Source organism: Ahaetulla prasina, chromosome 1, assembly GCF_028640845.1.
Source record: "Ahaetulla prasina isolate Xishuangbanna chromosome 1, ASM2864084v1, whole genome shotgun sequence".
NCBI lineage: Eukaryota > Metazoa > Chordata > Lepidosauria > Squamata > Colubridae > Ahaetulla > Ahaetulla prasina.
This window is the reverse complement of record NC_080539.1, coordinates 247567428-247624140: the sequence shown is the minus strand read 5'-3', so window position 1 is coordinate 247624140 and position 56713 is coordinate 247567428. Positions and strand designations below refer to the sequence as shown.

The 56713-nt window shown below is 38.7% G+C and overlaps 1 long non-coding RNA gene across 1 annotated transcript; it reads left to right on the top strand.

Moving 5' to 3' along the window:
• The first annotated feature begins 14811 nt into the window (after nt 1-14811).
• Nucleotides 14812-17786, top strand: LOC131189307 (uncharacterized). Its single transcript, XR_009152973.1, has 3 exons — nt 14812-14947; nt 16950-17061; nt 17687-17786. It is a non-coding gene; the product is annotated as an uncharacterized LOC131189307 (long non-coding RNA).
• Nucleotides 17787-56713: the final 38927 nt, after the last annotated feature.

Below are 56713 nucleotides of genomic sequence, written 5' to 3'. Positions count from 1 at the left end.
AATGTTGTACCTTGATGAAGGTATCTTTTCTTTTATGTACACTGAGAGCATATGCACCAAGACAAATTCCTTGTGTGTCCAATCACACTTGGCCAATAAAAAATTCTATTCTATTCTATTCTATTCTATTCTATTCTATGCTATTCTATGCTATGCTGTGCTATGCTATGCTATGCTATGCTATGCTATGCTATGCTATGCTATGCTATGCTATGCTATGCTATGCTATGCTATGCTATTCTGTTCTGTTCTGTTCTGTTCTGTTCTGTTCTATTCTATTCTATTCTATTCTAAACCCCTTAGGGAAAGAGATCTGGGAGTAATCCAGATCCTAAGCCACAAAGAGCTCTAGAGCAATGATGAAATCCATTTTTTTTTACTACCGGTTCTATGGGTGTGGCTTGGTGGGCATGGTGTGACTTGGTGGGCGTGGCAGGGGAAGTATACTGCAAAATCTCCATTCCCACCCTACTCCAGGGGAAGGATATTGTGCCAGCCAGGAGTGGTATTTGCCGATTCTTCAAACTACTCAAAATTTCCACCACCAGTTCTCCAGAACCTGTCAGGACCTACTGCATTTCACTCCTGCTGTAGAGGTCATAATCAGCACCTTGAATTGTGCCCAGTTAATGGTTCATTTTAATTTATTTTGCTTTATGATGTCTGAGCAGTTGCTTATCCATGTCATGTCCTTTAATCAGTTGCAGGAAGTGAACAAACCACCTCTAGCTCATCTATTGGATAGAGAAGATAAATATTTGCTTCTGATTTCTCCACTGATCCATGCAATGTGATCTATGTAATATGTATTCAAAACATAACTGTGTTAAATTACCATCAATTTCCCTGCTGTATAATTTAGACTGAGGTTTAAACAATAACAAAATGGTGCCATCTGCTGGGTACTGCAGCAGACTTTTAATTGTTTAATTGTTTCTGAGATGTTTTTGATGAGTACAGACGCACTGCAGCAACTCAGAATATTCAAAAAAATGCCTAACCAACATTTCCCAACAAAATAGATACCTACACAATTTTATCAAAAACTCCTTGATCCCTGAACTCAATATGGTACAACCAACACAAGCTATGAAAGGGATTTATTGATAGATCAGTTAAACAAATTTATATAGCTACCCAACTCACACATAAGTGATTCTGGGCAGCTTACATCATTTAAAAATCCACCTCATAATGGAAACCCATAAAAAAATCCCTGGCAGCAAACAATGCAATCAATTCATCACTTGATTTGGTCCATATCCATTTGTAATCTCCAGGCCCACAGATGAAACCACATTTTTAGGGTCTTTCGGAAAAGCAATAGGGTGGGAACTAACTGTTCTGTACCTTGGGGGAATAATGTTCCATAGAGAAGAGCCACCACTAAGAAGGACCTTGTTTGTGATCCTATTAGATGTACAGCCTTAATTGATGGGACCGTAACATAGTCTGTTAAGATAACATTACCATATATCAACAGTGTCTCAGAAACAAACAACAGACCAATACACCCAAATGGCATTATTTTAGCACACAAACTTAATAAAGTCCTCCAAAACATATATATCTCATATATTTATAATTACCAAGGAGGAAACTACATCCCCACCAAAACTGGCAGGGCAAGTTACTATATGTAAATGAGGAGCAAAGCTCACACTCACTCGCACTAATGATGTTACCTAGTTGAGTAATAAAACATCTGCAAATAAACAACCAAGCTCAGAGAGAACCAAGGATTCCACAGTTTGTTTGTTTTTTGAATTTGTATCCCGCCCTTCTCCAAAGACTCAGGGCAGCTTACATTGTGTAAGGCAATTCAACCCCTAGCTATAAATATTCTCTTCTATTGTAATATGGATTGCCTGTAATTGTTGTATCTTTCTCCCTTTAAAATATGCAAGCCACTATGCCATTTCTAACGAGCCCTTCTCTGGTAAAGATTAAATTCAGATAAAGTGTGAAATGCTTTCACCATATTTATTAATGTGAACATGCACTATGCCTAAATGTTACAGTTTGTTTTGGGCTACAACTATAGTGGTGTTTACCACAACAGTGCCATCCAAGACTTGATCCTTGTACTTTTTTATATATTTCTTTATCCATTTACATGGGAGGATTTTGCTAGGTAGGGTAGTAGTTTGGATAGAAGAATTTTTTTTTGCTCCAGGTTGAACTATGGGGTTTTTGGTGCTTTCTGAGCTTGGTGGTGGGTGTTTTTTGGACGTTTCATTACCAAACTAGGTAACATCATCAGTGTTAGAAGGGAGTGGAAGCGTGCTCTCATTTTATATGCTAGTGGCTTGTCCTATCAGTGTTGGTGAGAGTGATCTTGGTGGTTCCTTCATTAGAATGTTGTTAACTGTTAGCTTGATTGTTTTGTGTTGGTGGTTCCTTGATTGGGTTTTTTTTAACTTCTTGATTGTTGTTCTGTTATTAATGTTGGTGTTGATCTCTGCTCAGCTGGATGTTGATTGCTAGTGAGGTGGTGATTTGGTCTTTTTGTTTCCTTTTTGGCTTTCTGATTGTCTCTTTTGAATATTATGTAGAAGTTGTCTACCTCTGTGTGCCTGTTAATGGGAAATTTGCCTGAGTGGTGGGCTTCCAGGAATCTTCTAGCAATTTTGGACTTGCTTTTGTCTAGGATGCTCATAGTTTCCCCATTTCACAACACATGAACATGCTTAAACGTAGTTTCTACTGTAGTCCCATGGCAATTGGAGGAGGGCAGGTTGGGCAACCCTAGACTAGAAGATGCTGCAATATCATTACTAACTTGTTCTGCGAAATAGCTCAATAGGGCAAATGAACCCAATAATAGCAGAACATTTACTTTCTGGCTAAGAAGACTTGAATTCAGAACCGTTTTATCAATATAAATCAATTATTTATTCTGTGCAGGATGTGTTAACAAATGTGGCCTCAGGGAGGCTCACTAAGAAAAGAAATGCGCTATGTAGGAAGAAATCAGTCAGTTCTTGCTACGTCAGTGATAACCCTGCAAATGAAGTTGCAGGCACAGATACCCGTTAAATAGACTGTGCATTTGTCACAGTTGTACCTGCCAAGGACTGAATTATTTCAGACAAACAAAGCCAGCTGTTCCTTTTTCTTTGCAAATCTAGTTGTAGAGCCAGTGTGTGTATTATTGCACCAACTGGGTCATCATTGCTTGGGGAAAAAGAAAAAACCCAGTTATGCACTGCTAATTTATAAATATTTATGTTGTACACTATTATGTACATGGCTGATGTCCTATAGCAGAAAGAAGAGAGAGAGAAAAGAAAGACAAACAAAGAAAGAAACGAAAGAAAGGAGAGAAAAAAAGAAAGGAGAGAAAATAAGAAAGAAAGAAAGAGAGAGAGAGAGAGAGAGAAGGAAGGAAGGAAGGAAGGAAGGAAAGAAAGAAAGAAAGAAAGAAAGAAAGAAAGAAAGAAAGAAAGAAAGAAAGACAGACACGAGAACCCCAAATCATTTGGGTTATCCTGGTAAATAAATGGTGAAAGTGGTAAGACTTGGTTGAGACTTTTGGAAAAGGGCAGAATTTGTGAATGCTTATTCATGTGGCTGTTATTGTAAGAAATAATTTTCCACAGCAGTTTTGGATACAAAAAATTACCATATGACTTGAGATTGTGCCCCTGTGGAGAAAGGACCATTGAAACAATAGCTCAAGTCCTGCTATACAGCATTTTCTATAAGGACTCATGGACTCAATTCATAATTGATTAATTGATTAATTAATTAATTGATTAATTCACCTTACCTATAAAATATCCGGGAAATACTGATCTTTTTTTACGTGCAACTACTGTTATCAAATCAGTAATTTCTTTGAATGTGGCCAAATTTATTTATTTATTTTATTTATTTATTTTGTCACACAGTATATATAAGCATAAGCATGAAATAACTATATAATATATAAGCATATATATAAGCATAAGTATGTAATAACTATATTAATTGGATATAATGGAAGGAAACTATAGGAGAGGAACGGTAGGCACGCTTGTGCTCTTATCCACGCCCCTTACAGACCTCTTAGGAATGAGGTGAGGTCAATTCTGCTATGCTGTATGTAAAATTAGGCAAACTGGATAATCCACCACCAATCACAATATATTATTCTGTCTGTCTTTTATTTTTATTTTTTACTGCTATTATTATGTTTTAATGCTTTCATTTGCTGGTCTGTGACCGTAATAAAGATTGACTTCAGGAAATAACAGGAGGACTATCTGCTAGATCTACAACCCTGAGTTCCTGAAGGAAAGGCCAACTAGAATCTAACAAAGAAATAGATAAACAACATCGGGATCAAACCAAACTATTTACAGACTAGATGACGAACATCTATTGGTCTTCAAGCTAATAGTTTCCTACCCCTGCATATATAAATGTTTGAAAAATTACCAAAAGATCAATATAACCATTAGTTAAATGAGATGGGAGGTTTTTTTTAGGACTTGTTTTTTAACTTGTTGCTACCCTGGTCTAAAATGCTTTGCCCTGTTTTTTTTTTTTAATAGGTGAAACCATAGTTGATATTCATCATCCCCAGGGTGGCTGTTGGCCAGGAAAGCACTAAAACATCCCATGTTTTGTTTTGAGTTTTTGATTTAGTCTCTTTCTGCTTTTCAGCTAAGGATCAGAGAAAGCAAGGGTGATCTATCATGTTTGGTGGGTGATAGGAAAAGCATTCTGCATATTGATCACTCATCCTTTCAAGGAATTGCATTTCATTGTCATTACTCATCCAGAAAACAATATAGCCAAAGTGTCCTTGAAATGTTTCCTGATTTAATTCAAGCTGCTCTGTGAAGTCTATCAGAAACACGGTAATCAAAATAAAAAGATAAATGCGTGTTCATTATTTATCTCTTGGAGCAAGAGGCGGAAGAGATTGAAAGCCTGGATTGGTTTGATCCATCTGTTGCTTCTACCTTGTTTGCAAAGCTGATTCTGTGAGAGACTGTTCAGATTAATGCTGGATTTTCGATATACAAGCATTGGAAAATACAACCGATTCTGAGATACATTATCATGCGCTTAGAATGGCATCAGTTTGGACGTGGCTGGCAGGACTGACCTTTTGGAATTTGATTTAAACAGCTTATCAGCGGTAGATTTATTCCTTCCGTGCTCTCTGCTTTGTTGATTTCTCACACTTTAAACACTGACAAGATTTCTGCTTCAATAATTAATGCCGCTTATCGGTGAAAGTCATCGGATGGTATAGGTGACTGACTATGGACAGAGATATCAAAAGGCAGGCGAATCTCTAAGTATGTTGTATAAGTAAGAGGAAATTGTTCGTGAAACTGTGTGTGGCCAAAATATACCTCCTGCTACCTATATGGTCTGCTCCTTAAAGCCATTCTCTGCCCACACAACTCATACTGTCTTGTTTCACCTGGATCAGAGGTGTCAAACTCGATTTCATTGAGGGCTGCGTGAGGGTTGTGTCTGACCTCGGAGGCTGGGTGGGTGTGGCCAGGGTGGGTGTGGCCAGCTTTAAATCACTTGTGTCAGGGACACCCCTCCCAGGCGCTGTTTTAGACTGTGATAGCCTTCTGCTATTGAAAACAGAGCTCGGGAGGGCTGCGTGCTCTGTTTTCACTGGCAGAGGCCGTCACAGCTGAAAACAGAGCTTGGTAGGGCCGTGCATGGCCCTCCCAAGCTCTGTTTTCACTGGCAGAGGCACTATGGGCCAGATCTAAGCACCCTGTGGGCCAGGCTTTGAGTTTGACACTCCTGCCCTGGATTATTCTTGGAAGGTACCTGGGTAAGTGAGAAGCAGAAGAGACTTTCCTCCACCTTCAGAGATCACGCAAGGAAGGGCAAATGGGCATCCCTGTTTCACCCCTCTTCATGACGGTTTCTCAATCTAGATTTTTTTTCTTTAAATATTTTTCTTTATTGGTTGATTGAATCTGAATACTACTAGAATCAGGATGAACTTGCCACATTTTACAACATAATAAAAGATTCTGAACTGGAGAGGGTCCTTAACCTTTCTGAGCTTCTGGTTAAAACAATGTTCAGGACATCCAGGCCTTTCAAATTCCCTTTTAAAAATAAGTAGGAGTTGGAATGTGATTTTATTTCTGAGCAAGACAAATTCAAGAATGAGATTGATGTTAGAGAGACAGATTTATGGAAACAGTCACCGCCTATCAATAGACCACAGGTCTTGGTGTGAGATAGACATTCTGTCAAATATATCTAGTTCCCCAAGGAAATAATCTTCATTGCTGATCCACTGCCTTTTATTGTTTTTAATTTTATTAAGGTATTTAATAGAAAATAAATAGATATAGAATAGTAAAAGATAATAAGCACTGAAAAGGAAAGGAAAAAATAGAGTGAATAAAAGGTGCAAGAATACTGAAAAGAAAGAAAAAATAGAGAGAAAAACACACACACAAAGCGACTTCCCACCCTCATCACAAGTATAAATAATTTCACTATCCTTTCACTTCCTCTTAATTAATAGATATAAAATTCTCCACCCCACAACTCAATCCTTAACTACTGTATAGGCAAATCGAATAAATAAACTCCTATGCAGGCATCACAAATAGTTGAAAAGAGTCCCAAAATAATAACATTAATTAATAAATGTAGAAATCATTCCATATCTCATCTCTTAACTGTAAACTATAAACTAATTCACAAGACATTAAAGTGGTTCCAGTATCCTATTATAAACAAAAGGCTAAATTTAACATGAATAAAGGGACAACATTTCATTTAAAGAGAGCAAGCTCACAAAGATCCCTTACTTTAAAGAAAAAAACAATTAGATACTAAACCAATTTAGATGCTGTCAGATTAGGATACATAAAGTGAACATAGGGGAAAAGGCTTAAATGCTATATTACCTGTTGGCAAATCCAATACACAACATTTTTCCAGTCCAAATTTCACCAAGATGTCATCCAAAAAGATCTATCCAAAATATTTATTTATTTTTATTTATTTTTATTTATTTTATTTGTCACAACAGTATATATAAGCATAAGCAAGAAATAATTATACGATATATAATCATCTATATAAGCATAAGTACGAAATAACTATATGAATTGGATACAATCAAAGGCAACATTAGGACAGGAACAGTAGGCACGTTGGTGCTCTTATGCACGCCCCTTAAAGACCTCTAAGGAATGGGGTGAGGTCAATAGTCTTTGGTTAAAGCTTTGGAGATTTTGGGAAGAGACCACAGAGTCAGGTAGTACATTCCAGGCATTAACAACTCTGTTACTGAAGTCATATTTTCTGCAATCAAGATTGGAGCGGTTCACATTAAACTTAAATCTATTGTGTGCTTGTGTATTGTTGTGATTGAAGCTGAAGTAGTCTTCAACAGGAAGGACATTGTAACAGATGATTCTATGAGTTAAACTCAGGTCATGTCGAAGGTGGCAGAGTTCTAAATTTTCTAAACCCAGGATTTCAAGTTTGATGGCATAAGGTATTTTGTTGTAAACAGAGGAGTGGAGAACTCTTCTTGTAAAATATTTCTGGATACGCTCAATTGTATTAATGTCCGAAATGAGGTGTGGGTTCCAGACAGGCGAGCTGTATTCAAGAATTGGTCTAGCAAATGTTTATATGCTCTAGTTAGTAGTGTAATCTTTCTGGAGAAGAAGCTACACAAGATTAAGTTTACAACTCTTAAAGCCTTTTTTGCGATGCAGTGGGCTTTGGCACTTAGATCATTTGATATGAAAACTCCAAGGTCTTTAACAGGGTGAGGTCATCTACAAGGTAATGTCCATTGAGCTTGTATTTAGTGTTCTGATTCTTTTTTCCAATGCTTAAGACGGAGCATTTGCTGGTTGAGATTTGGAGTTGCCAAGTTTTTTACCATTCCGACACAATGTTAAGGTCTTTTTGAAGGGTAGCCGTATTGTTGGTAGTGTTAAATAGTTTAACATCGTCGGTGAAGAGAACACAATTACTTATAATATGGTCACAGAGGTCGTTAATGTATAATATGAAGAGTGTTGGTCCTAGAACACTGCCTTGGGGGACACCCCTATTTACAGGAGCAGGATTTGATAACATGTTCCATTTTAACCTTGATTGAATAAACCACTTATGTGTTCCTTCCTTTTGTCTAAAACAATCTTACTTTTTAATCCATTCAGACGACTGTACATCCTTGTCTCAAATTTATTTATAATTTTAAAAAGCATCTTTTGTAAATCCAGCACGAAGAAATTATTCCAATTAGTCTCTGGGAGTTCTTACTTCCTTTTTAATTTTTAAAGCCTCATCTAATTTTTTTTGTATGTTGAATAAAAAAATCTTATTCAATTTCTCAGATTTATTGCAAATTGTTTTTTATAACAGTTTCATTTGAGACTATAATTTCAGACTATTCCTAAGAACAGACAACACAGCTGACATCAATGATTCAAAGTCCCGCTATAATTCCTTAAAACTGTTTCTGAACACCATTATAAATTGTTTAACTTGTTATGCTTCCAATATTGAAAATATTTTTCTTTCCCACAAAACATTTATTTTTTTAGAATTGATCTCAAAATCTATTATGCTACTATATAAAATCAAATATTCCAATGTTTTTCGAGTCCTTAATACGTTTAAACTTTCTATAGCTAAAACCTTGTCTTGCTTTTTCCTGTTTATTTTAAATTCTTAAAGCTTTTAAAGAAACACTTTCATTTTCTTATATTAAGGTTTAAGCCCCCCCCCCCCAGTGTTTCCAGCCTTGTCATTTTGAGGGTATCTAACTTCTTTAAAGTACTTAATAGGTAATTTCAGAAAAGTGATTAGTGATGAAAGTACAAACTCGGTGTCCTTTGAAGGACTCTGGTTGCAGCTGGATGTCATAGAGCAGTGGCCAATTCTCTCAGTTCCCAGTTCTCTCACCTTCTGGTAACTGTCTTACAATCTTCTCTTGAGAAACAGCCATATGGAGCATATCTTGGGCAATGTCATGTCCTCTCTTTGCCCAGAGAAGGTTAAAGGAGCCAATCTGTTCATCAGCTCCCTGTTCTTAACTGTAATTGTTGGCTTTACTTATGTGGAGCTGTCTTCAATCTGCTATTCATCCCTGGAAGAACCGTTGCTGTTTTTAGCGCCATTGCAAAGATGCTTTCCATATTGTCCTGTTGCCACTTTTGCATAAAACCCATATGCACAATGACTCAGAATTAAAACTTCTTTTCAAATAAAAGATCAAGGCAAGGCTGCATTCAAAAGATGCCTCATGGGAATTCCTGTGATACTGACTATTAACCCCGAAAGCGTCAAATAAAAAAAAAAAGGAGATTCTTTGGGTAAATCTAGTTCCCCATATTGAGGAAAGTGGGCCTAGTGCCTAGGGAGATTGGTTATTCTTTTACATTTCCCCCCTCTTTTTTCTTAGCTGAATGTTGACTGAAATGCAGGATCACAGGCCAGACTAAATTGGTTTTTAAATATAGTATTCATATACACACAGAGTTCTGCTCATGCATACTAAATTTGAGAGTGAAGAGATTTTAGGGCTGTGACTTAACACGTCATGCTGAGTATTAGCATTATGCACGAACCAGGTCATTATGACTTCTTTTCAACCAAACAGGGCTGTCCAAATCTGGCTGCAATGCAGCAAAACATTCCCATGGGTATCTATTTCTCCATCAGGTTTTTCACAGAATTCTTTGCTAAAGAAGCAAAATTGTCTTCCTGCCTTTTTAGAACTCAGTCCCAGCACAGATCATTTCCCCCGCTGTTAACTGATAGCATCTTCTAGAGACCTCCAACCATCAGTGTGCCAAAATAACACGAATGAGGAACAGGCTTTAGATCACGTCAACAATGGCCAGATGATACAGTGAAGAAGCTCTAAGTCACTAGAAGAAAAATGGCCATTAGATTAGTGGAGATGCCTCGCGGCTTTCACAAGATTAAGAGCTGCTTCCAAGACAGGGAATATCCATCTCTCTCTCTCTTAAGCAGGATCTTTGCAGGAGAGAGGCTTACTTTAGTATTTCACCAAAGGAAAGATTTTCCCATAATTCCTCCCTCTTCATATGGAAAAGCTAGTGTTCTTTTGGAAACTGAGGCAGGAGAGAAACATGCCAGAAACTGTGTATTGAGGTGGGAAGGAATAAAGAGAGAACTCAGATTTTTCACCAACCTCTGATTAAAATTTGAAGGTAGAAATTTGAAGGTAGAAAGGTTTTCCTACTAATAAATTGACATAGAGGTAACTTCTGTCCAAGAGTTGTCTAATTTCTAACAGTAAAGAAAGACCAAGAGCTAAGAGAAGCAAAAACTACCAAGTTGTACTTTCTGGTGCAGGAGGGAGCTGGGTTTATAGACTTATAGACTTATAGCAAAAAAGAGATTTGAGATCTCCAAACTTTCATGTAATGAGTTCAGCCATGTTGTTACACTGACTTTCCTGTAGCACATAAACAACTAATTGATTCCCCCATCTGTCAACCCTGAAGTGAACCTGGCTGAGGCCATCTTTACGGCTTCAGGGTTGCCACAAGAGAGGGAGGTAGAGAAAATAGTTAGCCGGGGTCTTGTAGTCAAAACAAAAGGTTTTCCTGTGGGAACCAAGGAGGTTTCAACAGGTGGTGGGAAAGAGGAGGAGTAGAGTAATTGCCCAACTGGCCGGCCCTTTTATTGGACAATATGACTGATGCCGGGGGAGGGGGGGAAAGGGGAACTTTCACTTTTTAATTAGGTGAAAACCGCATGAACTTTCAGAGTCAGTTTTCACCAGTTGTGCCAATATGATGTATCCAATAAATCATTCTTTGAGGAATCTACCTGCCTCAGAGTTCTGCTTTCAATGGGTACATTATTTGGAACGCTGACACAATCCTTAGCTGGATGCTGAAGTGGACAGGCAGGAAAGAGAGTTAATTTTAACCCATTACCAGATACTTCAGCAGCTGCTGAATGTCTACCTCCTTCATTACAATACTGTAACAGCTATCAATGGACACTTCCTCAGACCTTAAAAAAGTACTGTTTTAGGAGAGCAGTTCCCAATTTTGAGGGGTTCCTGTAATAAGGAGGGGGCTTTTCTTCTGTTTTCTTCACAAAATGGATTCCAGACTAGATATAACCAATCATAAAATATCTATTTATTAGAAAGCAGTTTGGAAGGATGTTGAGCCCTTTTTCTCTAGGTTTCCTGGTCTTTTGTCATTTCTGTCATTTCTGCCCTCATCTCTTACCTCTGCTTATTTTAGTATAAAGGTTTGACAACATTTGAAATAAAAACTAGTTCAAAACTTAATTTTTCTTTTTAGATAATACCTTTGGGGCATATGTTTGTGAATAAAAATGATTTTTAATAAGAGCCTTAAAAAGAAAATGAAGGCAAGTTACGGACTGTGGCAGGAACCAAAGGAGATATTTCATACCAATGTGTACGTAAATTAGTATAACCAACCAGCAATTACAGTAGAGAATCTATTCTGATAGCTCAAATCAATGCAATGTTTTGTTCTCAAGAGGCAAAGTGTGGAAAGGCATTGTATAAGATACTTTGAGCTACTGTTAAAAGTTGAAACCAATAGCATCAGTTTAGTAGTGGCATTGGCTTATGTACATTAGCAAAGGGAAAGGTCATTTTTACTGTATACAAAATATGAAAATCCAGACAGGGGAAGAAGTTGGCATAGTAAAAGATAGGACAAAGTCCTATCTGTTGGGTTGTTGGTATTTTATAAGCCTGGTTTTCTGTTACAGATGTTTCATTACCAAAGGAGCTACATCACCAAATAACAAATACAGTCTGTTGCTTGGCCTTGAACTGCATATATTCTCCATGATTACAAAGCCCTGTCTGTCATATATCATCATCATCATCATCATCTTAAACAAAATCTTTCTTCTTTAAAAATCAAACTATTTTACACTTTTTAGAAAGATCATTCTGAACCCTTATAATAAATGCAGATGATGCATCGTAGTTATCTTTGTGAGTGACCCCATAAAAGCAATATTAATACCATACCAGATTTAATAACACAGTTGTTTATCAGGTAGTCAGTGAGAACCCTACTCCTCAGAACGCCTTCTTCTGTACAGGCTGAAAGTAAGTGGAATAACTGGCTAGAATAGAGAATAGACATAGGAAGGTAACCTGTGGTCTTATAATATTTGGGGGATTTCTTTTTCCTCTGAAGAGCTCAGGGCATTTCTTGTCCACATAACCATTCTGTGAAGTATGTGAGGTCAAAATTTCAAATAGCTGAGCTCAAGGAGAGACAAGCAGTTGGAGAAAAGAGTTTTCTGACAAAGTAGAATCTTCTCAGCCCAACTCTAAAAAATGCCACACAATGGTTTTCTTTGGCATTTGTTAGAGGAAGTGAGTTTACAGTACATGTGTGCAGTGCACTCTTGAATGCTTTAAAATCACTGCATGATTCCTCTTGATGGAAACTGCTTAAGGATGGTGATGGTGGTGGTGATGATAATGATATTATCCATTCAGTTGTGTCCAACTCTTGGTGATTTTATGAACCAGGTCTTTCCACATATTCCGATTTTGTACTGCATCTTTGAGTTTTTCTAATGCTCTGGCTGGTCTCAACTTTGATGGTGTCACAAGGTCAGACACCGATTCTCAGTCAGTCTCTTTCGTAAGGTTGGTACAGAATAGATAGGAGGATTCTGATGTATCTGGTTCATCAGAGAGGACTAATTGTTGAAGATTGTTGTATTCATTTATTTTCACAGTTGATTAACTGAACAACTGAAGAAGTGTTCACTGGCATCCTTATATTTTTGGTATGGCATATATATAGGCATCTTGGGAGGTGGGGATCTTACCTCTAAAATATTGTTGAAAAGTTGAGCACAAGAGGCTCAGTCAGTTAACTGGTGTATTAAGGAGACTTGGACATAGTTCTTAAGTCTCCTTCAACCAGTCTTGACTTCTGAAGACCTCATAGACATGTCTGTGTAATTTCCTGGGCAGCAATGCGAAAAAGGCTTACTAGTGACATGTTACTGAGTAGTTTCTCAACTCTCAGTCTAGTCTATAGTCTTGTGATTCCCTGTGAGGCTCACATCCAAGGGCTAATCAGATCTAACTAGTTTAGATTTCAAATCCAGATAAGTTCAGCTAGGTACTCCCACCTGCTGAGATATCTGTGGCATTTAGACCATAGAATACAGAATAACAGAGTTGGAAGGAACTTTGGAGGTCTTCTAGTCCAACCCCTGCTCAGGCAGGAGAATTTATATCATTTACCCTGATTGACCACAGTGCATTTTCTGATAGACAACAATGCTTCAGACAGTATTTCTCAAGCTTGACAACTTTAAGACGCATAGATTTCAGCTCCTAAAATGCTGCTTGGGGAATTCTAGGAATTGAAATTCACACATCTTAAAGTTGCCTAGCTTGAGAAACGCTGCCTTAGAGATTTAGACAAAATTTATCCAAAAATCTACTTCTTTATTATTTCTACAGGGGATCTTCTTGTGGAATTTTCTTGAGGGAAAGCAAGTGTTCTGGTCTCTAGCCTTTCCCCCACACCAGGATACACATATATATACATCTAAGTGTGTGTCAGGGGTGAAATGCTATCAGTTCGTGGTTTGGATGAACCAGTAATAATAAAAACTACCAGTTCGGGCGAAACGGTAGTAAAAAAAAAAGCTACTGGTTTGGGTGAACGGTAGTTAGCTACCAGTTCAGTTGAACTGGCAGTTGAAAAAGCTATTGGTTCGGGTTAGCTACTATTTCGGGCGAACCAGTAGTTAAAAAGGCTATCAGTTCCTCCGAACTGGTATTTCTGACAATCAGCTGTACAGAGGGATTTAGCTTTGCTAGAAAGCAGGAAATCACTGTGTTTGGTGCACAGTGTGCATGTGCGGCCAGCGAATCGGGAGCAAACCAGTTCAGATTTTACCATTGGTGTGTATGTATTACAAAGTTTGAATAGTAATTTATGAATTACTATTTCCTGACTGTGATGGAGAGTTCTATAGCAAAACTTTTAGCTGAAAGTGCACTTGCAAGGTGTGGTTTAAAATAAAAAATCAAGATAATGGCCATGACGGAACAGTCAAAGCTCCTTCTCTTTTTGTGTGTGATGCAAATAAAACCTTTGATCACCCTGTTGTGGTTGTCATCTTGGCTTGTTTTGAACACATCCTGTGGATGCTCCTGGAAATGATCTTACAGAACATGGTGGTCATATAAAAGGAAGCTTTAATGGTTTTTCCACAGACCAGAGCCAGTTCAGTGTAATGGTTAAGGCCCCAGGCTAGAAACTAGGAGACCATGAGTTCTAGTCTCTCCTTGGGCATTGTCTGCCTTACAAGATAGTCCAAGCAAGAAGCACATCCACATATATGAGTTCCAACTTTATTGCAAGATTATATTAACAGAGTCTTGCAAGTCTGAAAGTACACCTCAGTCCCCTTGCTTTTACAGTCCTAGAAACTGGAGAGGCTCCCTTCTAAGATGTTTGTCAACCCTTATTCCTTTTGTGGCTCACTTGCTACTTCTCTAACTGTTGTCTGTTATTTTTGTTCATCCTGCATCCTGATGTGATTCTCACATATCACTACAGGCATGAAAGCAGCTGGATAATATTGGGCCAGTCCTGTCCCTCAGTCCTAGGAAGCAGGCAATGGCAACCCACTTCTGAAATATTACCAAGAAAACTACAGGGACTTGTGCAAACAGTCACCAGGCACAAACAGGACTCTGAAAGACAAGATGATCTTTCTGAAATCTAGGAAATGAATATACTGTATCTATTGATTCACTCATTTCTTAAATGTTTTTCAATCTAGACAGATTCCATCAACTTGATGCCCATCATATGTACCTGTATTTTTCGGACTATAAGACGCACAAGAGTATAAGACACACCAAGATTTCGAAGAGGAAAACAAGAAAAAAAAATAGTTTTTGGCCTCAGCGCCAGAGGTGGGTTTCAAAACCCATTGCTATCAGTTTGGTCATGGGCGCGTGCCCCCTCGCAATACTTCTGCGCATGCTGGGCAGGTGGGTGAAGCCTCCCACTGCCGCTACCAGTTCACCCGATCCAGGCAGCAACTCACCACTGTTCTGTTTTTTCCTCCCCAGTTCCCAGGAACATTCTGCAGTCCTCTCAAACCCTCTGCACATTCTGTTTTTGTGAAAAATGGGCCCGTTTTCACAAAAAAGGGCCCATTTTTTGCCTCATGAACCCCCACACATCCTGTTTTTGCCCTTCCCAGCCCCTAGGAGCACTCTGCAGGCCTCCCAAACCCTCCGTGTGTCCCATTTTTGTGAAAAACGGGCCCATTTTTGGCCTCCCAACCGCCCCTGCATGTGTCCTATTTTTGCCCTCCCCAACCCCCAGAAATACTCTGCAGGCCTCCCAAACCCTCTGTGTATCCCATTTTTGCAAACACAGGCCTGTGTTTGGTGAAAATGGGATGCCCAGGGCAGGATTTTGGGAGGCCCAAAATGGCCATATTCGGTCTATAAGATACACCAACATTTTCACCCTCTTTTGGGGGCGTGGAGTGCATCTTATACTCCAAAAAGTACGGTAATTGTCAACATCCAGCTCAAGATCCAAATAAAACTCCAGGTTCATTCTGGTACCAAAAATCTTATTATTGATTGAATACACTGCATGGTTATGTTGAAGCAAAACTAAGCGAAGATCTCAAACAACAGTTCATAGAATTAAACAATAATTTCCCCAGCCAAACCCCCAACTTCTCACATAATCCATGTAAACAAGTTAACTTTGTTATGGGAATTGTCTGCTTCTGCTCCACACCTGTTATAATGCCCTTGAAAAGATTTCAGCTCTCATGGTCTTCAGTGTAGAGGTTTGTTTCTCCAGCTAACCCATTCTAAAGCAACCTCTCCCCCCCACACCTACTCTTATAGCAAGTTGAAACGAAGAGGCACATCGCTGCCAAAGTTTCACTCTTGACAGCAATAGAGTACTTTGCTTCTGATGCTTAGCCATTATAAAACATTTCCTTGCCACTCAGAAAACCTCCACAGGCAGACATTGTGCAAATGCAATAGTGTTGGAGAAGCAAACTTCCTTTGCTGCTTTGAAAAATAATGTGATTGCCTTGCTCAGTCTTATTCATATCTCTGCACTCATGACAGTCGTCGATTTTGCCACTTCAAATTTATTAGCACCTGCCACTAGAGTGGTAAATGACTCTCAGATAAGCCAATCTTTCCCAACCTGGCACCCAGATCTATTGGGTTATCCTCCCACCAGCTCCCCTCAGTATAATAATTCTAAGAGCAGCAGTTTCAACATACATGAAAGTTGCCAGGTTGAAGAAGGCATTCATCATTTTCTAGCTATTTCTTTTTTTGAATGCACATGGAGCTAATTTCTGGAAGAGCGAGTGTTAATGGAAAAAAACCTGGTTGCCTTTGCTGATAACAGATATAGAACTAGAATGGTTGCTGTCAGCTGAAGAACTGATAGATATGGAACCAGAAGGACAGGTCAATGCTTAGATGATATGTCTAAGACTGCTACTGAGAGATCCTTGATCCATAAAGCTCTCAGAATCGATATTATATTATTACAATGAACCTCGTCTTCAGCTTGATTTCTTTACTTTTAATCAAAAGCCCACTTTATCATTGTTGGAACATTAGTTCAGCTGTCACATCTAAAGAAACCTGGCTGTAAACCAGATTGGCCCATGGATCAACATCTTTGATGTGACCTCAGCACTTCCAAAGGCACCTTCGAGGTTGCTTACAGTAGCTCTTTCATGTGCTTTATCTTCCAGTAAATTGCATTGCTTCATAAGGTACAGACTAGATTGGTGTAAATGGATGGTTGTGACTGATCAGGTCACAGCTGTCAAATCCAATGCCAAACTAAAATTGGAGAATTAGGGGGAAAAATATGCAGTTGCTCATTTGCTCTGTTATTCTCTGTGTATATTTGCAGGGTGAATATATTGCTATGTGGAGACAAGCATTTCATCAAATCACAGACTCTGGAAAAGACCTGTGATTTCAGGGTCTTATTTTAAGATTAATTATGAACATCAAGATAAAGGGTAAGTAGCTAACTATATAATGTCCAGAGTTTGCTTTTATTTTATTTGAAAGGACAAGAGCTGTAGTGGATGAAGTAATGATAAATAGTGGGAGTGTCTATATTAGGCATATAGTTGGGCTCATGGTTTTCTTTTCTTCTCCATGGATTTTTTGGGGAGAAATTGTTAGCTTTTGCTTAACCTCTCTTTAACATCTACATCCCACCTTGTTTTAGGGCATACAATGACTCAGAATTCTGTACGACTTCTTCTGTGAGATGGATGGCATCTAATTTCAACAAATAAAAAAAATAAAACAAAATAAAAAAATTAGGAAACTATAGAGTTGATTTTCACCAACTATATTTGAAATGGTTTCAAAAAATGCAAATGGAAATGGTCTCAAAATCTGCTCATCTATGATGTCATTAATCATCAACAGATTGAAAAGTGGGAATTGGAGTCAGTTTTGCTTTATTGAGAACTGAGAGTTGGTCTTTTATCAGAAATCAAGCTGTCACATGAGAATAATTTCAATTTATTTTATGGATAAGCGGCTGCGTGTGCGTGTTTAGTCTTTGCTGTGTGTGAAATCCAGGTACCCCTTTTTAAGGCAGTATTTCAGGTTCATTTTTTTCCTCCACAGTTCTTCTGCAACCTTTGTGTCATGGCATGAACGATATGTAGAAAATATGGCTCTACAAGCAGCATATCAACACTTGGATAATCCTCCTAACAGCATTATTGGAGAGGAACAAAGTCCTCTTCCTGTTCCCATTTAGCCTCACTTCCAAACTTTTAATAGGCATACGGAAATTTTATGTGTTTTATTTTTTCTCCCAGTGTTCTTTCAATTAGAATGCCATTATAAAACCACTCAGAATATTGCATAAAGTTGCTTTATTTTCCTGCAATCTAAGGTTACCTTTCAATAGTAAATTACAGAATTGGAAGAGGGGGCTGATTAATTTCATGGGTCCTTGGTTTCTAGCCTCCACAGTAAGGATTTATCTGATCATCCCACACAAAACAAGGCTTATTCTGAGTCTAGATGAACAAAAAGGAAGGGGCCGAGAAAATCACAGGTAATACAAGCTGTAGTAATACAAGCTATAATATCTAATAGATATTAGCTACAAATTTTACCTTCTGCTCTAAAAAAGGCCCACCTTTGGCATCTTTAATAGTCTTTGATGGACTCTCCTACTTGGTTGTCAGTTAGACTATGTGAAGGGGAAAGTATTAAAGCTTGGAAATACTATATGCAGCTGGGATTCAGAAGGAGTGACCCAGTAGTGGGTTTCAATTTTTTTTACTACCGGTTCTGTGGGTGTGGCTTGGTGGGCATGGAATGGCTTGGTGGGTGTGGCTTGGTGGGCGTGACAGGGGAAGGATACTGTAAAATCTCCATTACCTCCCCAATACAGGGAAAGGATACTGTAAAATCCCCATTTCCTCCCGATCAGCTGGGGGCGGGGCCAGTCAGAATTTTTACTACCGGTTCTCCCAACTATTCAAAATTTCCGCTACTGGTTCTCCAGAACTGGTCAGAACCTGCTGAGTAGCACCTCTGGAGTGACCTCTGATTGCTACACCATGGAAGGCCTGGATGGTCAAGGAAGACGAGTGCTGTCATAAACCCTTTCTAGCTAGGATGCTATGCAGCCCCTATCTCCCTTTCGGCAGCGCACACAGTTTGCAGGTAAAGTGACTCTATTCTATTTCACACCATAATCAGGCAGAAAACAAAGAAGCTAAAAAGTGGCTTAACAAAATGAAAAAGCAAAGGGAAGCCACACTCCTTCCAAAATCCAGCAAACTAGAGAAAATCCTGACTCTATCGCATGCATGATTTTTATTTATTTACTTATTTCAACATACGTTGCTCCATTTTCAAAACATGGAGTGATTGATGTTAAAGATATTACACAATAGGGTTAATGTTAATAGAAAACCAATAGAGCATAACCTCATGCTGACTATAATATCATATCTCTGGACAAAGTAGACTTCCAAACCCAAAAATGCTTCATGTTGCTAGCATTCAATCTAAGTTTGTGTTTCTCACCCAGGTGAGTCCATTTTCACATCTTCTGTTCAGCCGGTGATGGAGATCTATAGCAATACAGTATCATCAGCATATTGGTAGTGCCTCACCCCATGCTGATAGATGATCTCACCCAGTAGATAGTTAAGAGCAGCAGGGAGAGAACTGAAATCTGTGGTACCCTATACCATGAAGCTCAAGGGCTTGACATCTTTCTACCCATAACCTGGCAATCAGGAGTAGGCATCCAGGAAGGAGAACCATTACTAAATAGTTATACCCTCACACCCCACAACTATTTCAGCCAGTGCACAAAGATGTCACACTTAATGATATTGAAAACAAGCAAGAGGTCCAGCAGGATCAGAAATGTTGCACTTCTCCATCCCAGTCCTATCAAAGGCCAGCAAAAATGTGAATAGTAGGTTTGGTCCCATACCTAGGCCTGAATCTTAATTGAAAAGGGCTCAAATAATCCATTTCATTCAGCACTCTCTGCAGCTGCAGTCCAACCACTGTCTCAGCAAAGTTTCCTATAATGGGGAGATTGGAGTCTGGCCAGTAATTATCCAAAGTAGCTGGGTTGAGTAAGCTTCTTGAGAAGTGGGCAGACCACTGCCCCTTTCAAGGCAGAGGGCATTACCTCTCACTCAGGAGCTGAAATATAATCTGTAGGTGACATTCTAAACAGCACAATGAATCCTGTCCATTTCCTCAGACTAATCTTAAATAATCTTGTAAATCTAGGCTTGAGATACCTCAGCTGAACCTATCAACCAGTGTCCAGCTGTGACTGAATATGAGAGAATATTCCTTCAAATGCCAAGTATGTTTTTCACCATAATCTTCCAGCTCGGTTTTCTCTAGGACTTTAAACATGACCCTATCCTACTACTAAAGGCATATTATGGCCAAGAAAAGGCATCATAACCAGTGATGAAATCCAATTTTTTTTGCTATCGGTTCTGTGGGCATAGTTTTGTGGATGTGGAGTGGCTTGGTGGGCATGGCAGGAGAAGGATACTGCAAAATCTGCAATCCCAGCCCACTCCAGGGGAAGGATACTGCAAAATCTCCATTCCCACCCTACTCTGGGGACCGCCAGAGGTGGCATTTGCTGGTTCTCTGAACTACTCAAAATTTCTGCTACCGGTTCTCCAGAACCTGTCAGAACCTGCTGGATTTCACCCCTGATCATAACTCGAACTTACAACCTGGGTGTACAGCATTTTTTTGTGCCTGAAGGCTTTATTTGTTCTCTCTTTTTTTTTTAACTTGAGAATTGCACTCTACCATTATGACATTATAGTGAAAGCTCCATCTCAGTGGCTGAGGCACTGCATCATGCACATGGCTAGGGGAAAAAATTTTTTAAAGGAACACAACCTCCCATAACACATCAAAAAGAGTCACGCTGAAAAATGTTCTTAGAAATTCTAAAATGTGTACAGTAGGGGGAAAAAACCCTCCTTAACCTGAGGATAAACTAGGTTGCCAGAATTTGGCAGTCTAACGAGATAGGCAGGAGGAGCTTGTTGGCAGCCCACCCCTGCTTACCAGACAGTTCTTTGTAGCTGTTCTTCAGAGGTTTCATTGCTAGAGTGCCTTCTGCTGTCCATACAGTAGGAAAAGCAGCTTCTGAATCTCCCCACTGTCCAATTCAATTATATTTCATTTCTATGAGAGCCACAGGATAGAAAGACTGATCAGATTCCCTGCCAGGAGGACCACCCTCATTCATTTGGAAGGATGATTTGGTAGAATGAACTAGGCATGGTCATGAACGAGACCACTTTATGGCAGCTATTTTCCCTTCCCAAACTCCATTTATTGTTTTATAATAAGCAATTGCAGATCAGTGAAAAGATGTTAAAGCTGTACTTTTCCTCCAATGAATTGAGAGATCATTTCTTTTTTTGTCATTATGGCCTGGAGTTCTTTTCAGGGGCTGCAATTGTCCCACACCCCACAAACCTGGAATTTCTTGGAGTCCATCTAAAGTCTGGCTCAATTTTTGGAAACCAAACTCCCCAAATCAGTTGGGTTCATACCTATTTATTCAAGGCATCAAAACTAACCAAGAAAAATTAAGTACCGTTTCAATGTTTTGGACTGTTGACTTCAATGAAAAGAAAGAATGGAAAGAGAGACACAGAGAGAGGATGCAGTGAGAAGAAAAGTATGAAGTTAAAAAAATGAAATCTGAATGTAGTGAAATCTATTTCAGGATATACTGTATGTAGTTTTCTGGATAATAATATAGAAATGATTTATTGCTACTTTCTGCATGGACAGGTAAGCCTTTCTTTCTTCTTCTTGACTTTGCAGTTTAGCTTAAAGTCCTGCCGTCTCCTGCTAGTCTTCCACATAGTATATTAACCAGGTTTGGCTGCTTAATTTTTTTTTAGTTCTATTAAGATGATCTTTTAGACCACTTGGTCTAAAAATTGGCAGCTCCAAATTTCAACCAGCAAATGCTCGGTCTTACATATAGGAAAAAAGAACCCAAACACTAAGTACATACTAGATGGACATTACCTTACAGATGACCCCCACCCCGTTAAAGACCTTGGAGTTTTCATGTCAAATGATCTAAGTGCCAAAGCCCACTGTAACTACATAGCAAAAAAAGCTCTAAGAGTTGTAAACCTAATCTTGCGTAGCTTCTTTTCCAAAAACACCACACTACTAACCAGAGCATATAAAACATTTGCTAGACCAATTCTAGAATATAGCTCGCCTGTTTGGAACCCTCACCACATCTCTGACATCAATACAATTGAACGTGTCCAGAAATATTTTACAAGAAGAGTTCTCCATTCCTCTGAAAACATATATATATAGGTCTTTGGTTGTTCGGGTTTTCTCCCGTGTAAAATTGGAAGTGTCTTGGCGACGTTTCGACGAAGTCTCCAATCCATTCCCTCCAATCCAATTCCCTCCAATCCATTCATGCAGCAGACTGACACCCACTATGAAGATGTAGCACGACCACAAAGCCAAACAACAGCTATGCAGCTCACCAGCTCAAATCCCCCTGCAGCACAGACTAGACTGAGCACAACCAAGCCCCCACCAACACAGGACACACCCCCAGCCAATCAGAGCACAGAAAAACCCCCATCCAATCAGAGCACAGCCAAGCTCCCACCCAATCAGTTCAAACCCCCACTAGCAGTTAAAAGGAAGAAACAGCTGCGATCACACATTGCTCCCAGAAGCACGAAGCTGAAGCCTGAAGATGACGAATGAGACTTCGTCGAAACGTCGCCAAGACACTTCCAATTTTACACGGGAGAAAACCCGAACAACCAAAGACCTATATACAAACACCCGTGAAAACCTCAGAAAACAAATATATATATATATATATATATATATATATGCTTATACCTCCTTATATTTACTCATATATGTGTTTATATACTATATAATCTTTTTTGTATGATACCTACATATATTGTTGTGACAAAATAAATAAATAAATAAAAATAAATAAATGATTTAGGTGCAGTGCAGTCACATACATGGCTGACGTGTATGTGTGTTTTTGAAGTGGAGCTCAACTAAACTCCTTTTTGATGTTTGAAACCTAGAGCCCCAATGACCTGATAACTTCATATGCAATGGCTCTCAGTTTGATTCCAAGTAAACTTTGCCTTAAATTCTGGGAATCCAGGATTCCTCAGGTGAACCAACTAATAAGCTAAAATCTGTTTTAGAGCCTCTTCTGAAGGGATCTTTACTGAATATAAGACTTCTTTTCTACCTAAATCCAAACTGAGTTGTTTCCTCCTTATGTATGTATGCCATGAATTCCTCTTTATCTTTTAGATATTATACTTGTGTCATTTAAGAACTTTTAACAAGAGTTGTGTAATGAGCTGGGAGAGACAAAAAAAGAAGAGCTACAGCCTAGACAACAGTCTGATAAATGAAATCTGAACCCAAGCCAGAAATGTAATTTGAAAAAAACATACCAGAATTAATCCTCCCTAATTCTCTGGAATCTAAAACAGGGAAGGGGAAAAACGTTCAGACTTGCAATATTCTTGTTACTGTAATCTTATAATAAAAGTAATATTAGTGTTCCTGATATTGGTTTCTTGGTCAATACTATTTGAAGGGTTGACACTCTGAGACCAGTGTTACGCTGGTAAATGTTTAAGAACTGGCTCTGCCTACTCCATGATTGCCACACTCAATTGATGTCATGCTGCTTGCCCAAGAACAATTGATTGGCATGGTAAACATAAAGGATCCGTTCTGCTCTTCTCTTAACCTACCCATGAAATTCCAGAAAATTTAACAAATCACTTGCATGAATTAGTGTGAGCTGGCTCTAACATACTACTGGTTCAGAGTCATTTATTGATTTTCTATTCTTTGATATCTATCTATCTATCTATCTATCTATCTATCTATCTATCTATCTATCTATCATCTATCATCTATCATCTCCAGATAAAATGTCAATCAAAAAATAGAAAATCAATAAACGACTGAACCAGCAGTATGCTACAGCCAGCTCACACTAATTCATGCAAGTAATATGCCAGGCATCTTCTTTTTATGTGCTGATTTTATAGCATTTTAATCTTTTCTTAAAATTTTTCTGATTTGTTGATATTTTATTATGGTTTACGTTAAATCTATTTGCCCATAAAGGGGAAAAAAAAATAAAGACCAGAAAAACCCCCACTTCCGTTTGGTTATTACAGCAACCATTTTGCAGAGATGTATGGTGTTCTGAGCAAAATCTGTTTTCTCTTTCGCGGTGTAGAATTTATTCTCCATTCAGCCAGTTGAATTCAACAGTGTACAGATGGAGAGACTCATTCTCATTCTGCCCATCTAGGGCTTATAAGCTTCAGTGGTTTGTTAGAAAATATTTTTTCTCACAGATGTCCCTGATTTCCAATTTTGTATAATGTCCATATGTGGCCAAACTAGCTGCTGCTATGCTGTTTATCTATCATGGTATAGCTATGCCTGATATTGATCTAATGCAATTCTTTCCAAGGTATTAGCATAGCATTTACTCGGCTAGCTGTCCTCTCGTTATCAACTATGTAAGCTAGGCTGAGTGAGAATAAGAAAACCAAAGTGTAGTTTTATGGATCTCTTTTGTAGGTTGCTTCTACTAGCTAGATGGCTGTCAGGGAGTCTTCAGACCCAAGACCTACATCTGTTACAGTCAGAATAGAATAGAATAGAATAGAATAGAATAGAATAGAATAGAATAGAATAGAATAGAATAGAATAGAATTTTTATTGGCCAAGTGTGATTGGACACACAAGAAATTTGTCTTGGTGCATTTGCTCTCAGTGTACATAAAAGATACCTCATCAAGGTACAACATTTACTACACTAATGCTGGTCATAGGGTACAAATTTAACACGATGATACAACACTTAATGATAATCATAGGGTACAAATAAGCAATCAGGAACAATCAATATCAATATAAATCATAAGGATTACCAGCAACAAAGTTACAGTCATATAGTCATAAGTGGGAGGAGATGGGTGATGGGATCGATGAGAAGATTAATAGTAGTGCAGATTTTGTAAATAGTTTGACAGTGTTGAGAGAATTATTTGTTTAGCAGAGTGATGGCCTTCGGAAAAAAAACTGTTCTTGTGTCTAGTTGTTCTGGTGTGCAGTGCTCTATAGCATCATTTTGAGGGTAGGAGTTGAAACAGTTTATGTTCTGGATGTGAGGGATCTGTAAATATTTTCACGGCCCTCTTCTTGATTCATGCAGTATACAGGTCCTCAATGGAAGGCAGGTTGGTAGCAATTACTTTTTCTGCAGTTCTAATTATCCTCTGAAGTCTGTGTCTGTCTTGTTGGGTTGCAGAACCAAACCAGACAGTTATAGAGGTGCAAATGACAGACTCAATAATTCCTCTGTAGTACTAGATCAGCAGCTCCTTGGGCAGTTTGAGCTTTCTGAGTTGGCGCAGAAAGAACATTCTCTGTTGTCCTTTTTTGATGATGTTTTTGATGTTAACTGTCCATTTTAGATCTTGCGATACGGTAGAACCTAGAAATTTGAAGGTTTCTACTGTTGATACTGTGTTGTCTAGTATTGTGAGAGGTGGAAGTATGGAAGGGTTTCTCCTAAAGTCTATCACCATTTCTACGGTTTTGAGTGTGTTCAGTTCCAGTTCTTAGACATGTAGGATTTAACATCACTCTTCTGGGACCAAATCTCTGCAGTGATTCTGTTCAAACAAAATGAAGAAGAAATGGCCCATGCACAAATCAAATAACACCTTAAGTCAGTATTTCTCAACCTTGGCAACTTTAAGATCACACATCTTCAAGTATGATTGGTGGGAAATTTTGGGAGTTGAAATCCACAATATCTTAAAGTTGCTAAGGAAACATTGCTTAAGTAAACCACAGGGAAGTATATTGCTAATTTAAAGGGGAAAAGACATATGTATATATACTCCTTAAAAAGAAATTATGAAGTAATTTGTATAGATTCCAAAAGGGCATAATCACAGGATACATATCAAGCAGTTGTTCCCGTAATTACTAGCTAGATACAAAGTCAGGCCTCATAATATCACTTATTAGAAACTAATTAATCACTTAGCTTTTCTAGCATACTGTTTTGTGCTACAACAATTATTAGATACAGATTTTTAAAAACATATAATTTGTTGGTACTTAGTACTGTAGAAAAATGAACTCGTGTCCTCACTGATGAAGCATATTTATTTTCATCAAGGGACCAGTTCTGTTACCCATTCAGTAAAAGTAGCATCTTCAGACAGTGTTCATGAAGATAATGAGGAAGCTTTTAAATACATAAATGACTAAACTTGCATGTAAATGCAAATGAACAGGTTTTAAAGCAGTTTATGAGCATGAATCAATTGTACTTATTAGAAAAGATTATGAAAATAATGCAAGAATATTAACAGCTTCCACCATAAAATATGCTATGTCTTTTTTGACAATGATGTAATGCTAAGAGAGTTTTGGCAGAATGCACCATGTTACTGTTAAAGAAAATCTGAGCAGGTGGAGAAATTCCCTCCCTCAGAGAACCGTTTTTGGACATCTGCAAGCAAAAAATCCTGTTTAAAATGTCAAGGTGGCAACTGGGGCTAATCAAAACTTCATCTTGCATATTTGTGATATTGATGTATGTACAAAAGCAGAGATCCTTGATTGCATGATTCTAACTTTCAATCTTGGCTTTCAGAACTTTTCCTTGGATCCAAATGTTATGCAAGTACATAGCACCAAGGGAGGGTACTGGGAGTTCACAGGGGTTCGGTAGAACCTCTAGCTAAGATTCTATGCAGTTTGGAGAACCCCGAAATCTCACTCCTGGCTGGCCCCACCCACCCCTCCCCTCTAGTGGTGGGATTCAGCCAGTTCGCACCACTTCAGGAGAACCGATTGTTAACTTTCTGAGCAGTTTGGTAAACTGGTTGTTTAGGTCGTTAGGGCAGAGAACCGGTTGTTAAATTACTTGAATCCCACCACTGCTCCACTCCCAAGAGTCCCCACGCAGCCCATCTTGGATGCAGGTAAGTGCAGGGTGCATGCAGAGGCTTGGGGAGGGGTGGGCTTCCTACTGCATAGCATGATAGTTTGATCTGGATTGTTCTCCTAACTTCACTTTCATCTGAATTCTGGTATACCACAACAAACACTAGAAGTGTGCATCATTTTAAGGGTTTAAACTCTCCTTTTAAGAATTTAAATATTATTTCATGCTCCATAAAAAGGTGTGTGGAAGCTTCCATTTTCATGTTCGGGCTTTTGCAAATAGTAATGTATATGGGTTCTCAGATGTGGCCAATTAATCTGCTTTCAAGTCACATTTTAGCTGACTTGCATTAATAACCCGTAATTAAAATTATTTTGCAATTTCCAGAAAGAGAACTTTTAAAACCCAAGTGAACTTTCCATAATTTGGGGATTTTTAATCAATGGAGACAATATTAGTAGACTCTCTTCAATACTCTTGCCTCTGGCATAAAATAAAATTCATTTCGAAAATTCTTGCAGATTTACTCCTACAGAAATCATACAGTTCTTCTTTGATATCCCTAGAGGGGAGGGGGTTAAGCTTGTTCCCTTGTGAAAGCACTTTTTTGTTCCAGCATTTGAATACATCTATTTAACATCTGGATCTTGATCCTGCTGCTTCAGCAGTAGAATCTCTTCTGATTGATTATAAAGCCCAGGTATAAATTATCACCTGTGAAAGCTGGTGTTAAATAGCAGTCTGTATTACTAATCAGGGTAAATATCATAGCACGAGCATGCTGACATTGTTACAATTAATGGCCCAGTGCATTACAATGCACTGGGAATTAATGAAATGGTATTAATTGGGCTGTTGAAGAGATTGAAGGAGGTGGAGTTTATTATTCCAGGGCATTCCGGAGCAGCCATCTTCTATAATCACATTAGAAGTGGAGGCCTTGCCAGTTGTCTATGCTTTAATGATTTCTTTTGTTCAAGTAGTTTTCAGATGAAAACATACAGGTATGTATGACTTACAGCTTTGACTTACAACCATTTGATTAGTGACTGCTTAGAGTTACATCTGCATTGGAAAAAAACAGTCACACTTATGACTTTTCCAGCATCTCCATGATCATGTGATCAAAATTCAGGTACTTGGCAACTGGCATATAATTATGACAGTTGCACCGTCTGGAGTCACATGGGGTTACTTTTTGTAATCTTCCTAGCCAGCTTTTGACAAGCAAAGTCAATGAGGGAAGTCAGATTCACTTAAAAAAACTGCATGATTCATTTAATAACTGCAATGATGTGCTTAATGAATATTGGCAGAAACGTCATAAAATGGGGCAAAACTCATTTAACAACTGCCTCAGTTAGCAATGGAAATTTTGGGCTCAACTCTTGTCCTAATTCAAAAACTACCTATTATTTCTGGTAGAAAAGCGGAGGGTGGGGTGAATCTGGAGACTGTATGTTGTAGCAGAAAAAAGTCGTATTATGGTATGTGTAGGGACGTGGTGGCTCAGTGGCTAAGATCCTGAGCTTGTCGATTGAAAGGTCGGCAGTTCAACTGTTCAAATCACAGGGTGAGCTCCCATTACTTGTCCCAGCTTCCACCAACCTAGCAGTTCAAAAGCATGTAAAAAATGCAAGTAGAAAAATAGAGATCACCTTTGGTGGGAAAGTAACAGCGTTCCATATGCCTTTGGCATTTAGTCATGCTGGCCACAAGACCACGGAGACGTCTTCGGACTGCGCCAGCTCTTCAGCTTTGAAACGGAGATGAGCACTGCCCCCTAGAGTCAGGAATGACTAGCACATATGTGCGAGGGGAACTTTTACCTTTACCTTTTATGGTATGTATCTACTGTAAGGCATTTGACTGGTATTCTCCTGCACTTTAAGCTCAAGGTCACTGTCCTTCCTTTCTCCCATTCTCTTTGTAATGACTCTGTTATTACAATCTTCCCCAGCAATGCTAGCTGCCTGCCTTGAATGCCTTTTTGCTCTAGTAAAAAAAAAAGGGGACACAAATTATATTAATATATTGCCAAAATCATACACATCAGGCAACAGATGAGTTATGCAAAGTACATAGGGCACGATCATATTTTCCACCTTAGCTGGAGAAAAGTGGATGAAGAGTACAAGAAACTACGGTTTTGCCTCAATATCTCTCCCTGAGCTGAGGGCTCAGGTGCTTCAGACTGCTGCATATCTTGCGCCGATGGCCAATGGAAAGAATTCAGGCAGACTTCAGGCAGCATGATTATCCTTCTTTACGGATATAATGGTCAGTAGAGCAGGCAACGTTTTTTTGAATCTGAAACGTTTAGACTTCAAAACAGGATTGCTTTGTGTTTGAAAGAGATGTCTCTGACATACCAGAAGCATTCTGAAACTGTTCTGGCCACTCTGAAAATATTCTGAGCTTTGGTTAGCTCCATTTTGTATTTGAATCTACGTTTTTGATCTTAGGCTACATTTTTAAATTTAAAGCAAAGCGCTCTTAAGAGTTTTGAAATTGGAATATCTGTGTTACCACTGTTACATAATAGGTCCACCGCCTTACTCTGCTTTGGAGATCAAAATCTTTCTCTTTCTCCATATTATTAGTCTTAATATTATTGTTACAACCAGTGGTGGGTTGCCCCCGGTTTGGAGCAGTTCTATAGAACCGGTAGCAAAACCACTGAGAGGCTCCGCCCACTGACCCGAACGTCATCAAAAGTGATCTGCGCATGTGCAGAAGATGCACGATACGAACTGGTAGTAAAGGTAAGTAGAACCCACCCCTGGTTACAACATGTTTCTTAAAAATCTCCTTTCTACTACTCTTTGCAGCATCATCATTATTATTATTATTATTATTATTATTATTATTATTATTATTATTATTATTATTATTATTATTATTATTATTATTTTATTTACACAAAATGACAGTATACACAGCAAACGAGATAACTATGCTGGATTTCGTATCACAGATCACTAGTCGAACACTTCCCAAGCGTTTAGGACTGCATGATGTTTCAGCAAATTATGCGAGCAGATCCCAGTAAGGTGGCCTTCTGCAGCTGACCAATGGTGATCTTGTCAGCGCCAAGTGCTTGCCTAGGTCTTTAAGTGCTTGCCTAGGTCTTTAGGCACAGCTCCCAGTGTGCTGAGTACCACTGGAACCACCTGCACTGGTTTATGCCAAAGTCTCTGCAATTTCGATTCTCAAATCTTGATATCTGGTGACTTTTTCAAGTTGTTTCTCATTGATTCTGTTGTAATCAGGTATAGCGATGTCGACTATCCACACCTTTTTCTTTTTCACAATTGTGATATCTGGGGTATTGTGTTCCAAAACTTTATCAGTCTGTATTCGGAAATCCCACAGTAGTTTTGCATGCTCATTTTCAATCACTTTTTCAGGCTTATGATCCCACCAGTTCTTTGCTACAGGCAGATGGTAGTTGTGACACAAGTTCCAGTGGACTATCTGAGTGACTGTGTTGTGACATCATCATCAACATCATCATCATTATTATTGTTGTTATTATTATTTTATTTACACAAAATGACAGTATACACAGCAAACGAGATAACTATGCTGGATTTCGTATCACAGATCACTAGTCGAACACTTCCCAAGCGTTTAGGACTGCATGATGTTTCAGCAAATTATGCGAGCAGATCCCAGTAAGGTGGCCTTCTGCAGCTGACCAATGGTGATCTTGTATATCCTGCCTGAAGTTGATTTTGAACTCAGGGTTTATCTTTTTCATCGCTTTGGCCTGGTTGCAGATACAGGAAATTCAGTTGTTGGTAGCTTGGAACCTTTCTCTGTATCATTTATCATTTTTAATTCTTGCAAACCTGTCTTATGCTTGGCATAAAGTAGTAATCACTGGTTTGGCTAATGGGATGTCTATCACAAATGAGTCAGTTGCCAAGTACGCTGCTAATGATGTTTCCTTAAGCCAGTTAATAGGTTGCTCTAATGAAAGATTTGTCTCAGCACTGTCCTCCTCTCAGGCAGCTTGAGGTTTAATTTTTGCTAATAGTCACAGGCATTTGGGACTAGTATGAAGCCCATGTGTTGGAGCAGCTGTGCTAGACTGCCTTAAACATAGAATGCATGTTAAATATATTGTCTGAAGCTCTCGAATCTTATCTTACAGCTTCTGTGACAGTAAAGAGGGCGGAACATTATCCTAAAGGGTAGTGAGTCATTGGAATTCCAGATAGGTGGTCTTGGAGTAAAGAGTTGATGAATCTTTACTCTTCCTGTTGAACTGGAGTCTGATAATTGCTCATATGTTGAGAAGGCAAGGCTAAAGTTCAGGCCTCAGCAGGCCTTCGAGGCCATTGAAAGTTCCTAAGAAAACCACTAGCTTATGGTTTAGGCATGTGACCAGAACCGCAGAAGGTGTGATTGACTATTTTTATAATTTCTATATTTCTATATTTTATCTGTTGTGTGCCAACTTCCTCTTATCTAACTAAGTGAAAGCAAAGAAGTATATAAATATCTGCCTCTTATACACAAATAAAAATAAAAAACTTTAAAAAAAAATCTGCCTCACACTATGTTCTTCATTTTTTGGTGGGGACTAGCTTTTGTTCAGCTGAATAGACACATTTTTTTGCTTATCAAGACAAACCTAGACTCTGTCTTTTATTTTACAGAGCCACACCTCTCAATCTACACAATACTCCTAATTTGCTTCTTGTCAATTCTGGATTTATTTTTAATTGTCAAATAACCCTTTTTTTACAACTCTCACACCATATAGAACAAGGAAATGGCTTGTTCATGGCTTAGGGCCTGGGTACTTACGGGACCGCCTGCTGTTACCTCATGCCTCCCACCGACCCGTACGCTCACACAGAGAGGGACTTCTCAGGGTGCTGTCCGCCAAGCAATGTCGGCTGGTGGCCCCCAGGGGAAGATCCTTCTCTGTGGGGGCTCCTACCCTCTGGAACGAACTTCCCCCGGATTTATGCCAAATACCTGACCTTCGGACCTTCCGCCGCGAATTGAAAACACATTTATTTATTCGCGCGGGGCTGGCTTAAATTTTATTGGTTTTAAATTTTTATTATTAATTTTTAATGGGTTTTTAGTTTTATATGTTTCAAAGTTTTTAGGCCAATTATGTAATAAGTTTTTAAATTCGTATTTTAATTGTATATTGCACTGTTTGTTTTACCTTGGCTGTACACCGCCCTGAGTCCTTCGGGAGAAGGGCGGTATAAAAATCGAATAAATAATAATAATAATAATAAATAAGGTCACAGAATGTGATTGCCATTTGAGGCCTTCCCAGCCAGTTTCAACAAACAAAACCAATGGGGGAAGCTGGATTTGCTTAATAATCACATAATTCATTTAAGAACTGCAGTGATTTGCTTAAGAACTGTAGCAAAAAGGTTGTAAAAATTAGCTCCTATGCTCTGATTTCAAAAACTAGCAGGTTGGGAGTAAAAGCTGCATGAAAAAAATAGTGTTTTTTTAAAAAAAAAGAACCTTTTCTTCAAATGGTTCTCCAATCAATATCATATTGAAAGAAATGTCAGTGTAGCACTTAGTGTTATTTATGTTATAAAAACAAAGTTAAGTTATTTTAGCAATATCTAGGTTCCACTTCGTATTTCTTTTCAAACCTCAAATTGGGAAAGCTGATATAAGATTCCACTGAAAGTGAAGGCTATACAGGTAGTCCTCAACTTACAACAGTTCATTTAGTGACGCTTCAAAGCTGCAACGGCGCTGAAAAAAGTGACTTATGACCATTTTTCACATATGACCAACATTTGGATGCTTAGCAACTGGTTCGTATTTATGATGGTTGCAGCATCATGTGATCAAAATTTGAATGCTTGCAACTGACTCATATTTATGATGGTTGCAGTGTCCCGGGGTCATGTGATCTCCTTTGGTGACCTTCTGACAAGCAAAGTCAATGGGGAAGCCAGATTCACTTAACAACCATGTTACTAACTTAACAACTGCAGTGATTCACTTAACAACCGTGACAAGAAAGATCATAAAATGGGGCAAAACTCATTTAACGACTGTCTCGCTGAGCAACAGACATTTTGGGCTCGATTGTGGTCATAAGTTGAAGGCTACCTGTACTTTCTCTCTATTCTTCTCACCCCTTAATTCCTTCTATCTATCTTGGATTGATAGGTGTCCTTCCTTTCTAAGACAAGTAAAACTGTGGCAATCAGCTCCTACTCGTAGTAATGTAACTTTCATTTGCCCCATAATCTCTCTTGTCTTTAAAACAAATTGCATGAAGCTGAACATGGACACAAGAGACCCAAATTGATACTAACTTTCTGAAAGAAGGTGGCTGCTCTTTTCAGCAGGCTCAACAAGGGTTGAATGTTCCCATCAAAGAAGATGTTAATATCATTAGTGATTTCCTGCATTCTTTTATTGTCTGATTTCAGAACAGCAGACCTTTCTTTTCCATAATTTGATTCAGGTGTCAACATGATAAACTGACCCCATATCATTTCAATTTTTATTCTCTTCGTGATTACTTCTTTTCTCATCCTATCTATTCATGTCCTCTATTTCAGTTCCTTCTCCTCTGTTTTACAGCCAAATGAGCTTCCTCAGTCTTTTCATAATTTCATAAATCCTCTCCTTTTCTTGCATGGCGATGTTTTTGTTTTACAGCTAAGACACTCCTTTGTACTTGAGAATCACTTTGCATAGGGCTGTTTTTCTAAAAGGAAAAAAGACATTTCTCTTTCTGCTTTTTAAAGAACATAGTTCACTTTCGGGTAGCACTGAAGAAGTTACTTAGTTTGGGTAATGAAACATCTGCAAGAAAACAACCAAACTCAGAGGACACCAGGAATCTCTCATAGTTTATCTTTAAAAAAAAACAAAACAACTATGATGTTCTTAGAACGTTTTATACATTTTGTACAATTCTCTTTATTGCTCATATTTCTCCTTGGTTCTTAGCATAAGATGATTAGCTTTGAATATTTTTAGTCATAGGCTGGTGAGTCAGTTATATTGGAAATATGTGCTGGCAACAGAGATAGCTGGTGAACAAAGAATAAGTTCTCCAGAAAATTCTGGACTCCTGTTCACAATTCAGGTTATCTCTGGTCTCAAAATCCTATCATTAGTCTTTTTAGTGAGCCACTGTGAAAAAAAAGAAGAAGTCTGGTGTAGAGATAGTGGTTAGTAAAAGGTTCTTCCTTCCACTCTCATAAAATTAGTGCTAGGGAATGAATCAGTCTAGTTGAATAGTGGGCAATTCAGATCAAATGAGAGCAAACTCTTTCTTACACAGCCCATAGCTAAGCTATAAGATTTGCTATGACAAGAAGACCACCCATTTAGACAGGGGTGAAATCCAGCAGGATCTGACAGGTTCTAGAGAACTAGTAGTGGAAATTTTGAGTAGTTCGGAGAATCAGCAAATACCACCTCTGGCTGGCTCCAGAGTGAGGTGGAAATGGGGATTTTGCAGTATCCTTCCCCTGGAGTAGGGTGAGAATGGAGATTTTGCAGTACCCTTCCTCTGCCATGCCCACCAAGCCACACCATGGCCACCAAGCCAGTAGTAAAAACCAGTAGTAAAAAAATTTGGATTTCACCACTGCATTTAGATCACTTCAAAAGAGAAATTCATTAATTCAACCAGTCCATAGAGGATAAAGTTATTAAAGGCTGCTAATCATGGTGCCAGTATTAGGGACATCAGATCCAAACAGTAGATGGCAGCAAAACATATTTAGAGACTCTTCCGCCATCTAGTGGTCACCTGAAATTTTGCTGCCAGATATGGTAGCACAAGCAATGGTTAATCCCATGTTGGAAACAGTTACCTCTAGAAATCTTTCTAGAGACATTGGGGACTTAACCTAAGACCTTTCATGTGCAAGTTAGATGCTTTTTTATTGAGCTTCAGTTTCTCTTCCCCTGATGTCTAAAGCAGGGCTTGAAAAGTAATACATTCTTTTTTGTTCAAGATAGATAACTTTCCCTGCAGTGAATGAATCCATCTACTCTTCTCTTCTCCTCCCTAAGCACTCTGCTAACCCTGGCAGCTTCTCGCCAGCCTGCTTAATGCAATTAAATCCAGCCCTCACTGAGTCAAATTCTCTGCACAACTGAATTATTTTAACTGGGCTTAAAGTTGAAAAACCCAGTACTCCTCCCCACTGATGTGGATGAAATGAAAATAAACTTAGATCAGGTTGTTTGAATTAGAAACTTGTTCCGGTTTTTTTTTTTTTTTTTTTTTTTTGGTAGGTGCACTAGTCCAGGTGGTAAAAGTTCCTAGCCTATCTGATTGCATTTCCTCTGAAGATTGCAGAAGAGCTGAAGTATTAAGATGGATATTGCATAGATCTGAAGATCTGAACATGACCCTGGTTCTATAACGCAACTCTTTTAAAGTATCAAAAAGAGACCAATGTCTTTCATACACTTGCTTCGACTGGTATTTGAAAAATCTCTGTGCTTTATTACTGACTGTTCTTTGAAAATCCAAGAGCCTTAACGGAATAATCCTCCCACTGGGAACCGCGTGAAACAAAAGGGGAGAACTAGCAGGGCAGAACAGAAGAATTGTCTTGCTAGTTGGCTTTCATCACCTTCCCCCCTCCCATCGCAAGCAAAGGGATGAGGAATTAATTGTGTATAGCAGTTCCATGGCTGGGAGAGGTTTTCTTCCATATAGGAAGGTATTCTTCTCCTCTCGGCTCTCTTTTTGCTCTGACATCAGAAAAGCAGAAGGTCTAGGACAGTGATGGCAAACCTTTGACATCCCCGCGTGCCGGCCTGTGTACCGGAAGTGGCACGTGAAACCATCCCACGAGGTATGTGCGGCCCTGCTGTCCTTCGCGCATGTGGGAGCACCGATAACTGGAAGAGCAGCGGTCCATCACGCATGCACGAGCCAGCACCCGAACACCCGGATACCAGCATGGAAGCACGCCCAACGAACAGCTGGCCATCACGCATGCATCAACTGGGAAGGTCAGGTGCTGGCCTGTGCATGCGTGATGGAACACCGCTCTTCCGGGTTCCGCCCCTCCTGCACGTGTGACGGCCCGCTGAACGGCGCATGTGTGATCACAGGAATGCAGAATAGGAGGCAGTGAGGCCGCGCATTCTTCGTGGGATGGTTTTGCGTGCCACTTCTGGCACACATGCCATAGGTTTGCTGACACTGGTCTAGGGAGACATGGGACAAAAATCCTAAACGATGATGAATCCACATATCCCTTGTTTAGGCTTAGCATGGTATCTAAGGAGCTTGAAAGAAACAGCTCCAGATCAAACCAAATTGGACAATAAATATGCAGGCCAGCAATAATACTCATAAGTATATAATACTATTATAATTTATGGCCCAACTCACTATAGTTAAAGCAGTGAAGCCATATTAATAAATAGCAACTCATAAATGCTACAGAGTAATATTCTTTCTAATGAGATATTGCATTGATCTACAGCAGCAAGTTACAATTTTTTATTGTTAAGTAATACCGTGCTTTTGAGGTTATGAGGTAATTTAAAACTTTCCAGAGATTTTTCTAATGCTGATTGAACAGAAGCAGTTCAAAGTTTTAGTTATTTTACATATCAGTCGGGAGTATTATTCTATGGAGTCCTTGGTGTTCTCTGACCTTGGTTGTTTGCTTGCACACATTTCATTGCCCAATTAGGTAACATCATCAGTGCTAGTGAGTGTAGGGTTTGCTCCCTGTTTGTATAAATTAGTGTGCTTTGCCAATGTCAATGGGGTATGGTTTTCTCCTTGGTAGCTCCTTGCTTAGGGTATAGTTTTCTGCTTCTTTGTCTGATACTAATCCCTGTGTTGGCTGCTCAATAGTATGTGTTCTGGTCTTTGTGTTTCCTTCTTGGTTTTTTGTTATCTCTCTTGAATGGTGTTTAAATGTGGTTTATCTCTATATATCTATGGATGGCTGTTTTATCTGAGTGCCAAGCTTCCAGGAATTCCCTAGTGTTTTTTGGATTTAGTTTGGTCTAGAATGCTCACAGTTTCCCAGTCAAAACTATGGTAGAGTAAAATTATGTGCTACAAAATGAAGGAGTTTTCATCATGTCTTCTGCTTTCTCACTGATGTTTATGGAAGTGCTCTCCTAGTGTTTTGCCTATCTATCAGGGGTGAAATGCTCCCGGTTCGGACCGAATCAGACGATCCAGTAGTGATGGGGCGGGTAGTTAAGAGCAGGGGTCTCCAACCTTTCGGATCTCAGGACCACTAAATTCATAATTTTAAATCCCATGGACCAGTAATATGATCTGCCTAATGACCGGGCGGGCGGGCGTGGCTAAGTAGTTACGTGACTGGGTGGGTGTGGCCAACTCGATGTTACTCATGTTGAGGGTGTCTCGCCAGCCTCTACTCACTCCTCCCCGCCCAGCATCTCCTCGCCTGCCCACCTGGGCTCCTTAGGACCCCAACAGGAAGCAGTTGTTGGAGCTAAGCTGCCACCACAAGAAGAGTTGGCAAAACAGCTAGCTCAGTTCAAATTGGATCTGACTGAGGAGACTCAGCTGAATCACCTCACTGAGGACTACGACCAAGCAGAGGGAAGACCCATGGGAGTGCAAGGCCAGGTACAGGCGCCTGGAGGCTCAGGGGGCTGAGATGGTCAGCCAGTTCCAGGCCATGATGCAGTCCCACTGGAATGAGGCCTTCCGGCTCCTTGCAACCAGTGGCGCTTCCCTCCAGCTTTCGCCCAAAGCCCCACACCAGGATGCTGAAGCAGACCCCAAGTCGAATTTCTTTCCCCCTCCAACCCACACAAAAAGACTCCAGAGGGGGTGACACTGCAGCAACACAAATGTTCATTGCACGTATCTGGTTCAGGGGCCGTAGTTTGAGGACCCCTGATTTAGTGCAATATTAAAAAATGCAAATAATTTTTTCTGCGGACCACCAAAAATTTCTCACGGACCACCAGTGGTCCACAGACCACCAGTTGGTGACAGCTGGTTCAGAGAGCCAGTAGCAAAAATCCCTTCCCCCCCCCCCCGCCCATGCCCATCCAAACACCTGGTCCCCACTTGCCTACTTGGCAACTTTCTGCTTCTTTTGGGCTCGCCTTGCTTCAGCTGCTGCAATCAATTGAATCAGCTAGCAACTCAATCTGCCTGCCTTGTCCCTTCAATTGGGTAAGTAACTGGGGGGCGGGGAACTTTAAGAAAATAGTTAATTGTGGTTTTAAAAGGAGTTTTATTTTTGTTTTAGACATAACAATTTAAAGTTAAGGAAGTTTTAAATTTAGAAGCTTTTATCTAAAAATATAAATAAAATAAAATAAAATAAAATAAAATAAAATAAAATATTTGTACAGCTTTCTGAGATTTGGTGTGTTTCTGTAGTGTGTCACTCTAACTACACAAACACAGCAAACCTCACAAAGCTGCATGTGACATTTTGTGTGTGTGTGTGAGTTAGTTGTATTGTGTTGTGTTGTGTGTGTGTAAAATGTGAAAGTTGGTTTTTGAGCTTTTTGTTGCTGTGTGAGGTTCCTGCTTGTTACAGGGGCCATTTTGGATGAAGTGCAGCTGTTTTTACATTGTGTATGAGTCAGTTGTGTTGTGTTGTGTTGTGTGTGTGTAAAGTATGAAAGTTGGTTTTTGGTACCTCTTATTGTTTTGTGTACTTTGTTTATTATTTTTATTATTTATTGTTATTGGCCACGCCCACCCGGTCACCTGACCACCAAACCACACCCACCAATTAAGTCATGCCCATAGAATTGGTAGGGAAATTTTTTAGATTTCACCCCTGCTATCTATCCATGCAGAGTGGTTGTATGTTGTAGAGCAGCAATCTCCAACTGTTTCAATGGAGGGAGGGGGAGAAGGGATGGTTCCCCACAAGTGGTGGCCAAGTGCATGTGAGTGCTCACCCGCCTATGTATGAAAGTGGATCTGCACATACATGTATATTTTCCCACTGCTGCTGTGGCCCAGTTCTGAATGGATTGCGGCTTGGTAGTGGTCCGTGGCCCAGGACCTGTGTTGTAAAGAAGACTAATTTTTTCTTCTTGGGCTGCTGGGCATTTTGGCTTACTTAATATATTTTGTAGGGCTTTAATTGGTTTGTGTGCTACAGTGATGCTGTATGGTTTATGAGTTTTTTTTAAATGTATGGTCCTGTTATTATTTCATAGCTTATGTTAATTCTGCTGTAGTGGGTTGAATGGTCAGGCAGTTTTTAATAAAATTACATGGGTGTCCATTTTGTGGTTTAGACAGTTTCCTCTTTTATGGTGTTGTCGGTTGCTGCAGTGCATTATAAGTTATTCGTTCAGTGTCTCCCTTTGGCTTTGTTTCATTGAATATTGCCAACATCGGTTCAAAGATGGCTCCAGATCCATAAAAATAGGCTCAATTGTTTGAATTAGAATATGTTTTGCCAGTAGGGTTACGTTTGTTCAGGGAGGGAAGGAGGGCGGGGGGAGGGAGGGAGGGAGGGAGGGAGGGAGGGAAGGAAGGAAGGAAGGAAGGAAGGAAGGAAGGAAGGAAGGAAGGAAGGAAGTTCCAGAGTTGACAGGGTAAAGGGTAAAATATTTAGCTTTATCACCATTCATATGCAATCATCTTTGAATGTCTTCATAATTCAGATCCATATATTTTAAAAAAGAAATATATTTACATTTAAATGTGTAACTTTTTAAAATACATGCCTCTGAATTCCAATGTATCTGTCAACAAATTTAATTTTCATGCATACCTTGTACTTTGTCCTGGTTCTACCTAATTTTTGGAATATAATTCCAGGCACACCAATCAAGCTTCAATTGTCCTTTGTTGGATAACATCTGAAGGTTCCTCTTTAGTGCCAGAATGGACCCTCACTCATAGAAGAGGAGATAGGTGGTGTTCACCAGTGCCCATCCTGCACCCTATCTATCTATAGTCCTGAACAGTATGCTTGCTAAATAGTGGGAATGGGTGAACACAGGTTTTCCTTCCTTAGCTATTGAAACTTGCTAAGTGAGTTTGGGTCAGTTCAGTCTGCCTCAGAAGGTGTTCTGGTGAGCAGAAGATAGAGGAAAAACTAGTCCTCAATGAAATATATTAATAAAGAATGGCAATACATCAATAAGTTCATTCAAACAGGGCAAAGGCCTAGTGTGCATACATACACAAATATTTGCACAGGTTTAAGGGTCATCAGTTTTTTGTTGGCTAAGTCTAAACTTATGATTTGGGCAGAGATCAACAGCTGCAAAGTGTATGGGGTGCTCCATGTCAGAACTCAATAATAACCAGGATTGAACACAAACATTCAAGAGATAAGTCTTTCTGAGTTCTGATTAACAGATATATTTTTTAAAAATTGAATTGATTACCAAAGAATTTTAATGAGTACATTTATTTTGAAATATAAAGATAATACAAAACTGTTAATTTTGTTGCTTTGCAGTGATCTTCTGGGTTTTGGTAGTGCAGATGGTACTCCTCATGTAGTGATTCATTTCACTCTCTGTAAATTTATTCATTTCACTGGACACTGTAAATTTAGATTGTCTAGACACTTAATCCTATATTCAAGAACCTACTTACCCTAGAAACTCACAGACACAACATGCCTAGATAAGTTGCTCTATTGTGGACAAGACAATTGTATACGAACAAAAAAAAACTCCCTAACGAAGAAGGTAGGTAGGTAGGTAGGTAGGTAGATAATAGATCTGGTTTTTAATCTTTCTCTTCTATTCTTTTTGAATCAATGGGTATTTTACCATTCTCTTCCCAGGTTTGAAACTGGGAAACATCTGCCCATTTCTCACCTGAGGGAACATTTTAACGTGAGATTTGCTAGTTCCAGCCTACCAGCTTCATGCCTTGCTTCTAAATATTAGAGCTCTGTTAATGACTTTTCTCATACAAACCTGCATGAATATTAAACTCTGTTTTGGTGAGGGTTTATGCTTTAGATTCTGTTTACAAGGAGGGGGTGAGTTGCACTGGAATATGAAATCTACTCTCTTTGGTAGTTTTGGTTGAGGAACACCTACCTAAGTTGATGTATTTACAAATATGTCCTTATTTTCAGGAAGAAAAGATTTTAAATCGTGGCATTTGCAAAAATGTGATTTTCTACAATATTCCTTTTCATAGAGAAAGAAGGAATCGATTTAATCCCGATCCACAATTTTTATTTGAACATTGCAGAAACACATTTGTAATAAACATAAAGTGACCTCTAGGTGGCAGCAGCTTAATATGAATGTGAGGATTTCCAAAATGGGAGAAAACAAAGCTTTGTGAAATTCTGACTTATTTTCTGTCCTGAGGGCTGTAGGGATGTGTGTTTATGACATTTCAAGATTCCTAATGTGGGATATCAGATAGTAAAGCAGAGAAGTCATAGGTATATCAATGGCTCTAAATGTGAAGAGCCCTGTTACAAATTTCAGGTTGGAGGCTCCAAAGAACAAAATTACAAGCTCATAGCAAAGTTTCTGTTATACTGAATTAAACTGCAAAACAAAATTGCAGTCCCTTTAAACACTTGTTTGTTATTTTGCAATTGACAAAATAAATAGACGGGAGAAAGACAGTAGAGGTATTATTACATTTGGAGCTCTTTTATATTACAGAGCTCGAAGTGAGTGGTCTCTTAACTTGTTGGATTAGTACCCAATTGCTGATTGTTTGCCATGCTAGCTGTGAGTTATGGGAGATGTGCTTTGAAACTTCTGCCTGGCACGGCCGTACAAATTTCCTCCTCAGCCAGTATTATGGAATGAAATTGCACGAGCACAGCTATTTGGAGATGGGTTGAAGCAAAAAATAAGTTGCATCTACAAGCTCTTCCAACATACAATGAGAATGTCCTGCAAAAACCCTCTTTACAGCTCCTATCATAGAAGAAATTATGAGAAGGGTTACAATGAGTCTTCTACCATCATACTGGGAAGAAGTGGGAAATCCCTATTCACAGAGCATCTTTCTGGTCATAAAGAGAGAGGCCAAGAATCCAACCGTCACGAATAAGATTGCTCAGTTAAAAAAGAATTCACTGGATTTTGCTACTCTGGCCTTGAATAATCTTGTGGCAGATACTTCTGCAAATCTATATCAAAGTGATCTTGTTTATTTCTAAGCAAGAGATTAGGAATATTTACTATGCGTACCTATTGAATATCAGGGACGCGTGGTGGTTCAGTGGCTATGATGCCGAGCTTGTCGATCGAAAGGTCGGCAGTTCAGCGGTTTGAATCCCTAGTGCTGCGTAATGAGCACCTTTTCTATTCTGCAGTAATGTTTAATAATGCAGGGGAGAGCAGAGTATGAAAAGCTGCAGCATTTTGCACGACTAAATGTAACCGAGAGAGGAAAAGATGGAAGAACAGAGGCCGGAGACACAGGACTGCTATTTTCAGTATCAGACACCAGACCCAGTCTTGCCTTTAGTAGGTAGAACCGGATTTTACTATGTTTCTACAGCATCTGGCAGCATACAGATAAGAGTAGTAGTCACCTACCTATCCCCTTGTTATATGGCCAACTTAATATCTTAAAATCCAATTCGTGTGTTAATTTTCTAATGGGAAGTGACTTCCAGTTATCTTCATCTGTCAAAATTCTATGCAAGAGCCAGTCATTTAGTACATTTAATATCCCTATGACTCTCCTGCTGTCTTGGACAACTGATGTATTCCAAAAAATTGGCCAAGGAAGGCATTTTAAGACTATTCAGCTCATGTAATCATCGTTTATGTGCATTTCCTCCTCAAAAGCAACCTTTCAAAATCTGGGGCTAATATTAAGAAAATGCACTGTTTCTCTGTGCTATGAACCAGTGGGTTATAAATAGAAATTTCCAATTATCTTGGTGTGAAAATATACAAACATTTTGATACCTTCCTTTTTAGCAGTTCTTCTTCCCTTTTGGAATAAAGACACTTAAGAAGGATTTTAGCGCTGAAACCAAACTTACAATAATGTTTGTAAGTTCTCTTGACTGGCAACCAATAAATATCACTTCTACTTGCATTCTAAAGCTTGCTGTGTAGAACATGGTGGGCTGATTTATTTATTTTATCAGCAGCTTTCTTCCTTTCCTCTGCTACTTCAACTAATTCCTAATTAAATAGACACTTACAGGTTAATCCTCCTGATTGCATAGAATCAGCCTTAGGGAACATTGAAATTTATTTATCATATCAGCGGAGCAGGTTTTCTACAATAATGCTGGGGGTTATTCTATTTTAAATTCTGCCTTCTGATAATCACTTGCCAAAAGACCTTCATGGCAAGGTAAAAATATGAATAGAGGGAGCACTTCTTGATCCAAGCATGATGTGTTGTCCACTATCAACCTGACACTTGACCTCAAGAAACAGTAGTTGTGAGACAGGGAGAAAGTCAATGCTTTCTTTCTTCGGAAAGGCGCAAATGACCCTTTTCGATTGGCTATTTATTCACCTTAGGAATTTAATCATGGATTCTGCTGAAAATCTCTAATTAAAATCTGCACAGTGTCTTTGCATTCCGGACTTAACTCACCTTTAATGTCCTCAAAGGCTTGGATTAGAACATGATCTTGGCACTCAAATGTGACAGATGTACATTGCTTTGCTGCATCGTTATAAAAAGGCTCAAAAATCAGGTATAATCAGCTAGGTTGGAGGTTAACCTCTTGGCTCTAATTGAAGTCATTCTTATAATGAATAGAAATGTTTCTTTTCATCATTATCACAGGACCTAGAGAAAAGGGAGAAATCATTCCGTGCACCCCCCTACTTTTGTGGGAAGAAGCTACTTTTCCTTCTAGTAAAGCCTGTTTAAATCAGCAGTTAATTGAAAGATTATCTTCTTTTTGAAAATGGGAATGGTGTTCACATAAAAACCCCTGTATAATAACTTAATAGCTTTGCTGCAGTGACTCGTGTGTAATAGAGGAAGGAGGGTAGGAATTGTAGCTGTTGAATTCACGCTGGCTCAGAAGTATCTTGAGAACAAAAAGAGGGAGAATGATGCTTCTACTGTCTTATGCTTTTCTGGGAGGATCAGAAAAACTGCCAGGATCAATCTGTCTCTATTCTGGCTTGCTACCATAACAGGATCATACATCACATATGAGGCAGTCGTTCTTTTCTGGCATCTGTAGGAGGTTGGGGAAGGTGGACCTAAAGTATGCCTAAACCAGATTAAAGTGCCTGCAAGGTTTCCATTTTAGATGAGATTACAGACATGCATGATTACAGAGATGCCAAATACTTAGAGCAGAGATGGTCCCCCCACAACCTACGGGTCCCTCCCCAGTGCCCTGTAATTATGCCACTGAAATTAATCAGGAAAACGGACAAATTTAGGGAGTACAATTCAGGAGAGTGGGGAAGATCTCACATCTTCATTTCCACCATAAAGTATTCTAGAGAAGAAGCTAAACTTGTCCCTGTCCCTATCATCATTAAGTCCAGATCTTTACTGTACTCTTCTGCAAGATCAGGAAGCTGTGTTGCAGCTCCCAGTTGCGTAGTTCTATGAAGTGTTGCTCAACTCTGCTATAAGCTGCATACTGATTGTATAATTATCTATCATCTGTGTTGCTTGTAGTTCTTTCTTACGAGCCAATGTTTAAACAGCTCCAGAAAATTAAGAAGAAAAATATGTATCCCTATAAATACTCCTGGCTTGTTGGCTTTTTGCCTTTTGTTTTCTTTTGGTTTAGATTTCTTTTCAATTGGATGCTAACAGCTTGATCTCACTGTGGCATTGGTGCCAACTTCATAAGGATGGATTTGCCAATCGTCACAATTAGTGCCATTTTCCTTAACTTTTGTTCAACCAAAGAAAAATGATCATTTTGTTCCTGCCTCAAAGATGGGAGTAAGAACTGACGTTTATTTTCTTAGGCCAATGAAGGTAAAGGACAGATCCCTGATTTAATTCAACATTTTTTTTCTGTTTACTTCAGTATTTTAGTGACTTTCAAGAGAACCCTAGAACTATTTACGCTATTGAAACCTACCTCCTATTCAGTTCAGGAATCCAAATTAAAGCATCCTTGATAAATTAATAAATATCTATCTGTCTTTGAAGACATCCAAGGAACCATTTAAGTAACTATGCTCAAGTCATAAATGTTTGGGACTTTTTGAATGAAAGCCATGACATGCTAAACAACCCTTTTACAGCAGGATGGCATTATGATAGAAATCAACATGAGATGCAAGATCTTGGTCACCAAAATTCTCTCCAGACTAAGAAGAGATGCTGAGATAGCTCCTGTGTACTCTGCTTCTTAGAAGACTGCAGGAACTGATGTTTTACAGTAAACATATGAACTGCATATCTGGGAGTTGAGGGAAGGACCTTCTTTGGTCACAGCCACGAACACAGCCTTTTTTAAGACAAAAAACTTGGCCAAGCTCCACTTGTTAATCCCTTTCTATTTTTTTTATTGCTTTAGAAATATTAAAACCCTTCAGAATAGCAAGTATTATTGCAGTCACCAGATGAGTCACCTTCTCCTTAGAGAAAATAATTTTAAATAGTATTTTAAAAATTAGGAAAAATATTATTTTTTGGATTAAAAAGCCAAATAATGCCTAGAATATTGATTTTTGAAAGTTAATAATGGTTTAAAATGGAGTTGGATGGAGTTGAAGCCATAATTTTAAATTAATTAGATTTTTTCCTCATAGGAAATTGTAATTGTTTGGGTTTGCTTAAGTGAAAACAAGTTAGACTGAGACTTTGAAGGTTGGATATTAGAGGGAACTAGTGGACTATTTGTATTAAAGAGGACAATTGAACAAACAATGGAGCAAATCAATCTTGGGACTCTATTTGAAGGGGTTAAGGAGCAAGATTCTTAAAATTACAGAAAAGGAATGTAACATTGGCTTGTTTGATCAAGGTTAAGATTGATAATTAGTTATCCTTACTGAGCTTTTGTTGATAAGGATTGAATGGTGAGGTATTTGGATTCTGTTTTTAGTTTACAAATGAAATATGGGATAAAGAGAATGTAACTTAAAGGATGGTGATAAATTACTGAAATTGTATTTGTTGTGATAAAGGGAAGGTTCTTTCTTTCTTTTCTTTTTTACCATCTCTTTTCCTGAGGCATGCTTGACAACTGAGAAAGCCAAAGCAGGTTAAGAAGTAAGCCTCAAGACATACTTTCTAAAAAAGAAAAAGCGTTTCATAAGGGAAGAGATGTGAAAAAGGAGAAAGATAAAACAAGTTACAATTTCATATCATAATAAGCTAGGATGAAAGCACTTCAGGCAACACGACAGTATGGCTGCCAGTCAGATGACATCTGGGAAGAACCAAAGGCAGCCATTCTCTCAAGAGAACCAGTGGAACAGCTCTGCTTGTCTTCTCTTCCTCTGCTTCATGGGGGAAAAAAATCCTCTTGTCATATTTTAGGCATTTTTATTACCTACATTTTGCTGTATTCTTTCTGCTCCGTAGGAATTTAAATCTATAGTTAAACCTGTCACCTGCATTCATGTCAAATATTAGCTCACCTTGTCAATGTTGATTGAGTTTTTGTCAGGATTAATGATTGTTCCACAAGAATGCAAAATTTCTGCTTGCCTGTCTCCTACTAATCCAGCTGCATAATTTCTTCTATGGAATCTCTGGAGGTCGCCTTTGCCTCAGAAGGAATAGGAGAGGGTTAAAAGATAACTTTCCCCTTATATGTCACTTTTTCTTTTTTAGAAAGTTTGTCTCAAGGCTTTCTTCCTAACCTCTAAGGTCCCTTTGGGGATCTTATTCATTATTTTTCAGTAATTGAAAAAAGTGGATGATATTTCTGAGCTTGGATTCTCCACCCCTTACCCCTCAAGATTAAAGCTTTTGCTATCAGGTTGATCCCAAAATATGGTACCATTGCTGGGATACATTTCATATATATATCAAGGGCATATGTTGCAGTCCAATATATATGGCTTAGGACCCGGGTACTTACGGGACCGCCTGCTGTTACCTTTTGCCTCCCACCGACCCGTACGCTCACACAGAGAGGGCCTTCTCAGGGTACCGTCCGCCAAGCAATGTCGGTTGGCGGCCCCCAGGGGAAGGGCCTTCTCTGTTGGAGCTCCTACGCTTTGGAATGAACTTCCCCCTGGTTTACGTCAAGTGCCTGATCGTCGGACCTTTCGCCGTGAGCTGAAAACGCACCTATTTATTCAAGCGGGACTGGACTGAAATTTTATTGGGGTTATTTATATTTTAAGATTTTAAATTGTTTTAAAATTTCGGCCACATTATAATATGCTTTTTAATTTCTCTGAATGTTTATATATTGAACTTTACTTGGCTGTACTTGGCTCCTGAGTCCTTCAGGAGAAGGGCGGTATAAAAATCGAAATAAATAAAATAAATAAAATAAATAAATATGCATTGTGGGGTTCACTGTAGCAATGTGCTACTTTCTTATTCTGGAGTTTACGAAGCAGGACTAGTCAAAACGGTGGAAATGGAAATCCAAGCAGGGATTCAGTCATGACTTCCAAGTATTCACAGGAGCTCAGCCTCAAGTCAAATGGCTTGATACAAACAAACTTTCAATCGCAATGGCTACCTCAGACTGCTCCAAATAAAAGTCAGAGAGTATGCTAACATGCAAACAAGATTCAGAGATTGTTTCAGTAAAAATCTCCTCCATAGAGATTTCTAATAGCCTGCAATTCCTTCCAGATAGCTAGCAACACTTTTGCTGTGATTTTGGCTTAATTTCCGTGCCAAATTTTGTTAGAGTTGATACTGATGACATGGAGGGGGAGGAATTGAATCAATATATGAAAGGATAAGAATAGTTATAGTGCATACTAGTTTATTATAGAAGTATATCAGGAGCTAATCAGTGACATCATCAGAATAAGCTATCAAGACCGATGTGTCACAAACATCACTGCATCAGAAAACCTACTGGATCTAGTAGTAGGTCCTATTGAGAAAATACATTATTAGGTCATGATCACATTTTGATGTTTCACTTTGATGAAAACCACTGATCAGTTCTCATTTTAACTTAATAGGATATACTATAATTACATTCATGATTGCTACACCTAGATGTTCGTTTAGGGTAAACCCTCCCCTACTCTGATGTTTCCCTGCACAAGGATCACAATTACAGGGTTATGACAAATGGTGACATCATTACTTTTCAGTAGTTAGAGCCAACAGCCAACTTCTACATTAAACATATAAAGCTGGTTTATTTGGAGGTTGTTCTCGAGAAGAGATTTTAATGAGCAAAAAAAAAAAGGCAGAGATTGTGGGTTCCCTGTTCAAATAATGTATCTGGGTTCATTCTTCTGTTGTGTGGAAACTACATTAAGACTGGAATAAAGCCTATGTCTGCCATCTAGGAGATTAGAATGATTGTGAATTATGTCGGGCTGCAGGGCAGTTTGCTAAAGGTGTGGTGATTTTAAATCAGCCAGGGCCAGGAACCTTCTTCCTTTCATTCTACCCCTTGCATTTTGTTTATGGGCCTTCACTTTGTTAGATAATTCTGCCCCCTCCTCAGAATTTATAACTTAATACTGCTACCTTCTCTTGCTCTAATAATCTCTCCAATAACTTCTATAGCAATATTTATCTCTTTCGGTCTTCTTATTATAAATCAGTTGCTCCTGCCTGTGATAATTTTTAAATCTTTTCAGGGCATGTTGCTTAACCAGCTGGCAGCTACTAGGCTTTTGCTGTGGGAATATAGACTTCTAAAATGGCAGTTTCCCAGATCATGCTTTTCACTAGCAGTCTTTTGTACCATTTGCCCCTCAATAAGCTTCCTTTATGGACAGTGACTCTTGTATGTTTGTGTGAAGTAAATCAGTCTTTTTTTTTTTTTTTGTTTACATTTATACCCCGCCCTTCTCCGAAGACTCAGGGCGGCTTACAATGTATAGGGCAATAGTCTCATTCTATTTGTATATATTTACAAAGTCAACTTATTGCCCCCCCAACAATCTGGGTCCTCATTTTACCTACCTTATAAAGGATGGAAGGCTGAGTCAACCTTGGGCCGGGCTCGAACCTGCAGTAATTGCAGGCTTTGTGTTCTTAATAACAGGCCTTACCAGGCAGAGCTAAACCGGTCTGATGAAAGCAACCTCATATCACTGTACTAAGTCCCATGGCTTGAGATGTTCCATAGACACCTAAAAGGGCAAGCTTGCAACATAATAGGTCCATGCTGCTTTTGTCATTCTGATGAAAGCTGCAGTAGCTTACCGATAGGATATCTGTCTATTTTAAACCCTCCAAACAACTCTGGCCAGGGCATAAGTTAAAAAAACAAAGCCACTGTAATAAAACAGATAAAAAATGAGTGTTCAGGGGCCAACGTTACCCAACTCATTAATGCAATTTTACTTCAAGGCACATATCTTACCTAACTAGATTCTCAAAAAAAACCCCAACAACCTTGGTCTTTAAGACCTGTTTTAAGGACGGCAGAATCAGGTTGAAACTCCAGTGGGGTACCTGCCCTTTTTCCTGAGGGCAGGTACTGCAACTGTCAGAGGTGTTTACAGTGTGATTACTGTTTTGAGACAACCCAGGAACAAAACACAGGACACACAGAGATTTTGTTATTACAAACAGTGGTTTATGTACAAGACTTCTATAAACAGATATTACACGTGGTAGGCACATACCAGATAATCAATCAATCTTCAACTCTACATGGAGAACTACAATGCAGATAGAACACAATGAGGAGAGAGATACACGAGGAGAGAGAGAGATGCCCTCTCATGGCCTCACTTATATAGACATCTTCTTAAAGTGGCAATAACCCTGCTGACTCATCCTCAGTCTTAAAGCGGCAATAACCCTGCTGACTCATCCTGGTCCACAGCCTTACATCGGCTGGTCAGCTTTAAATCTTCATTACTCTGACACAACAGAGAAGGCAAGATTCAAGGGGGCCATCAGATGATACTGTTGTACTGATGAGGCTTGTAGCACTCCACTTTGTTGACTTTTACAGATGGGCAGAGTCAATAGGACACAGGTGTTCTCTTAAACAGTCAAGTCTAATGTCATGAAGGACTTTATAGATAAGCTAGTATACTGAATTGCACCCAAGCTTACTACTAAACAATGTAGCTTGCTCAGCCAAGTTGCTACATAACTGATCATGCTTCTATCTTCTGGACCAGATGCAGTCTCTGAGTAGTCTTCAATGACATTCCCCTATAGAGTTCATTGCAATAGTCCATGCATGGGGCAACCAAGACATTAATGACTGTGAGAAAAGATTCTCAGTCCCTGTAGGAGTACAATTAGCTGAACCTGGCAAAAGGCCCTCATGATCATAGCTGCCACCTGTTCTTTGAGAGGAACTCTGAGTCCAGGAAGTCCTACTAATTATATATCAGTTCTGTCCTGGGAAATATAACTCTATTTAGAACTACAGGTAGGGTTCTGATAGACCTTTCTGGGGGGTACTCTGGCAGGTACTTAAGACCTGATTCAAAGGTTCAACAGTCACTCCTTCCCTCACATGACCACACTTTTGCACATTTACGGCCTTTTGCGGCATCCTGTAGTCATGTAACCACATTTTACAATGGGTTTTGGCACAACTACACCCACAGTGAACTACTGATTCATTTAATGATGGCAGCATTTGCTTTACAACTATTGCATTTTTAAAAGAGGCAACACTGATGGAAAATCAACCATGGAATCAGATTTGTCCTTTCTCATCTTCATCTGGCAACTCTGTTCCTGCATATCAACTCATATTCTGTTCTGAAGGTTGGCAGGATTTTTCAGAGTAGCTGATGATGATGTGAAAGGCTACGAAAATGATAGAAGAAGAAGAAGACTTATTTTGTGAGTAGAAATTATTCCTGCCCATCAAACCATACCATTGGATTCTGCCCCAAGTCTTTATCCGTTGGATGACATCACTGTCATTGTTCTGTTTGTGGAATTTTGACACAGCTCAATAGAAGCTTCCATTCCATGGACTGGAACAATAAGCTCTGTTGCCTCTGTCTTATATTTTCTCCCAACCCACTCTACTCAGTTTCTTTTTTACAAACTTAATTGTTACATAGAAGGACCTTTGTGCCCACAATACTGAATATATAAGCATTTGGATTAATAGTTGATGCATTGACCATTTTTACCAACAAAGGTAAATGCTATTCTTGTATTACACCAAACAATATTAATAAAATAAAGTGCTGCCTTTTTAAAAATAAATAATTGGAAACTGAAATCATCACTCTTTTGATGATACCATACTTTTTAAACATAGTGATAAGACACAATTGAGTTAAGGGTATAAAGCATGATTGTCTTTGCTTGTTGCAATCAGTGTTTTATTCACAATTTTACAATAGGTGCATTTTTTTAATCGTTTCTTAGACAGAGGTAAGAAATTGAACATCAAGAAAATTACTGAAGAATTGGCTGCAGTCTCTAATGTAATAATAACTGGCTGAAGGATCAACCATTTGGGAGAAAAGTAAGTCTCATATAAAATATAAAAAGGGTCAGGGTTTAAAAAGGAAGAAAAAAATAAGTCTGCATCTAGGAATCTACTGTACCATATCAACAAATTGACTGCAAGGCGAGGGGTAAAAATGAAGGCTTAGAACAAAAGCTTCAGAAAAAATAAAGTGTTGTATCCTGGCCTTCCATTTTGCCTGTGAGAAACAAAAAATAATGTGAACAAAATTATGACTATATGAATAATAGAACACCAGAGGTTTAATTGAGTATAAATTCTGCTACAGTTAGATGAATTATATCAACAGGAAAATTAAATTCTAAATGCAAGAAATCTGGCACGCACAAAGAACACACAGAGGCATCTACTAAAATGTATCCTTTTTGAAGCTTCTGAAAGTAATTGTACTTCCCAGAAATGTGCCTAAAATTTGGTTCCTGTCCCGCCAGTGTTTTTTACTGTTGTTTTTGGTTTCATTTTAGGAGGGAGATGAAGTGATACAGGGCATCATTAAGATGCTTCAATGACTCTAGAGCAGGGGTGTCAAACTCACAGCATCACATTGTCATCATATGATGTATTATGACTCCCCCCCTTCGCTAAAATGGGTGTGGGCGTGGCCAGAGTGTGATGCATCTGGGCCGCAGGCCGTGAGTTCGACACCCCTGTTCTAGAGGGACCTTAAATGCACACAACTTTAAATTCACGCAATCATATGAAATATCCATTGCAAATGTATATGAGGCTTATGGCGGAAGAACAAAGATGCATTAGAACTAGTAAGATTTGACTAGTATGTTTGGACAAGTGGGATTATTAGAGAGTATTTCAGTTTGGTTTAGTCACTAGGAAAAGATGTAATGTGGTTGGTGCAATTGAGAATTTTTGTCTTGGATCTGTTTTTATTTAGTGCACTATGTTTTTTTTAGGTAGGCGCAGAAGGAAGACACAGCTGCCCCATGAATTTAACTAGATTTCCCCCCCGATTAGATTCCATAATAATGACATGCTACATCATGGTGCAAAGTATGTTTTGTGAATGATAGGGAAGAAACACATGTTGGAGAGATAATGGAAGTGCATGCTTAGGCATCAATTCCAAATTCAGCTCAGCCATCACATCTTTTGTCCACAGACAAAATCTGACCCCCCCCATCTCAAAACTATACAACGTGTGTGCCTTCTCGTTATATTTTCAGATAAAAAAAACACTCTCACATCTGGCTGCCATTATTTCTCATCTTCACTGCTAGTCCCTATAGTGGATGGATGGACATCATGATGGATTATTACAAAGTTTTGGACATTCCCCAAAGTGCCTCCATGAATGACATTAAACGAGCGTAAGATAAGTCCTTCAAATCATCTTTTTCCTCATACAATCCCAGCTATCCAAACATGACATTTCTTGCTTCCTTGTGAATTTGCCTCCATCGACCAAATAACAGTAACTGGTTCCTTTTTTGAAGTTTTGTTTGCCTCCATGGATAATTTAGTCAGAAATCTGATCATAATCTCATCCCTATTGTTAGGAGTTACTCTCTCTCTCTCATGTGAATAATGAGAAGCTGTCTGGAATAATGATATAAAAAAGATTATTTGCTTCCAATATATGTGGATGTTTGTATGAAGGGCTAGATCAGTAAAAACCAATATATTTCATTGTCTGCCTTGGAAAGACAATATCCATTCTGGCAATTTTTGGTATGGATTCTTAAAAACAGGAGAAAAATCATAACTTAGATTTACTGTCATCTAGTATTCATAGCTATTGTATGCCTCATCTCCTGATTTATGTAATTCTTAATGCAAATAGCTTGAAAACCTTTTTTAAAAAAATGGCATTTACCCATTTCCCAATCTTTTATGTGTATATTTATTCGATACAAGCTTTTCAATGCAAATTTTCCCAATCTGCATTATTTTTCTATTCCTGTGCTACTTGTGCCATGACAAAATTCAGTGGAAATATTCAAATTTGCTCCCAACGTAATTCATGGTGGAATTCTTGTATATCCAAGCTGGTTGATCGCTAACATTGTTGCAGCTTTACTATAGATTTAGTTGATTGATAATTAACACTTGTTACACTTATGTGAAATTATGCAGGTACCGCAGTAAAGTGCTCAGATGGCATCCAGATAAGAATCCGGAGAACCGAAAAGAAGCTGAACAGAAATTCAGGGAGATTGTTGAAGCTTATAAAGTCCTATCAGATAGTAAGAACCCTAGTTCTTCTCTTATGCCCTTCTCTTTTGGGGTCTTTGAAGAGATTCAATAGCTCACTCTCATTTATTTTTGATCAAGTAATCCAAATACAAAACATCTAGGGCACAGATGATGACTGACACTGGAATGAATTTAGATGAAAGGCAGAAATTAAAATAAATAAAATATAACACCCCCCAACATTATTATTATTATTATTATTATTATTTATTATTATTTAATCATATTTTTATACCGCCCTTCTCCAAAGACTCATTACATTACATTCATTACATCAATTACATCATTACATCAATGAAGACTCAATCATCCAGGCCAAAGGTGTCTAAAGGTGGAATGAAGGCAACTGGACCACAATTGTAAGCCACTTGGGCAAATTTGAGAAACCCCTGAAATTGGTATGGCAAGAGTTGGTACAAGTCTGCAGAGATTCTCAGTCATCCTCAGGTCATGGTTGCCTCAAAGGTGCTTTTTCAGGGGGCAACTGGACTTTCTTGTTTTTCCTTTGAAAATGTTTCGCTTCTCATTCAAGAAGCTTCTTCAGCTCTGACTGGATCCTTCCATTCCCCACCATCCAGTCAGAGCTGAAGAAGCTTCTTGGATGAGAAGCAAAATGTCTTCAAAGGAAAAACAAAGTCCAGTTGCCTCCTGAAAAAAACACCTTTGGAACAAGAGTTGGACATTCCAACAACACTCTGACGTTCTGCCTAACTAATTTTGCTCTGACTGATGAAGTTCCTTGGATGAGCAATGAAACGTCTCAAGATTAACAAAGTTTGGTCCAGTTGCCATGATTCAATCTTTATACATTCCACAAATTAATTCTCCTCCCAATTCTGTATAGTAAAATGATGCAACTTTGATTTCCTCCAAATGCATATGAATACCTGACTTTCTGTTCATATAATCAAGATGCTTCAAAAAGAAAGGATCTGTTTCTTCTGTTTATATTCTGCATGTATTGTAGGCTTGTTGACCCATTTGATCTCTCTTGGTTTTCCCTTTAGCGGATTAAAGAAGTGAGCTTCCATCAGTGAGATATAATTCTCTTGTTTCTTTCCTTCCCTTTGCAATTCTTTGTGTGACTTCCAGATTAGTTCTGGAGGCTTGGTTGGAGATGGAATGAGGTGGGCAGTTTCCTCAGAACAATTTTTAGTGCAGGCTGCACAGGGAAGAAAAAAAATCGTACCATTCCATTCTGCCAATATTGGAAGTATGCAATTGAATTTTACTCTTACAGGGTCTCTCTTTGTGTAGCTGTCTATCTGAAAACATGTATCTGCTATTACTGGTTTTATAAGCCTTCTTATATTATTTCTTTATGGCATCTCATTGTACAGTATGCAGTGAGCTGCTATTTAGGGGTGGAGATCAGAAGCAATAACCTTGGAATTATTCAAACCTAGTGATTTGGAGTTAGCTTTAAATTCCCATAGGTTGATGTCTCTTTTATTCCAGAAAGTACTCGTATCCCTTATGATGGAAATAGCAAAGATACTTCCAAAGGAACAAGTAAGTAAACTAGGGAAAGACATAAGGGTCTTTTAAAATCAAATCAATTTTTTTATCAAGGGCTTGATACCTTTCATAGTAATGAATATACACCATTGATCTTCTTATACCCTGTGATTTTCAGTAAGGAAAATAGAGATTGGATGGTTTAAAAGGCTTTGGAGAGAAGCCTGTTTTTTCCCCTCCATTTAAATGTGAACTAGTATCACTTATAAAACAGCAATAAGAAAAAAATATATGTGCACTCTAGCTAGGAATTTTGGAGGCTACCATCTGACAGAAGAAATATCAGCTTAGAGCAAGGCCTGTTTTAGAGGCAGGGTCATCCAAATTATGGATTAATATTTGAAATTGACAGATAAATTGACACTTTTCATTCAAAGCAGTAAAACGAATAGTTGAGATACAATCCCAATAGTTTGTTTCCTCAATACTTGGACTCAGAGGTTACAAATATCTGGTAGAGAATGGTATAGCTGAGTTTTGCTTAGTTTAATTTTTAATCCAAGCAAGAATAGGCAGGACTGTTTCCCCTCCCCCCCCACTGCTTTGAAAACATGATTATCAAAGACGAGCTATTCTGCGCACATGGAAGGAATCAATCTCTGAGCAAAGATCTCTGCTGATTGCTTTTCTTAATATCCCCATAGATCGTTGAAAAAGAAAATGCAACAGTTTGGATGATATTATTTCTCGTTAAAGTCATTTTCTTTACCCAGCCCTCACTGCATGCATACGTAATAGTTTCATCTTGTCTTATTTTCTCTCCATAGAAAAAAACGAAGATGAGAAACACTTATCAGTATTTGATCAGGATGGCATCAAAATATTCTTCACAAGACAGCGTTTCTCTTCTGGTAATATTATATGCAAACCCAATCTAACACACACACCCCGCTTTTCACAATTAATTTGGAATACTCATTGTTATACTTCTTTCCGCAGTCAACTAGCTAGACCTTCTTTTTTAAAAGCCAAATTTGAAGGATTTTGATCAACCAGAAATTTAGTTTAACAGAAAACAAAGCCGATTTAAATGATATAAAAGAAAAATAAAATATTTTCCATCATGTGTAGACAAAGTTTTATTGTTCGTTCCCTGCTTTGATGAATTTGGCCTTTGGGCATTTAATTCTTTATTAGCAAATTTATATCATCATTCCATCTTAACTAAATAACACTGGATGGCTTATAAAACACTTAAATAAAAACTCTGTGTCAAAGCCGTAAGGCAACACCAAGTTAAAATAATTGAGGCTCTTCCCATAACTGTCTAATTACACAACAATGAAACATATATACAGGCTCCACTAATCTTCTGTCCCCAGGAGGTCTTCAGTGCTTGTATGATGAGATACCATGGCAACAGAAATAAAAAATGGAGGGAATCAGATTATTTTACTGGGCCACCAGAAGGAAAGCAGAATGGAAAATAATTCTAATCTTCATTTATTTAATGGTGGGAGAAAATAGACAAAACTAATAGAGAAGTCAGCAGGACAGAGAATTTGTGAAGATGTTTGGACCTTGATGGTAATAGCATTTGTTTAAAGAGAAAAACAAATGCATTTAGAAATGATTCATCATACATATGTGCCCTCTGTGTTTCAGATTTTTCTGTATCTTTCTTCAGTGCTCCTAAAAGATTCCATCACTTTTCTATCATGACTGCTGTCATCAATGGAAAAAAGATCACAACCAAAAGGTAAGATGCAAAGTGGGTGCCTTTCTATGACTCCTTCACTTGATACTTAGATCTCTCTGTACAGAAATGTTAATGTCTTATTGGTGTCTGAAAAACTTCACACAACAACAGTCAAATACAAAAATTAGGACTGGTGGAGAAGATGTGCATTTCTTTCTACCAGTTATCACTCACTTTGATAAAAGGAGAACTAAAAA